The 72,089-nt window shown below is 42.7% G+C and overlaps 2 protein-coding genes and 1 pseudogene across 2 annotated transcripts; 2 read left to right on the forward strand and 1 right to left on the reverse strand.

Annotated features, from left to right (window-relative positions):
- Positions 1-3,539: 3,539 nt before the first annotated feature.
- LOC106591458 (chymotrypsin A-like) lies at positions 3,540-4,678 on the forward strand (annotated as a pseudogene).
- A 7,445-nt stretch (positions 4,679-12,123) lies between these two features.
- agrp (agouti related neuropeptide) lies at positions 12,124-17,544 on the reverse strand. Its single transcript, NM_001146677.1, has 4 exons — positions 17,506-17,544; positions 16,022-16,275; positions 15,699-15,796; positions 12,124-12,643 (listed from the first exon to the last, which is right to left on the reverse strand). Exons 2-4 carry the CDS (start codon positions 16,158-16,160, stop codon positions 12,452-12,454), a joined length of 429 nt encoding a protein of 142 aa, NP_001140149.1. The 5' UTR covers positions 16,161-16,275; positions 17,506-17,544; the 3' UTR covers positions 12,124-12,451.
- Positions 17,545-32,667: 15,123 nt separating this feature from the next.
- On the forward strand, positions 32,668-49,510 carry LOC106595437 (V-type proton ATPase subunit d 1). The gene is made up of 8 exons (XM_045689756.1): positions 32,668-32,975; positions 39,920-40,091; positions 41,135-41,313; positions 41,683-41,762; positions 41,948-42,025; positions 43,981-44,157; positions 47,116-47,193; positions 47,823-49,510. The coding sequence occupies exons 1-8, from the start codon at positions 32,846-32,848 to the stop codon at positions 47,982-47,984; spliced, it is 1,056 nt and encodes a 351-aa protein (XP_045545712.1). The 5' UTR covers positions 32,668-32,845; the 3' UTR covers positions 47,985-49,510.
- The last annotated feature ends 22,579 nt before the right edge of the window (positions 49,511-72,089 follow it).

Genomic DNA, 72,089 nt, shown 5'->3' on the forward strand with positions numbered 1-72,089 from the left:
GATGGTATAGCATAGTGATGGTATAATATAGTGATGGTATAATATAGTGATGGTATAACATAGTGATGGATGGTATAATGCAGTGATGGTATAATATAGTGATGGTATAGCGTAGTGATGGACGGTGTAATATAGTGATGTATAGATAGTTAGTGATGGTATAATATAGTGATGGAATAATATTGTGATGGTATAACATAGTGATTGATGGTATAATATAGTGATGGTACAGCATAGTAATGGATGGTGTAATATAGTGATGTATAGATAGTTAGTGATGATATAATGTAGTGATGGTATAATATAGTGATGGATGGATAGTTAGTGATGATATAATATAGTGATGGTATAATATAGTGATGGTATAATATAGTGATGGATTGTATAATATAATGATGGTATAATTTAGTGATGTATAGATAGTTAATGATGGTATATTATGGTGATGGTATAATATAGTGATGGTATAATATAGGGATGGATGGAATAATATAGTGATGGTATAATTTAGTGATGTATAGATAGTTAGTGATGGTATAATATAGTGATGGTATAATATAGTGATGGTATAATATGGTGATGGTATAGCATAGTGATGGTATAATATAGTGATGGTATAACATAGTGATGGATGGTATAATATAGTGATGGTATAATATAGTGGTGGTATAATATAGTGATGGTATAATATTGTGATGGTACAGCATAGTGATGGATGGTGTAATATAGTGATGTATAGATAGTTAGTGGTGGTATAATGTAGTGCTGGTATATTGTGATGGTATAATATAGTGATGGTATAGCATTGTTATGGATGGTATAATATAGTGATGTAGAAATAGTTAGTGATAGTATAATGTAGTGATGGTATAATATAGTGATGGTATAATATAGTGATGGATTGTATAATATAATGATGGAATAATGTAGTGAAGTATAGATAGTTAATGATGGTATATTATGGTGATGGTATAATATAGGGATGGATGGAATAATATAGGGATGGTATATTATGGTGATGGTATAATATAGTGATGATGGTATAATATAGTGATGTATAGATAGTTAATGATGGTATATTATGGTGTTGGTATAATATAGTGAGGAGCCTGTGGTGTCTGGTTACGCCCACATCGTCAACGATGAGGAGCCTGTGGTGTCTCGTTACGCCCACATCGTCAACGATGAGGTGCCTGTGGTGTCTGGTTACGCCCACATCGTCAACGGTGAGGAGGCTGTGGTGTCTGGTTACGCCCACATCGACAACAGGGAGGAGCCCGTTGTGTCTGGTTACGCCCACATCGTCAACGATGAGGAGCCTGTGGTGTCTGGTTACGCCCACATCGTCAACAATGAGGAGCCTGTGGTGTTTGGTTACGCCCACATCGTCAACGATGAGGAGCCTGTGGTGTCTGGTTACGCCCACATCGTCAACGATGAGGAGCCTGTGGTGTCTGGTTACGCCCACATCGTCAACAATGAGGAGCCTGTGGTGTTTGGTTACGCCCACATCGTCAACGATGAGGAGCCTGTGGTGTCTGGTTACGCCCACATCGTCAACGATGAGGAGCCTGTGGTGTCTGGTTACGCCCACATCGTCAACGATGAGGAGCCTGTGGTGTCTGGTTACGCCCACATCGTCAACGGTGAGGAGGCTGTGGTGTCTGGTTACGCCCACATCGTCAACAGGGAGGAGCCGTTGTGTCTGGTTACGCCCACATCGTCAACGGTGAGGAGCCTGTGCCCGGCTCCTGGCCCTGGCAGGTGTCCCTCCAGGACTACACTGGATTCCACTTCTGCGGTGGCTCTCTGATCAACAATGGGTTGTGAGTACTGCCCACTGCAGCATGAAGTCAGCCTTGTATTGAACACAGCAATGGCAACACTCTCAATGCCAACACCTATTTTACACTCTATTCCCTGTGGGAAAAGCAGTTTGAAATGACATCATTACAACGTGTTTACAATAAGATATTGTTGTTGTGTGTTTGTAATGACGTCAATTGAAGTGGCTTTTGCCTGCTGGGTTGAAAGCATGAAATTGGAGTCTCATCCCATTCCTTTTTTGTAGTGACTATAATTGCTTGTTGCAGAACTTCTCACCGTGTGATCCTGAGAGATCCTTGGCTCCAACCCTGAGACATCCAGACCATTGTGTGGGCAAGGTGGGGACAGGCTACTAAATGGTGGAGACAGGCTACTAAATGGTGGAGACAGGCTACAAAATGGTGGAGACGGGCTACTAAATGGTGGAGACGGGCTATTAAATGGTGGAGACAGGCTACTAAATGGTGGAGACAGGCTACTAAATGGTGGAGACGGGCTACTAAATGGTGGAGACGGGCTACTAAATGGTGGAGACGGGCTACTAAATGGTGGAGACGGGCTATTAAATGGTGGAGACAGGCTACTAAATGGTGGAGACAGGCTACTAAATGGTGGAGACAGGCTACTAAATGGTGGAGACAGGCTACTAAATGGTGGAGACAGGCTACTAAATGGTGGAGACAGGCTACTAAATGGTGGAGACAGTCTACTAAATGGTGGAGACAGGCTATTAAATGGTGGTGACAGGCTACTAAATGGTGGAGACAGGCTACTAAATGGTGGAGACAGGCTACTAAATGGTGGAGACAGGCTACTAAATGTAATAAATACAAACACAACATTTTGAAGTGAAGTTAGTATCCTGGGTGCCAGTTTGTTCCTGTTCTCTTACCAACTCCTCATCACTTCGTCATGTCAAAACATGCTTGGTGACAAGATAGCAATAATACACTACATGACCAAATGTACGTGGACACCTGCTCATCGAACATGGGCATTAATATGGAGTTGGTCCGTCTCCTTTGCTGCTATAACAGCCTCCTCTCTTCTGTGAGGGCTTTCCACTAGATGTTGGAACATCGCTGCGGGGACTTGCTTCCATTCAGCCACAAGAGCATTAGTGAGGTCGGGCACTGATGCTGGGCGACTAGGCCTGGCTCGCAGTCGGTGTTCCAAATCACCCCAAAGGTGTTTGAGGGGGTTGAGGTCAGGGCTCTGTGCAGGCCAGTCAAGTTCTTCCACACCGTTCTCGACAAACCATTTCTGTATGGACTTCGCTTTGTGCATGGGGACATTGACATTGTCACGTGAAAGGGCCTCTCCAAACTGTTGCCACAATGTTGGAAGCACAGAATCTTCTAGAATGCCATATCATGCTGTAGCGTTAACATGTCCCTTCACTTGAACTAAGGGGCCCGAACCATGAAAAACAGCCCCAGACCAGTATTCCTCCTCCCTCCAAAAAAAGTGGAGTTAGTACTATGCATTGGGGCAGATAGCATTCTCCTGTCATCTGCCAGACCCAGATTTGCCAAACCCAGCGTTTCCACTGCTCCACAGTCCAATGGCGGCGAAGTTTTACACCACTCCAGCTGACGCTTGGCATTGTGTATGGTGATCTTAGGCTTGTTTGCGGCTGCTCGGCCATGGAAACCCATTTCATGAAGCTCCCGACTTACAGTTCTGTGCTCTGACGTTGCGATTTTGTGAGCATGGGGACCCATGTGTCCTCAGTATGCGTCGCTAAGTCCAACGATGACTTCCCCGGTGGCATGAAGTGTGTGACCTCTGGCTGGGGTCTGATCCGCTACAACGGTAACCAATCACTAGCTGAGTCCAACGATGACTTCCCCAGTGGCATGAAGTGTGTGAACTCTGGCTGGGGTCTGATCCGCTACAACGGTAACCAATCACTACAGCTTTCTATCAAGATCTTCCAATCACCAGAGGTCTCATTGTAAAGTCAGACAAACCTTTTCTTGACTAGCAGCATGTTCGGGTTTAGTTGAAAGATTCTGTTTCAATTGGCTCAGTCTATTTGAAAAAGTATGTTTCAGTTGGCTTTCCGTTGCAAGTAGTCTTTTAACGATGTGAGAAATATGGCGATTGGCTGGACGGTTTTGTAGCGCTACCTGACCCTTGGTGTTCTCTGGTTCCATCCTCCTACTCCCCCACCACCACCCCTCCCCTGCTGACCAACTCCCTACCCTGCTGCAGCAGGCTGCTCTTCCCCTGCTGACCAAGGCTCAGTGACAGAAGTTCTGGAGCTCCAAGATCACCAACCTCATGATCTGCACTGGAGCAGATGGTGCCTCTTTCTGCGTGGTGAGCCAATCATTCACAAGTTCATTGTTCCGTTCCCTTAGACCAATCAGAAGAGATGTAAATCCCCACCTGGAGGCACCAGTTAAATCAGGGATGGGCAACTCCAGTCCGTGGGGGCCTGATTGGTGCCAGCCCCTAGCACACAGACATGACTCCATTAATCAACTAATTATGGACCCCAGTTTAAAATACAATTAGTTGAATCAAGTGTGTTAGCACCAGAGACTAGGGCCAGGGAAAACATGTGACACCAATCAGGACCCTGAGGACTGATGTAGCCCATCCCTGAGATAAATCCACCAATGGGATGCTCGTCTAAAAACTGTAACTAAATTAATGTAGATATTTTTGTGTTTCCTGCAGAGTGACTCTGGTGGCCCCCCTGGTCTGTGAGAAGGCTGGTGCCTGGACCCTGGTTGGTATTGTGTCCTGGGGCAGTGGAACCTGCACCACCACTATGCCCGGAGTGTACGCCCGCGTCACCGAGCTCCGCTCCTACATCGACCAGACCATTGCCTCCAACTAAGGTTGGTATAAATGTCGGACCATGGCTGCCATGTAATACCAGCAGTACTATGTTCACTTCCTGTTTCATATTGAATAGAGATCTAAAACTGAATTCAACTTCCTTTGTTTTGTTCCTCTTTGATGCTATCTAGATTTGTTAAAGGTCCAATGCAGCTGTTATTATGTCAATATCAAATCATTTCTGGGTAACATTTAAGTAACTTATTGTAATAGATTTCCATGAAAATGTTTTGCAAAAATAGCTTTTTTAGCAAAAAAACAAAACATTTCTCAAGCAATCGTTTTTCTAGGACCGACTGGGAGTAATCTGAGTGGGAGGGGAAAAGTGAAAACTAGCTGTTATTGGCAGAGAGGTTTGGAACTCTCTTTATTATTGGTCTATTAACCAATTTACCGCAAGGTGATGTCACCATGGAAAGCCGAAACTCCCGCCCATACAAACCTGCTGATTAGAAAGTCCTGTGGTAGATTGTATTTTCAACCAGCAACTATCAGGAAATAACATTGATAAACAAATGTCACACTTGTACAGTGTTAGTTTCATCAGCTGTTATACAGTATGATATAAAACACAGGAATAACAAAATGTTGAGTGATCTGGGCCTTTATGCCTTTGAACTATTTTTTTAAGCCTATAAAACTTTTCTTCACAAAACCTCTTCAGGGTGAAATAATAACCTCATCTGGCCTCAAAGGTCCCACAGACTGATAAACAGACCCAAATCCTCCCTCTCAACCTCCTGAGACTGCAGCCCACAGACTGATAAAGCAACAGACACAAATCCTCCCTCTCAACCTCCTGAGACTGGAGCCCACAGACTGACAAAGCAACTGACACAAATCCTCCCTCTCAACCTTCTAAGACTGCAGCCCACAGACTGATAAAGGATGACTGAGGACTAGTAGAGACAGACAGTATGACTGAGGACTAGTAGAGACAGACAGTATGACTGAGGACTAGTAGAGACAGACAGGTACGACTGAGGACTAGTAGAGACAGACAGTATGACTGAGGACTAGTAGAGACAGACAGTATGACTGAGGGCTAGTAGAGACAGACAGTATGACTGAAGATTAGTAGAGACAGACAGTATGACTGAGGATTAGTAGAGACAGACAGGTATGACTGAGGACTAGTAGAGACAGACAGGTATGACTGAGGACTAGCAGAGACAGACAGGTATGACTGAGGACTAGCAGAGACAGACAGGTATGACTGAGGACTAGTAGAGACAGTCAGGTATGACTGAGGACTAGTAGAGACAGACAGGTATGACTGAGGACTAGTAGAGACAGACAGTATGACTGAGGACTAGTAGAGACAGACAGTATGACTGAGGACTAGCAGAGACAGACAGGTATGACTGAGGACTAGCAGAGACAGACAGGTATGACTGAGGACTAGTAGAGACAGACAGTATGACTGAGGACTAGTAGAGACAGACAGGTATGACTGAGGACTAGCAGAGACAGACAGGTATGACTGAGGACTAGCAGAGACAGACAGGTGTGACTGAGGACTAGCAGAGACAGACAGGTATGACTGAGGACTAGCAGAGACAGACAGGTATGACTGAGGACTAGCAGAGACAGACAGTATGACTGAGGACTAGTAGAGACAGACAGGTATGACATTGGCCTATTAGAGACAGGCAGGAATGACTGAGGACTAGCAGAGACAGACAGGTATGACTGAGGACTAGCAGACACAGACAGGTATGACTGAGGACTAGCAGAGACAGACAGGTATGACTGAGGACTAGTAGAGACAGACAGGTATGACTGAGGACTAGTAGAGACAGACAGCTATGACTGAGGACTAGTAGAGACAGACAGTATGACTGAGGACTAGCAGAGACAGACAGGTATGAGTGAGGACTAGCAGACACAGACAGGTATGACTGAGGACTAGTAGAGACAGACAGGTATGACTGAGGACTAGTAGAGACAGACAGCTATGACTGAGGACTAGTAGAGACAGACAGGTATGACTGAGGACTAGTAGAGACAGACAGCTATGACTGAGGACTAGTAGAGACAGACAGTATGACTGAGGACTAGCAGAGACAGACAGGTATGACTGAGGACTAGCAGACACAGACAGGTATGACTGAGGACTAGCAGAGACAGACAGGTATGACTGAGGACTAGTAGAGACAGACAGGTATGACTGAGGACTAGTAGAGACAGACAGCTATGACTGAGGACTAGTAGAGACAGACAGTATGACTGAGGACTAGCAGAGACAGACAGTTACCGACCCAGAGCCAGTTACCGACCCAGAGCCAGTTACCGACCCAGAGCCAGTTAGTGACCCAGAGCCAGTTGCCGACCCAGAGCCAGTTGCCGACCCAGAGCCATTTGCCGACCCAGAGCCAGTTAGTGCATTTATCTTAATAAGATACTGTAGGTAGGTGGGACAACCACATATCTCAGTAAGTACACTTTTCCTCAGTAAATTAGCAATCAGCAAAGTCAGAGCTAGTAAAGAGGGAAGTCATGTGTGAGTGTTGTTTTTTGTGGGGGGGAGATGAGGAGGTGGTTTGAGGGGGGTTCTGGGGGATTATTGAAGATACACTGAAGAGGCGGGGTTTCAGATGTTTTCAGAAGATGGGCAGGTACTCTGTTGTCCAGGTTCAGGGGGAAGATGGACAGGGACTCTGTTGTCCAGGTTCAGGGGGAAGATGGACAGGTACTCTGTTGTCCAGGTTCAGGGGGAAGATGGACAGGGACTTTGTTGTCCAGGTTCAGGGGGAAATGGACAAGGACTCTGTTGTCCTATCTGCAGGGGGAAGATGGACAGGGACTCTGTTGTCCAGCTTCAGGGGGAAGATGAACAGGGACTCTGTTGTCCAGGTTCAGGGGGAAGATGAACAGGGACTCTGTTGTCCAGGTTCAGGGGGAGATGGACAGGGACTCTGTTGTCCAGGTTCAGGGGGAAGATGAACAGGGACTCTGTTGTCCAGGTTCAGGGGGAAGATGAACAGGGACTCTGTTGTCCAGGTTCAGGGGGAAGATGGACAGGGACTCTGTTGTCCAGGTTCAGGGGGAAGATGAACAGGGACTCTGTTGTCCTAGCTTCAGGGGGAAGATGGACAGGGACTCTGTTGTCCAGCTTCAGGGGGAAGATGAACAGGGACTCTGTTGTCCAGGTTCAGGGGGAAGATGAACAGGGACTCTGTTGTCCAGGTTCAGGGGGAAGATAGACAGGGACTATGTTGTCCAGGTTCAGGGGAAGCTGGTTCCACCATTGGGGTGCCAGGACAGAGAAGAGCTTTGATAGGGCTGAGCGGGACCTGATCCCCCATAAGGTTGGGAGGACCAAGAGACCAGAGGTGGCAGAATGAAGTACTCTGGTTGAGGTGCAGGGTTTGTTCATAGCCTGGAGTTAGGGAAGGGACAGTTTTTCTCGCTGTTTCGTAGGTAAGTACCATGCATGGTCTTGTAGTGGATGCGAGCTTCGACTGGAAGCCAGTGGAGTGTGCGGAGGAGATTCGTCAAGCCCCTATGTGTCCTGATCAAAAGTAGGGCAATATAAATAAATAGGGTGCTGTTTGGGATGTAGACTCTTACTGGCCGTGAGATCATCAAATCAAATTCTATTGGTCACATACACATGGTTAGCAGATGTTATTGGTCACATACACATGGTTAGCAGATGTTATTGGTAACATGGTTAGCAGATGTTATTGGTCACATGGTTAGCAGATGTTATTGGTCACATGGTTAGCAGATGTTATTGGTCACATGGTTAGCAGATGTTATTGGTCACACACACATGGTTAGCAGATGTTATTGGTCACACACACATGGTTAGCAGATGTTATTGCGAGTGTAGTGAAATGTTTAGTCAGTTAAGAACAAATTCTAGTTTAGGTTACAATCAGAGCATCAAGAGTGTGCTGTGTGTATCAATCAATCCAATGTATTTATAAAGCTCTTCTTATATCAGCTGATATCTCAAAGTGCTGTACAGAAACCCAGCCTAAAACTCCAAACAGAAAGCGATGCAGGTGTAGAAGCACGGTGGCTAGGAAAAACTCCCTAGAAAGGCCAAAACCTAGGAAGAAACCTAGAGAGGAACCAGGCTATGAGGGGTGGCCAGTGCTCTTCTGGCTGTGCTGGGTGGAGATCATAACAGAACATGACCAAGATGTTCAAATGTTCATCGATGACCAGCAGGGTCAAATAATAATAGTGTAGTGCTCTCTCCTTTTTAACAACATTAGCTAATCAACTTGGGAGACTCCCGAGTGGCGTAGCGGTCTAAGGCACTGCATCTCAGTGCTAGAGGCGTCACTACAGACCCCGGTTCTATCCCGGGCTGCATCTCAGTGCTAGAGGCGTCACTACAGACCCTGGTTCTACCCCGGGCTGTATCACAGTGGTCTAAGGCACTGCATCTCAGTGCTAGAGGCGTCACTACAGACCCTGGTTCTATCCCGGGCTGTATCACAGTGGTCTAAGGCACTGCATCTCAGTGCTAGAGGCGTCACTACAGACCCTGGTTCCATTCCAGGCTGTATCAAAACCAGCTGTGATCGGGAGTCCCATAGGTTTGGCCGTGGTAGGCCGTCATTGTAAAATAAGAATTTGTTCTAAACTGACTTGCCTAGTTAAATAAAAAACTGAGGCCAAACATTGTCTTCCCATAAACCACCTGGGTTCAAATACTATTTTAAATGACTGAACTTACCAGGCTTAATGGACAACAGAATAGTTACAAAAAAAGGCAAACCCTGTCCAACCAGCACTTCCAGACAGGCTAGATTAAACGCTCAAAGGTATTTGACAGATATCAAATCATGTTTGAACCCAGGTTTTATTGAGAAGAAGATGCTGAGGTAGTGAGGGTGTCAGCTGGTGGCCTACAAAGCCCAGGGAGACACAAAGCATAAAGACTGCCTTGTTGACTCCCCACATCAGACCTTGGTGTCATGTGAAGAGAACCAGTAGGGATACGCCAGGGAAATACCCAGAGTCATTGTCTCAGAGTGTTAGAGAATACCCAGAGTGGTTGGTCTCAGGGTGTTAGAGAATACCCAGAGTGGTTGGTCTCAGGGTGTTAGAGAATACCCAGAGTGGTTGGTCTCAGGGTGTTAGAGAATATCCAGAGTGGTTGGTCTCAGGGTGTTAGAGAATAACCAGAGTGGTTGGTCTCAGGGTGTTAGAGAATACCCAGAGTGGTTGGTCTCAGGGTGTTAGAGAATACCCAGAGTGGTTGGTCTCAGGGTGTTAGAGAATACCCAGAGTGGTTGGTCTCAGGGTGTTAGAGAATAACCAGAGTGGTTGGTCTCAGGGTGTTAGAGAATACCCAGAGTGGTTGTCTCAGGGTGTTAGAGAATACCCAGAGTGGTTGGTCTCAGGGTGTTAGAGAATAACCAGAGTGGTTGGTCTCAGGGTGTTAGAGAATACCCAGAGTGGTTGTCTCAGGGTGTTAGAGAATACCCAGAGTGGTTGGTCTCAGGGTGTTAGAGAATACCCAGAGTGGTTGGTCTCAGGGTGTTAGAGAATACCTTTAGAGGGTAGTGGTGTTGACCATTAAAGGGCAGTAGCGTGGACCTTTAAGGGGCAGTAGCATTGACCTGTAAGGGGCAGTAGCGTTGACCTTTAAAGGGCAGTAGCGTTGACCTTTAAGGGGCAGTAGCGTTGACCTTTAAGGGGCAAAGGTGTTGACCTTTAAGGGGCAGTAGCGTGGACCTTTAAGGGGCAGTAGCGTTGACCTTTAAAGGGCAGTAGCGTTGACTTTTAAGGGGCAGTAGCGTTGACCTGTAAGGGGCAGAGGTGTTGACCTTTAGAGGGTAGTGGTGTTGACCATTAAAAGGCAGTAGCGTTGACCTTTAAGGGGCAGTAGCATTGACCTTTAAGGGGCAGTAGCGTTGACCTTTAAGAGGCAGTAACGTTGACCTTTAAAGGGCAGTAGCGTTGACCTTTAAAGGGCAGTAGCGTTGACCTGTAAGGGGCAGAGGTGTTGACCTTTAGAGGGTAGTGGTGTTGACTATTAAAAGGCAGTAGCGTTGACCTTTAAAGGGCAGTAGCATTGACCTTTAAGGGGCAGTAGCGTTGACCTTTAAGAGGCAGTAGTGTTGACCTTTAAGGGGCAGTAGCATTGACCTTTAAGGGGCAGTAGCGTTGACCTTTAAAGGGCTGTAGCGTTGACCTTTAAAGGGCAGTAGCGTTGACCTTTAAGGGGCAGTAGCGTTGACCTTTAAGGGGCAGTAGCGTTGACCTTTAAAGGGCAGTAGCGTTGACCTTTAAAGGGCAGTAGTGTTGACCGTATGGCTCCGGTCCAGACTAGTGTATTAGGCTGCCATTTAGTGGAGATATCACCTAGTATATGATGTAATGAATCATCACAGTGTCAGTATGTTTATGAAAGCCAAAGGAGATATCACCTAGAGGCTGCCATTTAGTGGAGATATCACCTAAAGGCTGCCATTTAGTGGAGATATCACCTAGAGGCTGCCATTTACTGGAGATATCCCCTAGAGGCTGCCATTTAGTGGAGATATCACCTAGAGGCTGCCATTTAGTGGAGATATCACCTAGAGGCTGCCATTTAGTGGAGATATCCCCTAGAGGCTGCCATTTAGTGGAGATATCACCTAGAGGCTGCCATTTAGTGGAGATATCACCTAGAGGCTGCCATTTAGTGGAGATATCACCTAGAGGCTGCCATTTAGTGGAGATATCCCCTAGAGGCTGCCATTTAGTGGAGATATCCCCTAGAGGCTGCCATTTAGTGGAGATATCACCTAGAGGCTGCCATTTAGTGGAGATATCACCTATAGGCTGCCATTTAGCGGAGATATCACCTAGAGGCTGCCATTTAGTGGAGATATCACCTGGAGGCTGCCATTAGTGGAGGTATCGCCTAGTATATGATGTAATGAATCATTGTCATTTGAAATGTCAGTTCAGAGACCATTTTGCTTTTCTATGGCACAAAAAATATTTTTTTTATTTCATTTTTATTCATAAGATACAATAAATTACTATTTGCACTGATTTCTTAACTTACCTAGAGAGAGTGTTTGACTTTCAAAATAATGGCTGCCAATTGAATACAATTGTTTTTAATATAAAAAAAAAAAAGGTGTTTCCCTATTATGGAATTTCCATGAAAAACAAAATGTATTGTCAACTACAGGTATTTAAAAATATATAATTCATTATGAGAGTTTGACATACTGAAGGCTTAACCACGTACAAGAACACGATAACCTCTGCTACACAATTGAACTACTGTTAAGACTCTGGGCACATGATGAACATACAGAACCTGATTCACTATTTAAAATCAATAAACAAAACTTTAAATATCAACTTTTGATTTGACTAAATGTAAGTATTTTACTTACTGGTCTCTTTAAAGGAATATGTTCACAGTTTTTTTTTATTAAATAATTTACCCCCCCCCCCCAAAAAAAAAATCTAGGCCAATTTTTTGGACAATTATATTGCCTTGTTTAGAGATTGATTTGTCTTTTGACTTTCATTGAACGATAAATGTACACCCAACGTAACATCCATCTAACCTATCGAAAAAAAATACAAAATAACACAACCAGAGATAACATCAAGAAGAAAATACAACGTAACAAGTATCCTATAGGCCCCACCTCATGGAGATGCATCCTGGGATGTATAGAGTCTGTGTTTGCGTGCTCGTAAAATCAGGCCTTGCGGATATGGATTAGATACTGACTGTAGACTGGCAGAGAAGAGGGCCCACCGTGAGAGGAGGGGCCGTAGAGGGTTGCTAGGAGTGTTAGGGGCGCCTGTGAGCTCCCGTGCAGGCCGTCCGACGGCAGTAGCAGATTGACCCAAACATTCGAGGGTAACGGGTATCACAGGGGTCGCAGCAGGGCAGCGTGTTACCCAGACAGGACTGCTGGTGGGGGATACAGCGACGGGGAGAACGCATGGCTCTGCTCTGCAGCTGCACCGCCTCAGCAACATCCTGGTAGATGGACAGACAAGACAGAACACAGACAGGACTGCTGGTGAGGGATACAGCGATGGGGAGAACTCATGGCTCTGCCCCCGCAGCTGCACAGCCTCAACCTCAGCCTGGTGGAATGTAAGAAACAGACAGTTAGCCTAGTTCGAACCAGAACGAGCCAGAGGGCTGGAGCCTCTGTTTCTATAGCGTGAGGCAGCTTGATGTTGCTTTGATGTACAAGTACAGCCCCTGGACAGAATGTTAGACAGTAGACACCACACATACAGACAGACAGATGGACACACACACACACACACACCCATGTTTGTTTTACTATTCTTGTGGGGACCAAACAACTGATTCCATTCAAAATCCAATTTTCCCAAACTCTTAATTTAACCCTAACCTTAACCCCTAACTCCTAACCCTAACCTTAACCCCTAACTCTAAACCCCTAACTCCTAACCCTAAACCTTAACCCCTAACTCCTAACCCTTAACTCCTAACTCCTAACCCTAACCCCTAACTCCTAACCTTAACTCCTAACCCTAATCCCTAACTCCTAACCCTTAACTCCTAACCCTAACCCTAACCCTAACCCTAACCCTTAACTCCTAACCCTAACCCCTAACTCCTAACTCTAACCTTAACTCCTAACCCTAATCCCTAACTCCTAACCCTTAACTCCTAACCCTAACTCCTAACCCTAACCTCTAACTCCTAACCCTAACCTTAACTCCTAACTCCTAACCCTAAACCTTAAGCCCTAACTCCTAACCCTAAACCTTAACTCCTAACCCTAACCTCTAACTCCTAACCCTAACCCCTAACTCCTAACTCCTAACCCTAACCTTAAATCCTAACTCCTAACCCTAAACCTTAAGCCCTAACTCCTAACCCTAAACCTTAACTCCTAACACTAATTCCTAACTCCTAACCCTAACCCCTAACTCCTAACCCTTAACTCCTAACCCTAACCCTAACCCTTAACTCCTAACCCTAACCCCTAACTCCTAACTCTAACCTTAACTCCTAACCCTAATCCCTAACTCCTAACCCTTAACTCCTAACCCTAACCCCTAACTCCTAACCCTAACCTCTAACTCCTAACCCTAACCTTAACTCCTAACTCCAAACCCTAAACCTTAAGCCCTAACTCCTAACCCTAAACCTTAACTCCTAACCCTAACCTCTAACTCCTAACCCTAACCCCTAACTCCTAACTCCCAACCCTAACCTTAACTCCTAACTCCTAACCCTAAACCTTAAGCCCTAACTCCTAACCCTAAACCTTAACTCCTAACACTAATTCCTAACTCCTAACCCTAACCCCTAACTCCTAACCCTAACCTCTAACTCCTAACCCTAACCTTAACTCCTAACTCCTAACCCTAAACCTTAAGCCCTAACTCCTAACCCTAAACCTTAACTCCTAACCCTAACCTCTAACTCCTAACCCTAACCCCTAACTCCTAACTCCTAACCCTAACCTTAACTCCTAACACTAATTCCTAACTCCTAACCCTAACCCCTAACTCCTAACCCTTAACTCCTAACCCTAACCCTAACCCTTAACTCCTAACCCTAACCCCTAACTCCTAACTCTAACCTTAACTCCTAACCCTAACCTTAACCCCTAACTCCTAACCCTAACCCTTAACTCCTAACCCTAATCCCTAACTCCTAACCCTTAACTCCTAACCCCTAGCTCCTAACCCTAACCCCTAACTCCTAAACCTAACCTTAACTCCTAACTCCTAACCCTAACCTTAACTCCTAACTCCTAACCCTTAAGCCCTAACTCCTAACCCTAAACCTTAACTCCAAACCCTAATTCCTAACTCCTAACCCTAACCCCTAACTCCTAACCCTAACCCCTAACTCCTAACACTAACCCTTAACTCCTAACCCTAATCCCTAACTCCTAACCCTTAACTCCTAACATTAATTCATAACTCCTAACTCCTAACCCTTAACTCCTAACTCCTAACTCCTAACACTAATCCCTAACTCCTAATCCCTAACTCCTAACTCCTAACTCCTAACTCCTAACCCTAACCTTAACCCCTAACTCCTAACCCTAAACTAACCTTAACCCCTAACTCCTAACCCTAACCCCTAACTCCTAACCCTAACCCCTAACTCCTAACCCCTAACCCCTAACTCCTAACCCTAACCCTAAACTAACCTTCACCCCTAACTCCTAACCCTAAACTAACCTTAACCCCTAACTCCTAACTCCTAACCCTAACCTTAACCCCTAACTCCTAACCCTAAACTAACCTTAACCCCTAACTCCTAACCCTAAACTAACCTTAACTCCTATCCCTAAACTAACCTTAACCCCTAACTCCTAACCCTAATATTAACTCCTAACTCTAACCCCTAACTCCTAACCCTAATATTAACTCCTAACTCTAACCCCTAACTCCTAACCCTAATATTCTCCTAACTCCTAACCCCAAACTAACCTTAACCCCTAACTCTAACCCCTAACTCTAACCCCTAACTCTAACCCCTAACTCCTAACCCTAATCTTAACCCCTAACTCCTAACCCTAACTCTAACCCCTAACTACTAACCCTCATCTTAACCCCTAACTCCTAACCCTAATCTTAACCCCTAACTCCTAACCCTAAACCTAACCCTTAACCTAACCGCCTAAGCCTAAAACAACACACCAGCGAAGTGTTCCCACGGCGAAGTGTCTGAATGTTCCTTGTGTTACTATCCTTGTGAGAATGTCTGGTCTCCATAAGTACACAGTAGTAAAATCTAAACACACTGGTGTTCTACAGCGAGTGGACAAAACATTAAGGACACCTTCTTAATATTGAGTTGCACCTCCCCTATGTCTCCTCCACTTCATCTACACTGGCTGAAGTGGCATCGATAAGAGATCAAAGCTTTCACCTGGATTCACCTGGTCAGTCTATGTCGTAGAAAGATGTTTCGTATACTCAGTGTACATCAACACACATGATGTTCCAGTCGTAACAACATTTTAAAGTGATGTACACATTGCACGCTGTCATACACAATGAGTAAATGATTAAATAGTATATTGATCCACCTCATCGTAGGATTCCATGGCCATCAGAAGCTCCTCCTCTTCCTGCTCAGACTCTGAGCGGAAACCAACAGGATCCCCTCTAGAGAGAGAGCCTTTACCTGAGGGAGGAACGAAGGTCAGTTCCTCAATCAATCAATCAATCAATCAATCAATCAATCAATCAATCAATCAGAATGGGATCATTTCCTAGAGGCAGAATGACTTCAATCAAAACATTAGCTGACTAACTGATTGATCCAGCTTTCTGGAACAGTCCCCAGTTCTTTCTCACCTGGACAGTAATCACCGTCTACCTAATTACAGCAAATGCAAAAATAACAAACCGATATCTGAAAGGAAGGAGTCCTCGGTGTGTCTGAGGCTGGGATGGGAGTCCTCTAGACGAATGTTTCCATGAACCAGTCCTGTAGCCAGCTGGATCAGGCACAGGGTCCAGCAGTATGGGAATACTGAGATGACCATGCTGATGCAACAAAGCGCTTCACTGACTGCTGTTTCGCTGACTGCTGTTTCACCGACTGCTGTTTCACCGACTGCTGTTTCACCACCGACTGCTGTTTCACCGACTGCTGTTTCACTGACGGAAGAGAGCTTATGAAGAGTCATACATAGATGGGGGTTATGTCATTACAGTTAAATCACTTTGGTTTTAAAAAAAGTCAACTCAGTTGGTTTGCCTAAAATCATTGAAAAATGACATTCATTCTAAATGTTTGAGGTATTCTACACGGTCTCTTTTTTTTTTTTACAAAATGTACAAACATACTTAAATATCAAATCATTATGTTTGAGCTTTTTAACCGTAATACATTGCAAAACAGCCTATTTGATTGTGATTACAAGTGATCTGTAGAGATCTGAGAGAGTTGCAGATATTGTCATACTTTATCCTCAAGCATGGTAACTGTTGGAACATCAGAGAACACACACACACACAGACCACAACAGCAGTTACATTAGACAAAGTGTCCAGTTGTTTGCGCTGGGCTGAATCTCAGAGGAACATGCAGTATTAGATATTAGTCAAGTCACATTTGTTTTGCGTGTGCGTGCGTGCGTGCGTGCGTGCGTGCGCGTGTGCGTGTGCGTGTGTGTGTGTGTGTGTGTGTGTGTGTGTGTGTGTGTGTGTGTGTGTGTGTGTGTGTGTGTGTGTGTGTGTAAGAAAGAGCGAATAAGGGAGAATTAGAGTGGCAGAGAACAAGAGAAAGAAAGAAAGAGACAGAGAGAGAAAGAGAAAGAGAAAGAGAGATACCGAGAGAGAGACAGAGAGAGAGAAAGAGAGGGAGACAGACAGAGAGACAGACAGAGAGAGAGAGACAGAGATAGACAGAAAGAGAGACAGATAGAGATAGAGAGGCAGAAAGAGACAGAGAGAGAGACAGAGAGAGATAAAGAGAGAGAGAGAACTGAGAGAGATAGAGACAGAGTTAGAGGCAGAGAGAGAAAGAGATGGAGAGAAATAGAGACAAAGAGAGAGACAGAGAGAGACACAGAGAGAGATACAGAGAAAGAGAGACAGAGAGAGATAGAGAGAGAGAGAGAGACACAGAGAGAGAGATACAGAGAGAGAGAGGAACAGAGAGAGAGAGACAGAGAGAGACTGAGAGAGACACAGAGAGAGAGATACAGAGAGAGAGAGACAGAGAGAGAGAGACAGAGAGAGACAGAGAGAGACAGAGAGAGAGACAGAGAGAGATAGAGAGAGAAAGAGACAGAGAGAGAGACACACACAGAGGGAGACAGAGAGACACAGAGAGAGAGACAGACAGAGAAACACACAGAACAGCTATTGGGTTGTTCTGCTCACCTGTGGCTCCGTGGACTCCTGTGTCTGTGAGTGATCCTCCCATGGTGGGACCAAGAGTCTTTTTATAAATATGTCCTGAGAAGGGAAGGAGGGAGGAGGTATGGAGGGATGTGTGAGGCCAGCCCACAGCAGCAGCTACATGGGGAGGATTGAAGAGGAGGAGGAGGAAGAGGAGGAGTGCTCACATTCATGGGCCTTTTCTCAATTGCAAAAACCCTGCGTCCTCTCTTCTCTCTACTCGTCTCCTTATCAAAACCCATTGGTGGAGAAGGTGAGAGGGGTGGGAGTATGCAATTGATAAAAGCATAACGTTGCCTAGCTCTCTTCAGCCCCGGGTCGTAGTCATTAGCGCTTTGCAATGGATAATGAAAATGAGTGTTTCTTATTGGACAAGTTTAGGTAGTCCCTCCCTGTTTCAAAACAATTTTTTTCTAGCTTGGTTCCTAGTGAATAGGAGAGCAGTGGGCAGAAGGAGTGGTCATAGAGATAGTCAGTGTGGCCTCCCTGACTCCTCCCTGACTCCTCCCTGACTCCTCCCTGACTCCTGCCTGAATCCTCCCTGGCCCCCCCCTGAATCCTCCTTATGGACATGTTAGTGTCTATAGTTTCTCTATAAATCATTATGGACAGGTTAGTGCCTATAGTTTCTACATAAAGCATTATGGACAGGTTAGTGTCTATAGTTTCTCTATAAATCATTATGGACATGTTAGTGTCTATAGTTTCTCTATAAATCATTATGGACAGGATAGTGTCTATAGTTTCTCTATAAATCATTATGGACAGGTTAGTGTCTATAGGTTCTCTATAAATCATTATGGACAGGTTAGTGTCTATAGTTTCTCTATAAAGCATTATGGACAGGTTAGTGTCTATAGTTTCTCTATAAATCATTATGGACAGGTTAGTGTCTATAGTTTCTACATAAAGCATTATGGACAGGTTAGTGTCTATAGTTTCTCTATAAAGCATTATGGACAGGTTAATGTCTATAGTTTCTCTATAAAGCATTATGGACAGGTTAGTGTCTATAGTTTCTCTATAAATCATTATGGACAGGTTAGTGTCTATAGTTTCTCTATAAATCATTATGGACAGGTTAGTGTCTATAGTTTCTCTATAAATCATTATGGACAGGTTAGTGTCTATAGTTTCTCTATAAATCATTATGGACAGGTTAGTGTCTATAGTTTCTCTATAAATCATTATGGACAGGTTAGTGTCTATAGTTTCTCTATAAATCATTATGGACAGGTTAGTGTCTATAGTTTCTCTATAAATCATTATGGACAGGTTAGTGTCTATAGTTTCTACATAAATCATTATGGACAGGTTAGTGTCTATAGTTTCTCTATAAAGCATTATGGACAGGTTAGTGTCTATAGTTTCTCTATAAAGCATTATGGGACAGGTTAGTGTCTATAGTTTCTACATAGAGCATTATGGACAGGTTAGTGTCTATAGTTTCTACATAAAGCATTATGGACAGGTTAGTGTCTATAGTTTCTCTATAATTCATTATGGACAGGTTAGTGTCTATAGTTTCTACATAAATCATTATGGACAGGTTAGTGTCTATAGTTTCTCTATAAATCATTATGGACAGGTTAGTGTCTATAGTTTCTACATAAATCATTATGGACAGGTTAGTGTCTATAGTTTATCTATAAATCATTATGGACAGGTTAGTGTCTGTAGTTTATCTATAAATCATTATGGACAGGTTAGTGTCTATAGTTTCTCTATAAATCATTATGGACAGGTTAGTGTCTATAGTTTCTCTATAAATCATTATGGACAGGTTAGTGTCTATAGTTTCTCTATAAATCATTATGGACAGGTTAGTGTCTATAGTTTCTCTATAAAGCATTATGGACAGGTTAGTGTCTATAGTTTCTCTATAAAGCATTATGGACAGGTTAGTGTCTATAGTTTCTCTATAAAGCATTATGGACAGGTTAGTGTCTATAGTTTCTCTATAAATCATTATGAACAGGTTAGTGTCTATAGATCCTACATAAATCATTATGGACAGGTTAGTGTCTATAGTTTCTCTATAAATCATTATGGACAGGTTAATGTCTATAGTTTCTCTATAAATCATTATGGACAGGTTAGTGTCTATAGTTTCTCTATAAAGCATTATGGACAGGTTAGTGTCTATAGTTTCTCTATAAAGCATTATGGACAGGTTAGTGTCTATAGTTTCTCTATAAATCATTATGGACAGGTTAGTGTCTATAGTTTCTCTATAAATCATTATGGACAGGTTAGTGTCTGTAGTTTCTACATAAAGCATTATGGACAGGTTAGTGTCTATACACACCAATAAGACTGAAATACTGTGGTTTTCTACACAGGATTGGTAATTAACATACATGTTTAAACGACTTAACAGCCTTGCATTGTATTTAGATTTTTTTGAATGGGCACTATGCATAATATAAAGATGTTTACTATGCATAATATATAGCCTAATGAATGGACACTATGCATAATATAAAGATATTTACTATGCATAATATATAGCCTAATAAATGGGTACTATTCATAAAATAAAGATGTTTATGTAAGGGCTGTCTGAAGAGAGAGTGGACCAAGGTGCAGCGGAGTTAGTGTTCATCATTAGAATATTTAATAAAGAAAGAACACTATACAAACAAAACAAGAAAACTGACAGCCAAACAGTCCTGTCAGGTGCAAACACTAACAGAAGCATAGAAAAAGGAACATAGAACGCCCACCCAATGTAACACCCTGGCCTAACCAAAATAAAGAACAAAAAACCCCTCTCTATGGTCAGGGCGTTACAGTACTCCCCCCCCCAGGTGCGGACTCCGGCCGCAAAACCTGACACTGAAGGGGAGGGTCTGGGTGGGCCTTCTTACGGCGGCCTCTTAGGTGGCGCACCTGGCCGCGCCGAAGGTCTGGTGGGCGACCCTGACTTCGCCCGGCTGGCGGGCGACCCTTGTTGCGCCTGGCTGGCGGGCGGCGATGGCTGCACCCGGCTGGCGGGCGGCGATGGCAGATCCGGGCAGGCGGGCCACTCTGGCAGATCCGGGCAGGCGGGCCACTCTGGCTGATCCGGGCAGGCGGGCCACTCTGGCAGCTCCGGGCAGGCGGGCCACTCTGGCAGCTCCGGGCAGGCGGGCCACTCTGGCAGCTCCGGGCAGGCGGGCCACTCTGGCAGCTCCGGGCAGACGGGCCACTCTGGCAGCTCCGGGCAGACGGGCCACTCTGGCAGCTCCAGGCAGACGGGCCACTCTGGCAGCTCCGGGCAGACGGGCCACTCTGGCAGCTCCGGGCAGACGGGCCACTCTGGCATCTCCGGGCAGACGGGCCGCTCTGGCGACTCCTGACTGGCCGCTCTGGCGACTCCTGACTGGCGGGCAGCTCTGGCGACTCCTGACTGGCGGGCAGCTCTGGCGACTCCTGACTGGCCGCTCTGGCGACTCCTGACTGGCGGGCAGCTCTGGCGACTCCTGACTGGCGGGCAGCTCTGGCGACGCCTGACTGGCGGGCAGCTCTGGCGACTCCTGACTGGCGGGCAGCTCTGGCGACTCCTGACTGGCGGGCAGCTCTGGCGACTCCTGACTGGCGGGCAGCTCTGGCGACTCCTGACTGGCGGGCAGCTCTGGCGACTCCTGACTGGCGGGCGGCTCTGGCGACTCCTGACTGGCGAGACCCACTGGAGGCCTAGTCCTGGGAGGTGGCACAGGACGGACCAGGATGGGGAGACCCACTGGTGGCCTGGTCCTAGGAGGAGGCACAGGACTGACCAGGATGGGGAGACCCACTGGAGGCCTGGTCCGTGGAGCAGGCACAGGACTGACCAGGATGGGGAGACATGCAGGAGGCCTGGTTCTGGGCGCAGGCACAGGATTGACCAGGATGGGTAGACATGCAGGAGGCCTGGTTCTGGGCGCAGGCACTGGTCCTGAAGACGCACTGGAGGTCTAGAGTGCACGGCCTGCACAACCCGTCCTGGCTCGATGCCCAATCGGGCTCTCCACGCGTACTGGGGACACCGTGCGCTTTACTGCATAACACGGTGCCTGACCAGTACTACGTTGCCTCCTGTAAGCACGGGGAGCTGGCTCAGGTCTCCAACCTGACTCTGCCACACTCCCCGTGTGCCCCCCCCAAAAAAAATGTTTGGGGCTGCCTCTCGGGCTTCCTTCCCAGCCGTGTTCCCTCAAACCGTTGCCGTTGGTCCTTCTTTCCTGCTGCCTCCACTCTTCTGAGTGCCTCTACCTGTTCCCATGGGAGGCGATCCCTTCCGACCAGGATCTCTTCCCAAGTGTAGGATCCCTTGCCGTCCAGGATGTCCTCCCATATCCAGTCCTTTCTCTCCCTGGTCCAGGATCCTTGCTCCTCCTGGCGCTGCTCCCTCCTCCGCTGCTTGGGCCTTGTTTGGTGGGTAATTCTGTAAGGGCTGTCTGAAGAGAGAGTGGACCATGGTGCAGCGGAGTTAGTGTTCATCATTAGAATATTTAATAAAGAAAGAACACTATACAAACAAAACAAGAAAACTGACAGCCAAACAGTCCTGTCAGGTGCAAACACTAACAGAAACATAGAAAAAGGAACATAGAACGCCCACCCAATGTAACACCCTGGCCTAACCAAAATAAAGAACAAAAAACCCCTCTCTATGGCCAGGACGTTACAGTTTACTATGCATAATATAAAGATGTTTACTATGCATAATATATAGCCTAATGAATGGGTACTATGCATAATATAAAGATGTTTACTATGCATAATATATAGCCTAATAAATGGGAAATACAAGAATTCTCTAATCCAAATGATTTTGTATTAAATCCATTGCTTCAACATCAATGAAACTCCTAATAGCAGCCTTCCAGGTAATGAACAGGAAGTACACCTTTACCATGTTCAAATAAATGGCAAATACATTTACCGTTTACGTGCTTCTGATTGGTGAACGTAACAAATGTACTGTTCCCAGAAGTGTTCTTCATTGATGTGGTTATTTACAAGGCTTCAATCAAGTCATCAGTCAAAAACAAGGGATTCAGCACAAATGGAACCCTATTTCATATGAAGTGCACTGCCTATGACCAGTCAAATGTAGTGCACTAAACAGGGAATAGGTTGCCATTTTGGGATGCACCTTTGTTTTTGGATTGTTGACTTGACCTCACTCTGTGTGTACGTACTTTAGTCTTGACTTAATGTGCACATAAGAAAAACCCTTCATGGACACAACAAAAACCCTTCATGGACACATAACAAAAACCCTTCATGGACACATAACAAAAACCTTTCATGGACACAGGAAACATAATAGTTTTCTATGTGAGCATTAACTAGTCGGCTGCTAAATGGAAGAACCTGAAAGTAGGGTCACTCTCCTCTTTAACATGATGCCATCACAGATCTTCTTTAATGGAGGTACAGTGGGCTCCAAAATTACTGGCACCCCTGACTGGCAATGCACAAACAATACTTAAAATAATATAAACAATATAATTATAGAGATAAACTCAAAATAACAACATGTGAGAAATACTGTATTTTATTAATGTTTCAATGTGTCACGCCCTGACCTTAGAGATCTTATTTATTCTCTATGTTTGGTTAGGTCAGGGTGTGACTCGGGTGGGAATATCTATGTTTTCTGTTTCTTTGTTTTTGAGCCGAGTGTGGTTCCCAATCAGAGTCTATCGTTGTCTCTGATTGGGAATCATGCTTAGGCAGCCTGTTTTCCACCTGAGTTTTGCGGGAGGTTATTTTCTGTTTAGTATACTGTTACCTGACAGAACTGTTGGCTTTTCGTTTTGTTACTTTGTTCGAGTGTTTTTTGATCAATAAAAATCATGAACACTTTCCACGCTGCGCTTTGGTCCACTCATTCCGACGAGAGCCGTTACAGAACCTCCCACCAAAAACGGACCAAACAGTGTGGCCAGGAGAGTTGGACATGGGAGGACATCCTGGATGGCAAAGGATCCTGGACGTGGGAGGAGATCCAGGCCGGATGGGATCGCCTCCAATGGGAACAAGTGGAAGCAGCGAGGGAGGAACAGCGACGAGATTGGGAGTCACGGCAACGACGGAAGCACGAGAGGCAGCACACGGGGAGATTGGCGGAGTCAGGGTTGAGACCTGACAACTCCCCGTGCTTACCGTGGGGAGCGTGTGACCAGTCAGGCACCGTGTTATGTGGTGATATGCACTGCGTCGCCAGTGCGCCTTCACAGCCCAGTTCGTCCTGTGCCAGCGCCCCGCACTTGCCGGGTTAAAGTGAGCATCCAGCCAGGACGGGTTGTGCCAGCTCTACGCTCCAGACCTCCAGTGCGCCTCCACGGCCCAGTATATTCTGTGCCAGCTCCGCGCACCCGGTCTCCAGTGCGTCTCTCCAGTACGCCCATTACCCAACCCCTCCTATATAGACACATTACCCAACCCCTCCTATATAGACACATTACCCAACCCCTCCTATAGACACATTACCCAACCCCTCCTATATAGATACATTATCCAACCTCTCCTATATCCAACCCCTCCTATATAGACACATTACCCAACCCCTCCTATATAGACACATTACCCAACCCCTCCTATATAGACACATTACCCAACCCCTCCTATATAGACACATTACCCAACCACTCCTATATAGACCCATTACCCAACCCCTCCTATAGACACATTACCCAACCCCTCCTATATAGATACATTACCCAAACCCTCCTATATAGACACATTACCCAACCCCTCCTATATAGACACATTACCCAACCCCTCCTATATAGACACATTACCCAACCCCTCCTATATAGACACATTACCCAACCCCTCCTATATAGACACATTACCCAACCACTCCTATATAGACCCATTACCCAACCCCTCCTATAGACACATTACCCAACCCCTCCTATATAGATACATTACCCAAACCCTCCTATATAGATACATTACCCAACCCCTCCTATATAGACACATTACCCAACCCCTCCTATATAGACACATTACCCAACCCCTCCTATATAGACCCATTACCCAACCCCTCCTATAGACACATTACCCAACCCCTCCTATAGACACATTACCCAACCCCTCCTATATAGACACATTACCCAACCCCTCCTATATAGACACATTACCCAACCCCTCCTATATAGATACGTTATCCAACCTCTCCTATATCCAACCCTTCCTATATAGATACATTACCCAGACACACAATATGTTGTAGATGCTGGATCATCATTAATAAGTCGCTGATTACGGTTGGCTTGTGTAGCACTTAATGTGAAGGGAAATACCCAGAAGTCATTGCTTTTCATTCATTTGACCTCACGGTAACTAATGACTCTCAACATAGTTGTTCAGTACTTCACAGAGCTTGCTCTGACGTCTGATTCCATAAACCGTTTGTACTGGAGGGGTGTTCATGTAAGCAAATATAGTTTGTTTTTAACGTGTCACTTATCGAGATGATTGTTTATAGTATTTGTAATAATGCATAACAATTCTCAGAAGGCCTAAAGGGTAAGCATAGAATATTTTGCATAGGTCTATGTGTAACAATCTATTATAAAAAATAAAGAATACTGCTTTATTTTATTAGGTAAACAGGAAGTACCAATTAAACCTGTTGTTATTATGATTCAATATACTTCTCAGTAAATGTTTTGAAAAACATCAATTTAGTACCATCCATTTCTCGACCTGGTCCCTTTTTGGTATAATGTACGTAGTAGCATAGCTCATTCAGATGTAATATACTCAGAAGGGGACTGATAGGGTGGGGCTTGATGCATTTCCTGGAATTGGTGAATCGCCATAACCTTTTCAAATACATCTCACAACGTATCTTGTTGAACCCCTGTATTGCCTTTAGGGCCATATTTAATTTAATAGATTTGTTATTTTAAGTAATGTTTCATAGAACATGTTTAATGGGAATTCCTGGCAGTGGTTATTCATGGTGGTTAGCTTAAGTCAGTACGGAAGTGACAAATGAAAGCAATCAATCATCAATTTGGATGATGGTATACAGTAGGTCAACCAGTGTGGGGGGGGGCTGGAGGCCTGGGTCTAATGAGCATCAGCATGGGGGGGGCTGGAGGCCTGGGTCTAATGAGCATCAGCATGGAGGGGGGGGGGGGGGTTCTGCTTAGTGGAAAGGGGTACAGTAGAACTATGCATTAACATTTCCATGTTGAGAAATATTCCACAAAATGCTATGATGCTAATGGAGATACTTAAAGGCCCAGTGCATTCAAAAAAACCTGTGGTTTATACAGTATTTCCACACTATGAAGACCTCAGAGTCCGAGCCTCGCCCCGATGGTCATGCAGAGAATGATTCTAGCTCCGATGGGAGTGACATTTTTGGAGAAAGTGGATCCCTTCCTTTTGACTGATCCATATGAAGTTTTTATTTCCGCTCAGAGGGAGTAGGCACTTTGCGTCACGTACCTCGGGACAAGACCTGTGACTCCGGAGTACTGGGGTGGTGTTAAAGAGGTGTTAAAGAGATGCTGGCAACGAGGCCCTTTATCTACTGACCTAGAGTCAGATGAAGCCCTTTATCTACTGACCCAGAGTCAGATGAAGCCCTTTATCTACTGACTCAGAGTCAGACGAGGTCCTTTATCGACTGACCCAGAGTCAGATGAGGCTCTTCATCTACTGACCCAGAGTCAGATGAGGTTCTTTATCTACTGACCGAGAGTCAGAGTCCCTTTATCTACTGACCCAGAGTCAGATGAGGTCCTTTATCTACTGACCCAGAGTCTGATGAAGCCCTTTATCTACTGACCCAGAGTCAGATGAGGCTCTTTATCTACTGACCCAGAGTCAGATGAGGCTCTTTATCTACTGACCGAGAGTCAGATGAGGCTCTTTATCTACTGACCCAGAGTCAGATGAAGCCCTTTATCTACTGACCCAGAGTCAGATGAGGCCATTTATCTACTGACCCAGAGTCAGATGAGGCCCTTTATCTACTGACCCAGAGTCAGAGTCCCTTTATCTACTGACCCAGAGTCAGATGAAGCCCTTTATCTACTGACCCAGAGTCAGATGAAGCCCTTTATCTACTGACCCAGAGTCAGATGAAGCCCTTTATCTACTGACCCAGAGTCAGATGAAGCCCTTTATCTACTGACCCAGAGTCAGATGAAGCCCTTTATCTACTGACCCAGAGTCAGAGTCCCTTTATCTACTGACCCAGAGTCAGATGAGGCCCTTCATCTACTGACCCAGAGTCAGATTAACTCGTGGATACAATTTTCATGTTTCTGTGTCCAGTATGAAGGAAGTTAGAAATAGTTTCGCGATCCAATGCTAACTAGCGTTATCGCAGAGACCGGAGTCTATGGGTATCTGCTAGCATGCTTTTCAATGCTAGCAGATACCCATAGACTTCCAGTCATAAAAGTCACGTACGTGTTCCGACACTACAGGACAGAAGTTGGCAGATTGGCGGTATCGACTTCAGACGAGATCGGTGACAGGTCGTAGAGCAAAACAGAGAACACCACCGTGTTTGTGAGTCTCATCCATTGTGGGGGTCATAATAATTTTTTTTATAGGCTAAACCGTTCGGACGCTACAGAAGTTTTTGTGAGAAGACTGAATTTCCTGGTCTGACAAACACCACTCTAGTTCTGCCTGTCACGTCCTGACCAGTAAAAGGGGTTGTTTGTTATTGTAGTTTCGTCAGGGCGTGGCAGGGGGTGTTTGTTTAGTGGTTTTCGTTTTTTTTGGTTAATGTTCTATGTTAGTGTATTTCTATGTTCGTTCTAGTTAGTCTATTTCTATGCTTAATTTATTGGTTTGACCTTCAATTGGAGGCAGCTGTTTCTCCTTGCCTCTAATTGAAGGTCCTACTTAATAGGGGTGTTTTGTCTATGGGATTTGTGGGTAGTTGTTCCGTGTGTAGCTGTGTGCTTCACAGGACTGTTTTTCGTCGTTGTTTTGTATTAAGTGTTTGTTTTGGTTTTCTTTGTAATAAAGGAAGATGAGCATACACATTCCCGCTGCGTTTTGGTCCACTCAGTACGACGAACGTGACACTGTCACCTTCCGTCGCAGATGCGGAAGGCCGACATGTGGTGGATTGTGATGCAGCCCATGCAGATATCTCTAGCTTTAACAGACAGATTTTTATGGTGATTTTTGTATTTATTACTATGCAAATTAGATTGTGTTACCATGCTGTGTTGTCATGTGTTGCTGCCATGCTATGTTGTTGTCTTAGGTCTCTCTTTATGTAGTGTTGTGGTGTCTCTCTTGTCGTGATGTGTGTTTTGTCCTATATATGTTATTTACAATAAAGGCCTACCAATAAAGGCCTACCAAAAAAAAATTAAAAAAAAATATATATTTTATTTTATTTATTTATTTTTTAAATGGTATCCCAGCCCCCGTCCCGGAGGAGGCCTTTTGCCTTTTGGTAGGCCTTTATTGTAAATAACAATTTGTTCATAACTGACTTGCCTAGTTAAAATAAAGGTTAAATAAAAATAAATAAGGTCAATCTTTTTTTTTAAACACAACTTATTTCAAGCTGTAGTTGAGCAAAATAAATGTTGTTATTAAGTTCCCAGCATATTGTGATAAACACCAGTCAGGCTGGGTTCTATCCTCTAAGTGAGAACAAGTTGTTTCCCTGGCAGCTACATATGGCTGCTACTCAAAGAAACCATTGATGCCAGTTGGAAGACATTTTTAGAAACAAAGGCATCACTGCCATGTTGATCTGAGGCTTGCTGTTAGAAAACCATATTAGTGTCTGACTTTCGGCTGTCGCAGATGCACCTCCCCCGCATTCACACCACGACTTTCAACTACAGTCGGTTGCTTTTTCCTTTACCACTCATATATATATATATGAAGATCTCACCTCAGTGGCTATTTCATACAATTCCATTATAAAAAAAAAAAATATTGAATATCTCTCAACTCCAGCTGATGAGGAATTAAATTAATTTTCTATTGGTTGTATCTTGAAATTGAATATCAGTATCTCACGTCTCAGTCAAAGTCGATTTTGAAATATCAATGATTTTGAAAGCAAAAAGACTGTGTATTTTATATGGCAGTTGACAACCAACTTGAAGGTGCATTAGCGCCACCAGCTGGCCTGGAGTGTTGGACCATACCCATTAATCTCATCTCCTTTTATAAGGAAACAAAATAAATCATTAAATTCAACATCCCCCTTTAAAGATTTTCTCAACGGTTCAGCTTGGCTCTTCAAACACACATTTAAATACTTCCAGCATCGTCATGCGCCATCGGGAGTTTTCGATACATGGATGACGTCAGCGCTATTACTATCCAGTGGTTTTAATGTCTATGGGTACCACCCAGAACATCTAGTGGTTTTAATGTCCATGGGTACCACCCAACCCACCTAGTGGTTTTAATGTCTATGGGTACCACCCAGAACATCTAGTGGTTTTAATGTCTATGGGTACCACCCAGAACATCTAGTGGTTTTAATGTCTATGGGTACCACCCAGAACATCTAGTGGTTTTAATGTCTATGGGTACCACCCAGAACATCTAGTGGTTTTAATGTCTATGGGTACCACCCAGAACATCTAGTGGTTTTAATGTCTATGGGTACCACCCAGCCCATCTAGTGGTTTTAATGTCTATGGGTACCACCCAGAACATCTAGTGGTTTTAATGTCCATTAGTGCCACTCAGAACATCTAGTGGTTTTAATATCTATGGGTACCACCCAGAACATCTAGTGGTTTTAATGTCTATGGGTACCACCCAGAACATCTAGTGGTTTTAATGTCTATGGGTACCACCCAGAATATCTAGTGGTTTTAATGTCTATGGGTACCACCCAGCCCATCTAGTGGTTTTAATGTCTATGGGTACCACCCAGCCCATCTAGTGGTTTTAATGTCTATGGGTACCACCCAGAACATCTAGTGGTTTTAAGGTCTATGGGTACCACCCAGAACATCTAGTGGTTTTAATGTCTATGGGTACCACCCAGAACATCTAGTGGTTTTAATGTCTATGGGTACCACCCAGAACATCTAGTGGTTTTAATGTCTATGGATACCACCCAGAACATCTAGTGGTTTTAATGTCTATGGGTACCACCCAGAACATCTAGTGGTTTTAATGTCTATGGGTACCACCCAGAACATCTAGTGGTTTTAATGTCCATGGCTACCACCCAGAACATCTAGTGATTTTAATGTATATGGGTACCACCCAGAACATCTAGTGGTTTTAATGTCCATGGGTACCACCCAGAACATCTAGTGGTTTTAATGTCTATGGGTACCACCCAGAACATCTAGAAGGGTTTTTATACTGAACCCCTCCCTTGAGATGACGTGGTGCCACTACATCATGATTCCAATTGTACAGTTGAACCGCTAGGGGCAAAATAGCTAGATTTACTACTAAAATACCAAAATATATAACTTTTGCAACGAACTGTCACAGTGCAGACCAGAATTGACGTGTTTCAATACAACTTAAGCCTAAGACACCTGGTGTGAACAGCTACATGTCCCATTCTTTAGCATTTAGAACAATGGGGATGGGACAAATTCTCTAACATTGAAACGAATGAATCCTCTCTGTGCTTTTCCAGGTAAAACCTTCTCAAACCTCAGCATCACTGATAGGCTTTCAGTTCTTTGACCCTCTTTCCTACTGATCAACCTTTTGGCCTCAATCACACTGTCTTCCCTTCACATTTTATTTAATATCATCTGTGGATAATGGGACACCGGTGATGGCTCCCCTCCACCTAGGATAAGCACCAGGGACATGGCTTGTAATCTTCTTCCCATTAAGCTTATTAGCAATCTACCTTTTCCAATGAACCGAGCTAGTTAGACTTCCCCTACCTGTTTCTCTATGGCAGTGGTTAGTCAGATAGGGTGTAAATGAGGCCTTGTGGTCTCATCAAACTACCATCACCACTTTCCACCAACACATCACTACTGTTGCTTCCTACCGTCCTCAAGAGAGCGAGAGTTGCACCCCTTCTGAAAAAACCTACACTCGATCCCTCCGATGTCAACAACTACAGACCAGTATCCCTTCTTTCCTTTCTCTCCAAAACTCTTGAACGTGCCGTCCTTGGCCAGCTCTCTTGCTATCTCTCTGAGAATGACCTTCTTGATCCTAATCAGTCAGGTTTCAAGACTGGGCATTCAACTGAGACTGCTGTTCTCTGTGTCACGGAGGCTCTCCGCACTGCTAAAGCTAACTCTCTCTCCTCTGCTCTCATCCTTCTAGACCTATCTGCTGCCTTTGATACCGTGAACCATCAGATCCTCCTCTCCACCCTCTCCGAGCTGGGCATCTCCGGCGCGGCCCACGCTTGGATTGCGTCCTACCTGACAGGTCGCTCCTACCAGGTGGCGTGGCGAGAATCTGTCTCCGCACCACGTGCTCTCACCACTGGTGTCCCCCAGGGCTCTGTTCTAGGCCCACTCCTATTCTCGCTATACACCAAGTCACTTGGCTCTGTCATATCCTCACATGGTCTCTCATATCATTGCTATGCAGATGACACACAATTAATCTTCTCCTTTCCCCCTTCTGACAACCAGGTGGCGAATCGCATCTCTGCATGTCTGGCAGACATATCAGTGTGGATGACGGATCACCACCTCAAGCTGAACCTCGGCAAGACGGAGCTGCTCTTCCTCCCGGGGAAGGACTGCCCGTTCCATGATCTCGCCATCACGGTTGACAACTCCCTTGTGTCCTCCTCCCAGAGTGCTAAGAGCCTCGGCGTGACCCTGGACAACACCCTGTCGTTCTCCACTAACATCAAGGCGGTGACCCGATCCTGTAGGTTCATGCTCTACAACATTCGCAGAGTACGACCCTGCCTCACACAGGAAGCGGCGCAGGTCCTAATCCAGGCACTTGTCATCTCCCATCTGGATTACTGCAACTCGCTGTTGGCTGGGCTCCCTGCCTGTGCCATTAAACCCCTACAACTCATCCAGAACGCCGCAGCCCGTCTGGTGTTCAACCTTCCCAAGTTCTCTCACGTCACCCCGCTCCTCCGCTCTCTCCACTGGCTTCCAGTCGAAGCTCGCATCCGCTACAAGACCATGGTGCTTGCCTACGGAGCTGTGAGGGGAACGGCACCTTCAGGCTCTGATCAGGCCCTACACCCAAACAAGGGCACTGCGTTCATCCACCTCTGGCCTGCTCGCCTCCCTACCTCTGAGGAAGCACAGTTCCCGCTCAGCCCAGTCAAAACTGTTCGCTGCTCTGGCACCCCAATGGTGGAACAAGCTCCCTCACGACGCCAGGACAGCGGAGTCAATCACCACCTTCCGGAGACACCTGAAACCCCACCTCTTTAAGGAATACCTGGGATAGGATAAAGTAATCCTTCTAACCCCCCCTTAAAAGATTTAGATGCACTATTGTAAAGTGGTTGTTCCACTGGATATTATAAGGTGAATGCACCAATTTGTAAGTCGCTCTGGATAAGAGCGTCTGCTAAATGACTTAAATGTACCTCTTGCTTCCTACCTCTTTATGTTTTCTTTACTAGATGCTCCACTGCTTTCAGTATCATGATCTCTCTTCTTCCTGTGTCTTTCTGTATAATGATCTCTTTTCTTCCTGTGTCTTTCAGTATCATGATCTCTCTTCTTCCTGTGTCTTTCAGTATAATGATCTCTCTTCTTCCTGTGTCTTTCTGTATCATGATCTCTCTTCTTCCTGTGTCTTTCTGTATAATGATCTCTATTCTTCCTGTGTCTTTCAGTATCATGACCTCTCTTCTTCCTGTGTTTTTCCACTACCGACCATTCAAGTCCTTGACCCTCATCCTCCCCTCCATATCATCAGAACTGACACCCATATTGTTTGCATTCCAGCACAGCTATTGCTTCTCCAACTTTTTCTCTATTTCGTCCACACTACTTGCTGCCATTTCCCTACCCGAGCATGTTGTCAAGCCCTCTCCACAGCTCCTCCTCCTGGCGCTTCAAGACAACTAGGACCTAGAAGAAAAAAAAATAGGTCAAATCATTTTAGGTACTTCAGGTACTTCAAAACGATTTTCCCCAGTTGGAGCTCGTTTCTTTCCGAGTTCCCAGTAATCTTGAACGCGCTGAAATCGGATATTTCCGAGTTTCCAGTTGATTTGAACGCGGCATTTGGTCTTGCGTTCAACGTCATCGAAAGCAGATGTTGATTCACATGATTTTGGTGGCGAGTGATCACGTGTCTTTTTACAGCCGGGTAATCTGCGCTCAGCCCCTGTACAGAATTATTTTTCTTCCCTAAAACGGTTGTATTTCATCAATATACGGATATATTTTGAGGCCTCAATATGCCTATATTCTCGGAGCTGTATTTTAATGTGGATAATGGTTACTTGGAAGGGTTGGTCAGGGGTTTTAAGGCTGGAATTCTTTCACAGGGAGACTATCTAAATCTGGTCCAGTGTGAAACCCTGGAAGGTGAGTCGGAGCTAACGTTAGCGAGCTAGCTATCGGCTAACTATGTTGTCAAATGTACAGAGTGGCTTTTCAAATGGTATTGCTAACGTTTCAAAACGCTACTGGATTGAAAAAAAATGTGGCGTTTCCGACGACATGGCCAGTCGCCATGCTACTACTGTACCTATACTAACTGTTTGCAGGCTAACGTTAATGACAACTAGTCAGCTATAACAGTAGGTTACTAGTATCTCGTGATGGGTCCTTGTATTAGCTATTTAGCTAGCTAACGTTACTTTGTCATGAATAGTAGCTGATGAATTCTCAGTTGTGTATGTATATGTATGTAGGTAATTCGAGTAAAATGGGCTGGTAGCTAGATTTCGAGATGAAATTGTGTCTCTCAACCCGATATTATTCCTTGAATTAGTTAGCTAAGGTTAATTTACCTAGCTACATTTAAGAAGCTGGGAAGCTAGCGTTCCAGTTAGCCCAATAGTGGACTAAAGGAGGTTGACGTTACTCTTAAAGGACAGTTTATAATTGTTAGAACGACATGCGACTGTCAGTTTCCTTGTCGTATATATATATATATATATATATCTCTATCTATCTCTGCGACTGTCGCAACGTTATAGCAACCAGACCAAATCCTCCTGTAACCTGATATCGGAGTGTTAAACTCCTCTGATAGAATGACCTACTTTTATTTCGTCACACTGGCAGGAAGTTATGTTATTATTAAAAAATAAATATATATATTTTTTTATTTCATTTTGCATTTAAAAATAAAATATATTTATTATGAACACAACAAATGCAAAAAACTGAAATATACAAACAAGAGTATATAAACCTAACAGGGTATTACATATCAAGATACATTTTCAATTTGTCAAGAAGTTTTATGGTGTGTATTGCTTTTTGTTTTTACCTTTACTGATCATTTCTAAATAATATTTAAATTCTATCTTAAATAATGTGAAGAGGGGTTTGTTCTCTGCCCACTTCATTTTGTTGATAAAGAATCTTCCATGAAAGATAAATCAGGGTCCAAATCAATTGGATCAAAATAAAACGTCATATCAGAGTCTCTCGGATTAACATTAATAGTAGTTTCTTTTCAAATAAAATCTTCTAACTCACTCCAACATCTTCTGACTCACTCCAACATCTTCTCACTCACTCCAACATCTTCCGACTCGCTCCGACATCTTCCGACTCGCTCCGACATCTTCTGATATAAGAACAGTCCCAAAATAAATGATCATGAGTTTCTGGGTCACAACCACAAAATACACATTTGTTATCAATAGATATTTTTAAATCTGTGTATAATAAATGTCTTTACAGGGTAGGTTCTATGAATGAGTTTGTATGATACCTCTTTCACCTTATTAGATATACAATATTTACCAGATAACAACGAAACTTTGTTCCAGTTTACTTGTCATAGGGCTTGTATTCCAGTACATCTTAGCAGAGGGAATAGTAACATATTGACAGTTTCCTTATATACATGTTATTACATGTACAGTTTAAAAATGTCAATTCCTTCTAGTTGTATTGAGGCTACAAAATCCTCAACAGTTGCACTTGGAGTATTGTTATATTCTCCTAAACGAAGAATAGCACCTTTAGGGACAGCTCTAACAACAATGTGATACTCCTCAGGAGTGAATGTAACATTGTGTGTTCTCATAAATTCTGGATAATCATATAGTTGTCTATCATTATTCAATAATTGTTTAACCTAGATAATGTTGTCAAACCAGTTCTGCAAAAGTAAAGACTTGTTTTTGTAGTTTATATCTTTATTATTCTAGATTATATACCTATGTGGGGAAAAATTGTGTTTGTACTAGGTTCCAAGTTAGAAGTACTTGTTTATGAAAGTTAGTGTGTGTGTGTGTGTGTGTGTGTGTGTGTGTGTGTGTGTGTGTGTGTGTGTGTGTGTGTGTGTGTGTGTGTGTGTGTGTGTGTGTGTGTGTGTGTGTGTGTGTGTGTGTGTGTGTGTGTGTGTGTGTGTGTATTTAACTAGGCAAGTCAGTTAACAACAAATTCTTATTTACAATGACGGCCTACCCCGGCCAAACGGACAAGGCTGTGCCAATTGTGCGCCGCCCTATGGGACTCCCAATCACGGCCAGATGTGATACACCCTGAATACTCTGATCATTATTTGAACTGGCTAGCTAGCAACGACCAAAGCATTCTTTATAAAATTGCTTTTAGTTGCCTGGCTTGCTAGGTTGATATTTACTGAATTTATTTTTAAAAAGATGGTTTATTGGTGTTAAAATAGAAGACTATGTTATTTGGAGCAGCGGGCTGCTGTTATGCCTTGCAGATTCTTTTGTTTTGTGTTTTACTTTTTTATAACGGCAACAAGTTGATGTCAGACCACAATAGAATGTTCATGATGTAGCTACGACAAATTGTCTACAGACATGTCAACGGGACTGTAAACCAGCCTTTAGTCCAAGGACCTTACAGGTTCTGTTTAGAGGTGAATAGAGCCCCACAGTGGAAGTGTCATAATACCCATAAAACCAAGCGGCCAAACAGGGACATGGTTCTAATCGTTTTTCCACCATTCATTTTTTTCCCCTGTAGGGGATTTTAGAAACACTTAAAATAAGGGATATGTTTTGTATAGGCTTATCCTGGCATGACGTTTTGATAACCATGTTAATCTCTCACGCAAAAAGGGGACTTCTGTCAACATATTGGGCTCCCATGGGGAGCCAAATACTCCATCTAAACATGAATTGGTTCTGGAAACATAAAGCCCTCTACTTTCATATCACATCAAAATAAACAGATTTTTCCAGTGACAGTCTTCCATTTACACACAGGTGTTCGGAGACGCAGATAACTAGTTAGCGCAGGAAGTTGACTCTGTCTTCCTCCTGCAAACAATCGCTATAACATGGGAATATGGTTGTGTGGGAACCCTAACCCTATAAAGGTGTGTTGTAATTGAACTTTTTTATTTTATTATTATTTCTTGCTGATATGAAAGATAAGTTCCTTATGTTTCAAAAACCGTTCTGCAAGCAATTTGTGTTTAAAGGTGCTACAAATAGGATTTTGTAGAGTTTTTGTGTTGTAATTTCAGAAAATGCCCATAATATATCTGCTGCTAATAGTGGAATGATAGTTTCACAGTATTACCAGAGAGGAAGAGAGGCCCAACTCAGTGGAAAATCTGTCTCCTTCCAGCAGGTGGCGTTTTTTTCCGTTGTTTCGCCCACCAAGCAAGGAGTTTGAGGTCTGAGTGTCGAATTTGGTCATCAAAGAAATTGGTGGCTTATTTGCTACGTGAGGTTTATTTAATGGAAAATACGTTTTGTAATGCGTAAGTTATGAGTGTACTGATATAAGTAGGACATCTTGGCAACTTTGAGAAAAAAACACTTTATATTGGAGTTGTCTCAAGATGGCTATGCGTATTCATGGCATGAGGCTAGTAGCATAGCCTCTCTCTGCGTTGAATACAGGCGGTTGCCGTCAACAACGCTCATCGAATATTCAAGGAAAGATTACAATAATGAGATGTATCCACCAATCCAAAGAAAGGATAGGCGGGGAGCTACACATCCCGCTGTGCCGCTTTGTGGACAACAACTCCCATTGTTAGGGCGGAGAGACATGTATCTTGTCAGTATATCCATAATCTTTGGTGTGATATGAAAGTAGAGGGCTTTATGTCTCTAGAACCGTACCGCAATTGAGAATCGATTCCCATTTAGATGGAGTTTAATGAAAAAGCGCCAACTGCTGGAGGTAGAGATTGTCCACAGAGTTGAGCCTCTCGCTTCCTCTCTGGTTTTACTAACCCACCAGTGTTGAGATTGGTTGTGATAATCGCCTATTGATTTCTCCCTCCATTGCGGCATCTGTTGTCAAACTGGGAAAGCGCTTCTGACTTTGTGGCTGTGTTATCTAATGGACATCCCTTAATTTCCTGGTTGCTAAAATGTTACAATGTTTGCTCAATTATGTGAGAAAACAAACACTGAATAGTGTAGGGAATCATTGTACCATCTAAATCGAATTATCTTTTTAATAACAAAACCTTTTGATTTGGACAAGATAAAACAGCCACAGTCAGAACAGCTTTCCCAGAGAAGTGGGTTAGCTACATCCTAATATGGTGACAGGAGTTTGGGAGAGTGGGTGTGTTTAAAGGAAAGTAGTGGGTGGGTCTAAAGGAAAGTAGTGGGTGGGTCTAAAGGAAAGTAGTGGGTGGGTCTAAAGGAAAGTAGTGGGTGGGTCTAAAGGAAAGTAGTGGGTGGGTCTAAAGGAAAGTAGTGGGTGGGTCTAAAGGAAAGTAGTGGGTGGGTCTAAAGGAAAGTAGTGGGTGGGTCTAAAGGAAAGTAGTGGGTGGGTCTAAAGGAAAGTAGTGGGTGGGTCTAAAGGAAAGTAGTGGGCGGGTCCTAAATGAAAGTAGTGGGCGGGTCCTAAAGGAAAGTGGTGGGCGGGTCCTAAAGGAAAGTGGTGGGCGGGTCCTAAAGGAAAGTGATGGTTTTGATTGGGCTGTGTTTTTTGTCTTTTGTTTCATACCATGCTGCTACCGTACTGCGAGAGTTTGGACTTCTGTTTTTAAGCCAAGGATGAGTCTGAGCCCTATTTCACTGTTACTTTTACACAAAAATGTGTACACATTTTTCAGTTATAAAACTGATTTGTTTATATTTTTTTATAAGTATTGATGATTTGGTGTACTGTTGCATCGTGCGTTGTAATGCGTGTGCTTACTGTAACTGTCACCCTAATATTGGCTAATAGGCTATGCATATTCATGATGTGAGGCTAGTAGCATAGCCTAGGTCTCTCCGTAGAATACAGGCGCTTGACGTCACGGTTGCAGATATTGAGACGGCTTGTTCTAATGCTTAGGCCTACCTTTTTATAGGCTAGTAATGCACTACATCACAGATGTGGCACATCATTGAGCACATGTAACACGTCCTGAAATATTGAAGCAAAAATGACAGTGTAAACTATAATTAGCAAAATAAAACAAATTTGACATGAATTTGATTTTCAAAATGATTTGAACAGGTCTTTTGGATTTACTTTTACTGCAGTCATCTCGGTTTTTAATTTTACATTTTTCGCTTGTTTGTAACAATTGCAAAGACATTGGCAACTTTGTATTTGTAGGCAACCTTTGTTCCCAAGGTGACAGCGGCCACAGAGAGACAGATAAACGGCTTGATTCTAACTCTAGGTGAGATCTTCTGGGGGAGAAAAGGAAGAGAAAAAAAAACATAGCTGTATTCTTTTCTTTTTTTTAACCTTTTATTTAACTAGGCAAGTCATTTAAGAACAATATTTACAATGACGGCCTAGGAACAGTGGGTTAACTGCCTTGTTCAGGGGGCAGAACGACAGATTTTTCCCTTGTCAGCTCGGGGATTCGATCTAGCAACCTTTCAGGTTACTCGCCCAACGCTCTAACCACTAGGCTACCTGCTGGTAACTGGCCCAACGCTCTAACCACTAGGCTACCTGCTGGTAACTGGCCCAACGCTCTAACCACTAGGCTACCTGCTGGTAACTGGCCCAACGCTCTAACCACTAGGCTACCTGCTGGTAACTGGCCCAACGCTCTAACCACTAGGCTACCTGCTGGTAACTAGCCCAACGCTCTAACCACTAGGCTGCCTGCTGGTTACTGGCCCAACGCTCTAACCACTAGACTACCTGCTAGTTACTGGCCCAACGCTCTAACCACTAGGCTACCTGCTGGTTACTGGCCCAACGCTCTAACCACTAGGCTACCTGCTGGTTACTGGCCCAACGCTCTAACCACTAGGCTACCTGCTGGTAACTGGCCCAACGCTCTAACCACTAGGCTACCTGCTGGTAACTGGCCCAACGCTCTAACCACTAGGCTACCTGCTGGTAACTGGCCCAACGCTCTAACCACTAGGCTACCTGCTGGTAACTGGCCCAACGCTCTAACCACTATGCTACCTGCTGGTAACTGGCCCAACGCTCTAACCACTATGCTACCTGCTGGTAACTGGCCCAACGCTCTAACCACTATGCTACCTGCTGGTAACTGTCCCAACGCTCTAACCACTATGCTACCTGCTGGTAACTGTCCCAACGCTCTAACCACTAGGCTACCTGCTGGTAACTGTCCCAACGCTCTAACCACTAGGTTACCTGCTGGTTACTGGCCCAACGCTCTAACCACTAGGCTACCTGCTGGTTACTGGCCCAACGCTCTAACCACTAGGCTACCTGCTGGTTACTGGCCCAACACTTTAACCACTTGGTTACCTGCTGGTTACTGGCCCAACACTCTAACCACTAGGTTACCTGCCGCTGGAAATAGCAAGCGTTTTCAAGTGCGACTTAAGTAACAGTGGTTTCTGGAAAGAAGAAACCGGGCCCTGGACATTGCATTGACCGCTGTAGCTAGCTAGTTTAACAAGCTAGTAGAGTATTTCTGGAAGAACCGTTAGCAGCTAAGCTATTCATGATTTCTTCATTACCAGGCTGCCGACATAAAAGGTTAAATAAATCACATCAGGTTGATCAACAGTGGGATTTCTATGAGGAACTGAAACTATTGCTCAAAGTATTGCTCAATTAGCTTTTTACACATCATGTAAAATGGAAGCATTCTAGACACAGCTAGCTAGCCTCTTCCCTTGTGCATGGGTCTCTAATTAGCTTACACATCATGTAAAATGGAAGCATTCTAGACACAGCTAGCTAGCCTCTTCCCTTGTGCATGGGTCTCTAATTAGCTTACACATCATGTAAAATGGAAGCATTCAGGACACATAGCTAGCTAGCCTCTTCCCTTGTGCATGGGTCTCTATGCCCTCTCACAGCAGCATTAACATGAGCTTGTACTTGTCCTGTGCGTGTCATTATTGTGTCTGTTGAAAGCCGCTGTTACCTAGTATCTGAAGACGTCTTGTTCCCCCCCCACGCAGACCTGAAGCTCCATCTGCAGAGCACGGACTATGGCAGTTTCCTGGCCAACGAGCCGTCACCCCTCACCGTGTCCGTCATTGACGACAAGCTCAAAGAGAAGATGGTGGTGGAGTTCCGTCACATGAGGAACCAGTCCTATGAACCGCTGGCAAGCTTCATGGACTTTATCACGTAAGTCATTGACAGGCTCTCTGGTGTCTGTCTGCCAGCCTCTATCCCAAACGAAGGGGCAAGATGGGTGCCCATATTGACTAATTAAATTGAGCCTATCTTTCCCATGCATTTTTGGGGGATTGAGGCTTAGAATATCACCTTGTCTTATTATTGCCTGGAACAATCAGCTATTGGTTAAACTGTATTTGTCTGTCTCCCATCTCTTTTCAGTTATGTGACATCTGAATGGTCCATGTTTCAAACTCTTCTACATGCATACATGCATACATGCATACATGCATACATGCATACATGCATACATACATGCATACATGCATGCATACATTGACTCCCTATTTGCCTGTCTCTGACTATCTGCTTGCACCTGTTCGCTCTGTTATGTCCAGCAGGTGTGTTATTCATGTGTTAGTACAGTATTGATGAAGACATGAGGTTGAAGTGTATGCTCTGTTTATTTTTCTATTTACTAGCGCTCACTTTTTGTTATATTCTTTTGAGCGTGGATTAAATGTATTAGATTATTTTTGCATCTCGTCCTCCTTGGGTAATTCCTCTTCATGATTTTGAGTTCCAGGACTTTTTGAACTCTACACCGTCCGCCTTTCATTCTAGCCTGAGAGAGAACCCTCATACTGGCTCTCACCGTCCGCCTTTTCATTCTAGCCTGAGAGAGAACCCTCGTACTGGCTCTCACCGACCGCCTTTTCATTCTAGCCTGAGAGAGAACCCTCGTACTGGCTCTCACTGTCCGCCTTTTCATTCTAGCCTGAGAGAGCACCCTCGTACTGGCTCTCACCGGCCGCCTTTTCATTCTAGCCTGAGAGAGCACCCTCGTACTGGCTCTCACCATCCGCCTTTTCATTCTAGCCTGAGAGAGAACCCTCGTACTGGCTCTCACCGTCGTCCGCCTTTTCATTCTAGCCTGAGAGAGAACCCTCGTACTGGCTCTCACCATCTTGCAAAATAAATGTAATATTTGCTATGCTCTTAATAACTACCCAGTCATCACTGAAAGGCACTCTCTCCTCCCATCTTCACAGGTACAGCTACATGATAGACAATGTGATCCTGCTGATCACAGGCACCCTGCACCAGCGGGCCATCTCTGAGCTGGTACCTAAGTGCCACCCGCTGGGCAGCTTTGAGCAGATGGAGGCTGTCAACATCGCCCAGACCCCAGCAGAACTTTACAACGCCATCCTGGTCGACACCCCTCTGGGTAAGGCAGGACTGTGTCTGTTGCATGCCAAATGGCACCCTATTCCCTATATAGTGCACTACTTTAGACCAGGGCCCTATTCCCTATATAGAATACTTATATAATCTAACGTATTGACTCGGGGGTGAGTACTTATCTAATCTAACGTGTTGACTAGGGGGGTGAATACTTATATATTGTATGTTCCCGTCCCGGGGCGGTTTTACTAATGGAACTCATGGATTTGAGAATGCGAAGAAGAAGAATCTTTGAACAACAGACTGGAGTGTTTTTATATCCTGTAGCGAACACTAGATGGCGCTATAACTCAACTTGCTCATAAATGTGTAAATGTCTAAATCCTGTTTTAATGTCTGATCATTTCTTCAGCTGCTTTCTTCCAAGACTGCATATCTGAGCAGGATCTGGATGAGATGAACATCGAGATCATCCGTAATACTCTGTATAAGGTGGGCAAGGGATTTCATTCACCCGTAATACTCTGTATAAGGTGGGCAAGGAATTTCATTCACCCGTAATACTCTGTAATAAGGTGAGCAAGGGATTTCATTCACATTTTTAATTCACAATGTTAAACAACATCATGCATCAGAAGATAGATAGTCATTGACTTTATCCGTGTCTTCATTTCCAGGCTTATCTGGAGGCTTTCTACAAGTTCTGCTCCACTCTGGGAGGAACCACTGGTGACACCATGTGTCCTATTCTAGAGGTCTGTGAGCATGTCCCTTATTAGAAAGTTAACTTGATATATACAGCGCCTTCGGGAAAGTTTTCAGACCCCTTGACTTTTTCCACATTTTTGTTACTTTACAGCCTTATTCTAAAATGGATTACAAAATAAACTCATCAATCTACACACAATACCCCATAATGACAAGCAAAAAACTGTTTTTTTGAAATTTACTTAAGTATTCAGACCCTTTTCTATGAGACCTGAAATTGAGCTCAGGTGCATCCAGTTTCCGTTGATCATCCTTGAGATGTTTCTACAAATTGTTTGGAGTCCACCTGTGGTAAATTCAATTGATTGAACATGATTTGGAAAGGCACACACACACACCTGTTTATATAAGGTCCCACAGTGGACAGTGCATGTCAGAGCAAAAACCAAGCCGTGAGGTCAAAGGAATTGTCCGTAGAGCTCCAAGACAGGATTGTGTCGAGGCACTGATCTGGGGAAGGATACCAAAACATTTCTGCAGCGTTGAAGGTCCCCAAGAACACAGTGGACTCAATCATTCTTAAATGAAAGAAGTTTGGAACCACCAAGACTCTTCCTAGAGCTGGCCACCCGGCCAAACTGAGCAATTGGGGGAGAAGGGCCTTGGTCACGGAGGTGACCAAGAACCCGATGGTCACTGTGACAGAGCTCCAGACTTCCTCTGTGGAGATGGTTGTCCTTCTGGAAGGTTCTCCCATCTCTGCAGCACTCCACAAATCAAGCCTTTATGGTAGAGTGGCCAGACGGGAGCCATTCCTCAGTAAAAGGCACATGACAGCCCGCTTGGAGTTTGCCAAAAGGGACCTGAAGACTCTCAGACCATGAGAAACAAGATGCTTTGGTCTGATGAAACCAAGATTGAACTATTTGGCCTGAATGCCAAGCGTCACGTCTGGAGGAAACCTGGCACCATCCCTACGGTGAAACGTGGTGGTGGCAGCGTCATGCTGTGGGGATGTTTTTCAGCGGCAGGGACTGGGAGACTAGTCGGGATCGAGGGAAGATGATCGGAGCAAAGTACAGAGAGATCCTTGATGAAAACCCGCACCAGAGTGCTCAGGACCTCAGACTGGAGTGAAGGTTCACCTTCCAACAGGACAAAGACCCTAAGCACACAGCCAGGACAACGCAGGAGTGGCTTCGGGACGAGTCTCTGAATGTCCTTGAGTGTCCCAGCCAGAGCCCGGACTTGAACCGGATCGAACATCTCTGGAGAGACCTGAAAATAGCTGTGCCACAACGCTCCCCATCCAGCTTGAGAGGATCTGCAGAGAAGAATGGGAGAAACTCTAGGCTCCCGAGTGACGCAGCAGTCTAAGGCACTGCATCTCAGTGCTTGAGGCGTCACTACAGACACTCTGGTTTGATTCCAGGCTGTATCACAACCGGCCGTGATTGGGAGTCCCATAGGGTGGCGCACAATTGGCACAGCGTCGTCCGGGTTTGGCCGGTGTTAGGCCGTCACTATAAATAAGAATTTGTCCTTTACTGACTTGCCTAGTTAAATAAAAATAAAAACTCCCCAAATACAGATGTGCCAAGCTTCTATTGTCATTCCCAAGAAGACTGGAGGCTGTAATCGCTGCCAAAGGTGCTTCAACAAAGTATAGAGTTTTTAATTTAAAAAATATATATATTTGCAAAATGTCAACTTGTTTTTGCTTTATCGTCGTGTGTGTGTGTGTGTGTGTGTGTGTGTGTAGTGATGAGAAAAGAAAACTATTTAATCCATGTTAGAATAAGGCTGTAACGTAACAAAATGTGGAAAACGTCAAAGGGTCTGAATACTTTCCAAATGCACTGTAGTTGTTCTCTTGAGTCATTTATACTGGACCATCCAATTTTAAAGAAAAAAATTTACCCACACCTTGAAGTGTATTCTAGTATATTAATCTCTGTCAATCAATCAGTTTCCTATTTCCCCTCCCTGTGTGTGTGTCCAGTTTGAGGCGGACAGGAGGGCCTTCATCATCACCATCAACTCATTTGGTACGGAACTGTCTAAGGAGGACCGTGCCAAGCTGTTCCCCCACTGTGGCAAGCTGTACCCTGAGGGGCTGGCTCAGCTTGCCCGCGCTGACGACTACGAACAGGTCAAAGCTGTGGCCGACTACTACCCTGTAAGTTATACTACGATTAGTACTACCCTGTAAGTTACTGGTCCTTACTACTAGCCTAGCCTACTCTACTACCCTGTAAGTTACTGGTCCTTACTACTGCTACTACTAGCCTAGCCTACTGGCTACTACCCTGTCAGTTACTGGTCCTTACTACTGCTACTACTAGCCTAGCCTACTGGCTACTACCCTGTCAGTTACTGGTCCTTACTACTGCTACTACTAGCCTAGCCTACTACCCTGTCAGTTACTGGTCCTTACTACTGCTACTACTAGCCTAGCCTACTACCCTGTCAGTTACTGGTCCTTACTACTGCTACTACTAGCCTAGCCTACTACCCTGTCAGTTACTGGTCCTTACTACTGCTACTACTAGCCTAGCCTACTACCCTGTCAGTTACTGGTCCTTACTACTGCTACTACTGACTACTACCCTGTCAGTTACTGGTCCTTGCTACTACTAGCCTAGCCTACTACCCTGTCAGTTACTGGTCCTTACTACTAGCCTAGCCTACTACCCAAATCAAATAAAATGTATTTATATAGCCCTTCTTACATAAGCTGATATCTCAAAGTGCTGTACAGAAACCCAGCCTAAAACCCCAACAGCAAGCAATGCAGGTGTAGAAGCGGTGGCTAGGAAAAACTCCCTAGAAAGGCCAAAACCTAGGAAGAAACCTAGAGAGGAACCAGGCTATCAGGGGTGGCCAGTCCTCTTCTGGCTGTGCCGGGTGGAGATTATAACAGAACATGGCCAAGATGTTCAAATGTTCATAAATGACCAGCATGGTCAAATAATAATCACAGTTGTCGAGGGTGCAACAAGTCAGCACCTCAAGAGTAAATGTCAGTTGGCTTTTCATAGCCGATCATTGAGAGTATCTCTACCGCTCCTGCTGTTTCTAGAGAGTGGAAAACAGCAGGTCTGGGACAGGTAGCACGTCCAGTGAACAGGTCAGGGTTCTATAGCCGCAGGCAGAACAGTTGAAACTGGAGCAGCAGCACGGCCAGGTGGACTGGGGACAGCAAGGAGTCATCATGTCAGGTAGTCCTGAGGCATGGTCCTAGGGCTCAGGTCCTCCTTTTAGAAAGAAAGAGAGAATTAGAGCATACTTAAATTCACACAGGACACCAGATAAGACAGGAGAAATACTCCAGATATAACAGACTGACCCTAGCCCCCCGACACACAAACCACTGTGTCGGGGGGCTAGTTACTGGTCCTTACTACTGTTACTACTAGCCTACTACCCTGTAAGTTACTGGTCCTTACTACTGCTACTACTAGCCTACTGGCTATTACCCTGTCAGTTACTGGTCCTTACTACTGCTACTACTAGCCTAGCCTACTGGCTACTACCCTGTAAGTTACTGGTCCTTACTACTGCTACTGCTAGCCTAGCCTACTGGCTACAACCCTGTCAGTTACTGGTCCTTGCTACTACTAGCCTAGCCTGCTGGCTACTACCCTGTCAGTTACTGGTCCTTAATATCAGACAAAAGAAAAGTTGACATATTGTCAGGTATTCTGCATCATAAAGGGCTTCCACAGCAAGTCAAAGCTTTCCACTGGCTAGCCTAGCCAACCTGGGAGTCTGTCTGTCTACTGGATACTAATGTCACTATTATGCCACCCGGCATTACACCACAGGGCTTTACGCCACCCGGCATTACACCACAGGGCTTTACGCCACCCGGCATTACACCACAGGGCTTTACGCCACCCGGCATTACGCCACAGGGCTTTACGCCACCCGGCATTACGCCACAGGGCTTTACGCCACCCGGCATTACGCCACAGGGCTTTACGCCACCCGGCATTACGCCACAGGGCTTTACGCCACAGGGCTTTACGCCACCCGGCTTTACGCCACAGGGCTTTACGCCACCCGGCATTACGCCACAGGGCTTTACGCCACCCGGCATTACGCCACCCGGCATTACGCCACCCGGCATTACGCCACAGGGCTTTACGCCACAGGGCTTTACGCCACCCGGTATTACACCACAGGGCTTTACACCAGTGCTTGGCCTAAAGACTCTAACCTGACCGGGCAGGCCAGGCTTGGATACGGAGTCTAACCTGACCGGGCAGGCCAGGCTTGGATACGGAGTCTAACCTGACCGGGCAGGCCAGGCTTGGATACGGAGTCTAACCTGACCGGGCAGGCCAGGCTTGGATACGGAGTCTAACCTGATCGGGCAGGCCAGGCTTGGATACGGAGTCTAACCTGACCGGGCAGGCCAGGCTTGGATACGGAGTCTAACCTGACCGGGCAGGCCCGGCTTGGATACGGAGTCTAACCTGACCAGTTACACTCAGCATCTCCACCAGCTGGACCAAGTCTTTTTCTATTCTGTGACCTGAACATCAATGACAAACATATAGGTCTATCCCATACGGTGAAGTACAGTCTAACAATGTGAGAACAAGTAGACAGCTTTACAGTCCATCTGCTATAGTAATATCCCTTAGATGAACAGTCACTTTACAGCTTTACAGTCCATCTGCTATAGTAATATCCCTTAGATGAGTAGTCACTTTACAGCTTTACAGTCCATCTGCTATAGTAATATCCCTTAGATGAACAGTCACTTTACAGCTTTACAGTCAGTCTGCTATAGTAATATCCCTTAGATGAAGAGTCACTTAGAGAAATACACCTGCTGTAAGGACATGGTATCAGTTTGTAGAACCAGGTGTGATACTGAGCACCTTCACCAAGTCTCGTTCTATTCTGTGACTGTGTTCTGTATTTAGAGAGGTACACCTGCTATAAGGACATGGTATCAGTTTGTAGAACCAGTTGATCTGAAGCAGAGGACCAATGAATATGCTCTCAATCCCCCAGCAATACATCTACCCTCCTACATCATCCTATTTGATGGTCCAAAACATATGGTGACCCAGCTCAGACTAGCTAACTCCTCTCCCGCTCTCTCTCTCTCCTCTTCTCTCAGGAATACAAGCTCCTGTTTGAGGGAGCAGGCAGCAACCCAGGGGACAAGACACTGGAGGACAGGTTCTTTGAGCATGAGGTGAGCAGTGCGACTCCTACATATCCACACACACACACTCCCCTCTCATCATAGTATTAACAGAACCCCCAAGGCCTAGGTGGGGGGTGGGTGGGGGGGGTGTAAGGTATGACCATATGGTATAAATCCGGCTTTTGAAGGTGTAGACTAGTTTTTAGGGGGGGGGGGGGGGGTTGTTGGCTTTGTTCATATTGCATTGGTTTTTAGGCTGAACTATAGTCCAGTGTTTCTCAACCCAGTCTTCAGGGATCACTAGTTGTTTCACATGTTACACCACGTGGTGTTGAACCCAGTCTTCAGGGATCACTAGTTGTTTCACATGTTACACCACGTGGTGTTGAACCCAGTCTTCAGGGATCACTAGTTGTTTCACATGTTACACCACGTGGTGTTGAACCCAGTCTTCAGGGATCACTAGTTGTTTCACATGTTACACCACGTGGTGTTGAACCCAGTCTTCAGGGATCACTAGTTGTTTTACGTGTTACACCACGTGGTGTTAAACCCAGTCTTCAGGGATCACTAGTTGTTTCACATATTACACCACGTGGTGTTGAACCCCCCCAGTGTCCTCGTTAACCCCCGGTGTCCTCGATTAACCCACCACCCTGATGTGCTGTGTCCTGCAGGTGAAGCTGAACAAGCTGGCGTTTCTGAACCAGTTCCACTTCAGTGTGTTCTATGCCTACGTCAAGCTGAAGGAGCAGGAGTGTAGGAACATCGTGTGGATCGCTGAGTGTATCGCACAGAGGCACCGCGCCAAGATAGACAACTACATCCCCATCTTCTGATCTGAACACACACACACACACACACACACACACACACACACACACACACACACACACACACACACACACACACACACACACACACACACCAGTACCTCCCTACATTCTGATACAGACACACACACACACCAGTACCTCCCTACATTCTGATCTGAACACACTCATCTCTCTCTTCTAATCCCACGTATCCATCCTTCCACAGCTTCTCTCCGATCCACAGTTACTATACAGTCGCTGGTCCTAATAACAAACACATGTATCTTCTAATCTGAGATTGACAACTCTTCTTTCTATAGCTGAGTGATGCCATGTCTAGTCCTTCTACATTAGGACTGGTAAATGTGCTCCAACTCCCATTTTGTTTTTGTCTCTTCATGGACAGATGCTAAATACCAGCTGTCCTCTACCGCTGGCGTTCAACCAGTGACCTAATTTAACAAGGTTTTGATTTTATTTCTGAAAGATACTGCTCCTTCTATAACACACATGGGTCAAAGTGACTTCTTCAGAAGAGCACACTGGTTCCTCCTCTGAGACATTCCCCCAGCCAGCCAGCCAACTCCACTAAGGAATGATGGGATGGCTACTTGCTGCTTTTGACCAATCATCGGCACTGTCTATTGTGCCCAGGAAGTGAACGTGTCAACAGCAGGTTCACTTCAGACAGAAACCCATTCCATCTCTCAGCTTTAGGATCTCATCCTTTTGACTTTAGTTGGAGTGGATCAGATATTGAGTCCAGTGTGAATCTGTCACCCCGTTGAAAGGTATTTTTTTCCCTAGCTGGTTGCTTGTTCTGGCAATGTACTATACTGTCTTGATTGGTTGAGTGTGTTTTGTTTTTGTAGTCGCTATAGAAGTGAAGCGACTCTTTACATTCAGCAGTTTAAGTGTGTGTGCGTCTCTAATTGAACCCTATTCACCTAGTACACTTAGTTTGACCATGGAACCCTATTCACTAATTAGTGCACTTAGTTTGACCATGGACCCCTATCCACTAAGTAATACACTTAGTTTCACCAGGGGCCTATATGGTTTTGGTCCACAGTAGTGAACTGTATATGGTTCCATCTGGGACAGCTCCAGATACTGTGATGTACAATATCCATAGATGGAGAAGCAGAGTTTACTGAATAATTTTCACCCTCCTGATTTATATTTTCTGTTCTCTGAAAAGGATATGTGTGTGTGTGTGGATTATGTCCTTTTCTTTATAAATAATACGTGTGTAGGAATTCTGTCCTATTGTAAATGAGATGACTGGACCTGAACAGTCCAGGTATTATTACAAATTACATCCTGGGTTGAAATAGATGTTATGTGCTTATATATGAAAAAAAGAGAAGCGAATGTGATGTTTAAACTACAAGGATATATATATATTTCAAAATGACTTTAATGATTTGTATTTCTTTTTGGCATGATGTAAAAATCCATGTCTCGCTGTCATGGTCCTGTTAAAATGAGTTCTGTGTCTTATTTGTGAAATGTGTTGTAAAATGTAATAAATACTACATGGAAACAAATTGGTTTCAGTGCAAAAAGAAAGCGAAGCCTGTTCAAATCAACTAGTTATTCACTACCGTGTACTAGTAAAGAAAACCTGGGCTTTAGGACATCTTTAATCAACTAGTTATTCACTACCGTGTACTAGTAAAGACAACCTGGGCTTTAGGTCATCTTAATGAACTAGATATTTACTACCGTGTACTAGTAAAGACAACCTGGGCTTTAGGTCATCTTTAGTAAACTGGTTTATTTTCCTAAAAGCCTACACACATGAGATACTGTATTTGTAGTAGTGTGTCACAATACAGACCCTGCTTCAATGAAAATACATTGTGATGTTTGACTATGGCTGTTCAGATGTTATTTTCCCTACTACAGCGGCGATGGGCTCTAGACGGATGCCGGTATTGAGTTTTCTTATGGAACGCTGTCCGTTGCTTTTCCTTGACCCCTGGCTTCTCTCCTCGCCTTTCCATCCAGTGGGTTTCGAGAAGAAGGTGAGAGGACATGAGGAATCAAAGAGATTCTGCCTATTGTATGTTTCAGAGGTCCAGCAGTAGTATCATGGTGAAGATATTGTGATGACACTCAATGAAGACTACTATAGAAGACTAGAACAGACTGGTACCATCATAAGACTAGAACAGACTGGTACCATCATAAGACTATTATAGAAGACTAGAACAGACTGGTACCATCATAAGACTATTATAGAAGACTAGAACAGACTGGTACCATCATAAGACTAGAACAGACTGGTACCATCATAAGACTATTATAGAACACTAGAACAGACTGGTACCATCATAAGACTATTATAGAAGACTAGAACAGACTGCTGCATCATAAGGCTAGAACAGACTGGTACCATCATAAGGCTATTATAGAAGACTATAACAGACTGGTACCATCATAAGGCTAGAACAGACTGGTAGCATCATAAGGCTATTATAGAAGACTAGAACAGACTGATACCATCATAAGGCTAGAACAGACTGGTACCATCATAAGGCTATTATAGAAGACTAGAACAGACTGGTACCATCATAAGACTATTATAGAAGACTAGAACAGACTGGTACCATCATAAGACTATTATAGAAGACTAGAACAGACTGATACCATCATAAGGCTAGAACAGACTGGTACCATCATAAGGCTATTATAGAAGACTAGAACAGACTGGTACCATCATAAGACTATTATAGAAGACTAGAACAGACTGGTACCATCATAGGACTAGAACAGACTGGTACCATCATAAGGCTATTATAGAAGACTAGAACAGACTGGTACCATCATAAGGCTACTATAGAAGACTAGAACAGACTGGTACCATCATAAGGCTATTATAGAAGACTAGAACAGACTGGTACCATCATAAGGCTATTATAGAAGACTAGAACAGACTGGTACCATCATAAGACTATTATAGAAGACTAGAGCAGACTGGTACCATCATAAGACTATTATAGAAGACTAGAACAGACTGGTACAATCATAAGGCTAGAACAGACTTGTACCATCATAAGACTAGAACAGACTGGTACCATCATAAGGCTATTATAGAAGACTAGAACAGACTGGTACCATCATAAGACTAGTAGAGACTGGTACCATCATGAGGCTAGAACAGACTGGTACCATCATAAGGCTATTATAGAACACTAGAACAGACTGGTACCATCATAAGGCTATTATAGAACACTAGAACAGACTGGTACCATCATAAGGATATTATAGAAGACTAGAACAGACTGGTACCATCATAAGGCTATTATAGAAGACTAGAACAGACTGGTACCATCATAAGGATATTATAGAAGGCTAGAACAGACTGGTACCATCATAAGACTAGAACAGACTGCTACCATCATAAGGCTATTATAGAAGACAAGAACAGAATGGTACCATCATAAGGCTAGTATAGAAGACTAGAACAGACTGGTACCATCATAAGGCTAGAACAGACTGGTACCATCATAAGACTAGAACAGACTGGTACCATCATAGGACTAGAACAGACTGGTACCATCATAAGACTAGTAGAGACTGGTACCATCATAAGACTAGAACAGACTGGTACCATCATAAGGCTATTATAGAAGACTAGAACAGACTGGTACCATCATAAGACTATTATAGAAGACTAGAACAGACTGGTACCATCATAAGACTAGTAGAGACTGGTACCATCATAAGACTAGAACAGACTGGTACCATCATAAGGCTATTATAGAAGACTAGAACAGACTGGTACCATCATAAGACTATTATAGAAGACTAGAACAGACTGGTACCATCATAAGGCTATTAAAGAAGACTAGAACAGACTGGTACCATCATAAGGCTATTATAGAAGACTAGAACAGACTGGTACCATCATAAGACTATTATAGAATACTAGAACAGACTTGTACCATCATAAGACTAGAACAGACTGGTACCACCATAAGACTAGAACAGACTGGTACCATGATAAGGCTATTATTGAAGACTAGAACAGACTGGTACCATCATAAGGCTAGAACAGACTGGTACCATCATAAGAATATTATAGAAGACTAGAACAGACTGGTACCAATCATCAGACTGGTACCATCATAAGACTAGTACCATCATAAGACTAGAACAGACTGGTACCATCATAAGGCTATTATAGAAGACTAGAACAGACTGGTACCCTCATAAGGCTACTATAGAAGACTAGAACAGACTGGTACCATCATAAGGCTATTATAGAAGACTAGAACAGACTGGTACCATCATAAGGCTAGAACAGGCTGGTACCATCATAAGACTATTATAGAACACTAGAACAGACTGGTACCATCATAAGGCTAGAACAGACTGGTACCATCATAAGACTATTATAGAAGACTAGAACAGACTGGTACCATCATAAGGCTAGAACAGACTGGTACCATCATAAGGCTGTTATAGAAGACTAGAACAGACTGGTACCATCATAAGGCTAGAACAGACTGGTACCATTATAAGGCTATTATAGAAGACTAGAACAGACTGGTACCATCATAAGGCTATTATAGAAGACTAGAACAGACTGGTACCATCATAAGACTATTATAGAAGACTAGAACAGACTGATACCATCATAAGGCTAGAACAGACTGGTACCATCATAAGGCTATTATAGAAGACTAGAACAGACTGGTACCATCATAAGACTATTATAGAAGACTAGAACAGACTGGTACCATCATAAAGCTATTATAGAAGACTAGAACAGACTGGTACCATCATAAAGCTAGAACATACTGGTATCATCATAAGACTATTATAGAAGACTAGAACAGACAAGTACCATCATAAGGCTATTATAGAAGACTAGAACATACTGGTACCATCATGAGGCTAGAACAGACTGGTACCATCATAAGGCTATTATAGAAGACTAGAACAGACTGGTACCATCATAAGAATATTATAGAAGACTAGAACAGACTGGTACCAATCATCAGACTGGTACCATCATAAGACTAGTACCATCATAAGACTAGAACAGACTGGTACCATCATAAGGCTATTATAGAAGACTAGAACAGACTGGTACCCTCATAAGGCTACTATAGAAGACTAGAACAGACTGGTACCATCATAAGGCTACTATAGAAGACTAGAACAGACTGGTACCATCACAAGACTAGTATAGAAGACTAGAACAGACTGGTACTATCATAAGACTATTATAGAAGACTAGAACAGACTGGTACAATCATAAGGCTATTATAGAAGACTAGAACAGACTGGTACCATCATAAGACTATTATAGAAGACTAGAACAGACTGGTACCATCATAAGGCTATTATAGAAGACTAGAACAGACTGGTACCATCATAAGACTATTATAGAAGACTAGAACAGACTTGTACCATCATAAGACTAGAACAGACTGGTACCACCATAAGACTAGAACAGACTGGTACCATCATAAGACTAGAACAGACTGGTACCATCATAAGGCTAGAACAGACTGGTACCATCATAAGACTAGAACAGACTGGTACCATCATAAGGCTATTATAGAAGACTAGAACAGACTGGTACCATCATAAGGCTATTACAGAAGACTAGAACAGACTGGTACCATCATAAGGCTATTATAGAAGACTAGAACAGACTGGTACCATCATAAGACTAGTAGAGACTGGTACCATCATAAGACTAGAACAGACTGGTACCATCATAAGGCTATTATAGAAGACTAGAACAGACTGGTACCATCATAAGACTATTATAGATGACTAGAACAGACTGGTACCATCATAAGGCTATTAAAGAAGACTAGAACAGACTGGTACCATCATAAGGCTATTATAGAAGACTAGAACAGACTGGTACCATCATAAGACTATTATAGAATACTAGAACAGACTTGTACCATCATAAGACTAGAACAGACTGGTACCACCATAAGACTATTATAGAAGACTAGAACAGACTGGTACCATCATAAGGCTATTATAGAAGACTAGAACAGACTGGTACCATCATAAGGCTATTATAGAAGACGAGAACAGACTGGTACCATCATAAGGCTATTATAGAAGACTAGAACAGACTGGTACCATCATAAGGCTATTATAGAAGACGAGAACAGACTGGTACCATGATAAGGCTATTATTGAAGACTAGAACAGACTGGTACCATCATAAGGCTATTATAGAAGACTAGAACAGACTGGTACCATCATAAGAATATTATAGAAGACTAGAACAGACTGGTACCAATCATCAGACTGGTACCATCATAAGACTAGTACCATCATAAGACTAGAACAGACTGGTACCATCATAAGGCTATTATAGAAGACTAGAACAGACTGGTACCCTCATAAGGCTACTATAGAAGACTAGAACAGACTGGTACCATCATAAGACTAGTATAGAAGACTAGAACAGACTGGTACCATCATAAGGCTATTATAGAAGACTAGAACAGACTGGTACCATCATAAGGCTATTATAGAAGACGAGAACAGACTGGTACCATGATAAGGCTATTATTGAAGACTAGAACAGACTGGTACCATCATAAGAATATTATAGAAGACTAGAACAGACTGGTACCATCATAAGGCTAGTATAGAAGACTAGAACAGACTGGTACCATCATAAGGCTATTATAGAAGACTAGAACAGACTGGTACCATCATAAGACTATTATAGAAGACTAGAACAGACTGGTACCATCATAAGGCTATTATAGAAGACTAGAACAGACTGGTACCATCATAAGGCTATTATAGAAGACTAGAACAGACTGGTACCATCATAAGGCTAGTATAGAAGACTAGAACAGACTGGTACCATCACAAGACTAGTATAGAAGACTAGAACAGACTGGTACCATCATAAGGCTATTATAGAAGACTAGAACAGAATGGTACCATCATAAGACTATTATAGAAGACTAGAACAGACTAGTACCATCATAAGACTAGAACAGACTGGTACCACCATAAGACTAGAACAGACTGGTACCATCATAAGACTATTATAGAACACTAGAACAGACTGGTACCATCATAAGGCTATTATAGAAGACTAGAACAGACTGGTACCATCATCAGAATAGTATAGAAGACAAGAACAGACTGGTACCAATCATAAGACTAGAACAGACTGGTACCATCATAAGACTATTATAGAAGACTAGAACAGACTGGTACCATCATAAGGCTATTATAGAAGACTAGAACAGACTGGTACCATCCTAAGGCTATTATAGAAGACTAGAACAGACTGGTACCATCATAAGGCTATTATAGAAGACTAGAACAGACTGGTACCATCATAAGACTAGAACAGACTGGTACCATCTGAAGACTATTATAGAACACTGGAACAGACTGGTACCATCATAAGGCTAGAACAGACTGGTACCATCATAAGACTATTATAGAACACTGGAACAGACTGGTACCATCATAAGGCTAGAACAGACTGGTACCATCATAAGACTATTATAGAAGACTAGAACAGACTGGTACCATCATAAGGCTAGAACAGACTGGTACCATCATAAGGCTGTTATAGAAGACTAGAACACACTGGTACCATCATAAGGCTAGAACAGACTGGTACCATTATAAGGCTATTATAGAAGACTAGAACAGACTGATACCATCATAAGGCTAGAACAGACTGGTACCATCATAAGGCTATTATAGAAGACTAGAACAGACTGGTACCATCATAAGACTATTATAGAAGACTAGAACAGACTGGTACCATCATAAAGCTAGAACATACTGGTATCATCATAAGACTATTATAGACGACTAGAACATACTGGTACCATCATAAGGCTATTATAGAAGACTAGAACAGACAAGTACCATCATAAGGCTATTATAGAAGACTAGAACAGACTGGTACCATCATAAGGCTATTATAGAAGACTAGAACAGACTGGTACCATCATAAGACTATTATAGAAGACTAGAGCAGACTGGTACCATCATAAGACTATTATAGAAGACTAGAGCAGACTGGTACCATCATAAGACTATTATAGAAGACTAGAACAGACTGGTACCATCATAAGGCTAGAACAGACTGGTACCATCATAAGACTATTATAGAAGACTAGAACATACTGGTACCATCATGAGGCTAGAACAGACTGGTACCATCATAAGGCTATTATAGAAGACTAGAACAGACTGGTACCATCATAAGAATATTATAGAAGACTAGAACAGACTGGTACCAATCATCAGACTGGTACCATCATAAGACTAGTACCATCATAAGACTAGAACAGACTGGTACCATCATAAGGCTATTATAGAAGACTAGAACAGACTGGTACCCTCATAAGGCTACTATAGAAGACTAGAACAGACTGGTACCATCATAAGGCTACTATAGAAGACTAGAACAGACTGGTACCATCACAAGACTAGTATAGAAGACTAGAACAGACTGGTACTATCATAAGACTATTATAGAAGACTAGAACAGACTGGTACAATCATAAGGCTATTATAGAAGACTAGAACAGACTGGTACCATCATAAGACTATTATAGAAGACTAGAACAGACTGGTACCATCATAAGGCTATTATAGAAGACTAGAACAGACTGGTACCATCATAAGACTATTATAGAAGACTAGAACAGACTTGTACCATCATAAGACTAGAACAGACTGGTACCACCATAAGACTAGAACAGACTGGTACCATCATAAGACTAGAACAGACTGGTACCATCATAAGGCTAGAACAGACTGGTACCATCATAAGACTAGAACAGACTGGTACCATCATAAGGCTATTATAGAAGACTAGAACAGACTGGTACCATCATAAGGCTATTACAGAAGACTAGAACAGACTGGTACCATCATAAGGCTATTATAGAAGACTAGAACAGACTGGTACCATCATAAGGATATTATAGAAGACTAGAACAGACTGGTACCATCATAAGACTAGAACAGACTGCTACCATCATAAGGCTATTATAGAAGACAAGAACAGACTGGTACCATCATAAGACTAGAACAGACTGGTACCATCATAGGACTAGAACAGACTGGTACCATCATAAGGCTATTATAGAAGACTAGAACAGACTGGTACCATCATAAGACTAGTAGAGACTGGTACCATCATAAGACTAGAACAGACTGGTACCATCATAAGGCTATTATAGAAGACTAGAACAGACTGGTACCATCATAAGACTATTATAGATGACTAGAACAGACTGGTACCATCATAAGGCTATTAAAGAAGACTAGAACAGACTGGTACCATCATAAGGCTACTATAGAAGACTAGAACAGACTGGTACCATCACAAGACTAGTATAGAAGACTAGAACAGACTGGTACTATCATAAGACTATTATAGAAGACTAGAACAGACTGGTACAATCATAAGGCTATTATAGAAGACTAGAACAGACTGGTACCATCATAAGGCTATTATAGAAGACTAGAACAGACTGGTACCATCATAAGACTATTATAGAAGACTAGAACAGACTTGTACCATCATAAGACTAGAACAGACTGGTACCACCATAAGACTAGAACAGACTGGTACCATCATAAGACTAGAACAGACTGGTACCATCATAAGGCTAGAACAGACTGGTACCATCATAAGACTAGAACAGACTGGTACCATCATAAGGCTATTATAGAAGACTAGAACAGACTGGTACCATCATAAGGCTATTACAGAAGACTAGAACAGACTGGTACCATCATAAGGCTATTATAGAAGACTAGAACAGACTGGTACCATCATAAGGATATTATAGAAGACTAGAACAGACTGGTACCATCATAAGACTAGAACAGACTGCTACCATCATAAGGCTATTATAGAAGACAAGAACAGACTGGTACCATCATAAGACTAGAACAGACTGGTACCATCATAGGACTAGAACAGACTGGTACCATCATAAGGCTATTATAGAAGACTAGAACAGACTGGTACCATCATAAGACTAGTAGAGACTGGTACCATCATAAGACTAGAACAGACTGGTACCATCATAAGGCTATTATAGAAGACTAGAACAGACTGGTACCATCATAAGACTATTATAGATGACTAGAACAGACTGGTACCATCATAAGGCTATTAAAGAAGACTAGAACAGACTGGTACCATCATAAGGCTATTATAGAAGACTAGAACAGACTGGTACCATCATAAGACTATTATAGAATACTAGAACAGACTTGTACCATCATAAGACTAGAACAGACTGGTACCACCATAAGACTATTATAGAAGACTAGAACAGACTGGTACCATCATAAGGCTATTATAGAAGACTAGAACAGACTGGTACCATCATAAGGCTATTATAGAAGACGAGAACAGACTGGTACCATCATAAGGCTATTATAGAAGACTAGAACAGACTGGTACCATCATAAGGCTATTATAGAAGACGAGAACAGACTGGTACCATGATAAGGCTATTATTGAAGACTAGAACAGACTGGTACCATCATAAGGCTATTATAGAAGACTAGAACAGACTGGTACCATCATAAGAATATTATAGAAGACTAGAACAGACTGGTACCAATCATCAGACTGGTACCATCATAAGACTAGTACCATCATAAGACTAGAACAGACTGGTACCATCATAAGGCTATTATAGAAGACTAGAACAGACTGGTACCCTCATAAGGCTACTATAGAAGACTAGAACAGACTGGTACCATCATAAGACTAGTATAGAAGACTAGAACAGACTGGTACCATCATAAGGCTATTATAGAAGACTAGAACAGACTGGTACCATCATAAGGCTATTATAGAAGACGAGAACAGACTGGTACCATGATAAGGCTATTATTGAAGACTAGAACAGACTGGTACCATCATAAGAATATTATAGAAGACTAGAACAGACTGGTACCATCATAAGGCTAGTATAGAAGACTAGAACAGACTGGTACCATCATAAGGCTATTATAGAAGACTAGAACAGACTGGTACCATCATAAGACTATTATAGAAGACTAGAACAGACTGGTACCATCATAAGGCTATTATAGAAGACTAGAACAGACTGGTACCATCATAAGGCTATTATAGAAGACTAGAACAGACTGGTACCATCATAAGGCTAGTATAGAAGACTAGAACAGACTGGTACAATCACAAGACTAGTATAGAAGACTAGAACAGACTGGTACCATCATAAGGCTATTATAGAAGACTAGAACAGAATGGTACCATCATAAGACTATTATAGAAGACTAGAACAGACTTGTACAATCATAAGACTAGAACAGACTGGTACCACCATAAGACTAGAACAGACTGGTACCATCATAAGACTATTATAGAACACTAGAACAGACTGGTACCATCATAAGGCTATTATAGAAGACTAGAACAGACTGGTACCATCATCAGAATAGTATAGAAGACAAGAACAGACTGGTACCAATCATAAGACTAGAACAGACTGGTACCATCATAAGACTATTATAGAAGACTAGAACAGACTGGTACCATCATAAGACTATTATAGAAGACTAGAACAGACTGGTACCATCATAAGGCTATTATAGAAGACTAGAACAGACTGGTACCATCATAAGACTAGAACAGACTGGTACCATCATAAGACTATTATAGAACACTGGAACAGACTGGTACCATCATAAGGCTAGAACAGACTGGTACCATCATAAGACTATTATAGAAGACTAGAACAGACTGGTACCATCATAAGGCTAGAACAGACTGGTACCATCATAAGGCTGTTATAGAAGACTAGAACAGACTGGTACCATCATAAGGCTAGAACAGACTGGTACCATTATAAGGCTATTATAGAAGACTAGAACAGACTGATACCATCATAAGGCTAGAACAGACTGGTACCATCATAAGGCTATTATAGAAGACTAGAACAGACTGGTACCATCATAAGACTATTATAGAAGACTAGAACAGACTGGTACCATCATAAAGCTAGAACATACTGGTATCATCATAAGACTATTATAGACGACTAGAACATACTGGTACCATCATAAGGCTATTATAGAAGACTAGAACAGACAAGTACCATCATAAGGCTATTATAGAAGACTAGAACAGACTGGTACCATCATAAGGCTATTATAGAAGACTAGAACAGACTGGTACCATCATAAGACTATTATAGAAGACTAGAGCAGACTGGTACCATCATAAGACTATTATAGAAGACTAGAGCAGACTGGTACCATCATAAGACTATTATAGAAGACTAGAACAGACTGGTACCATCATAAGGCTAGAACAGACTGGTACCATCATAAGACTATTATAGAAGACTAGAACATACTGGTACCATCATGAGGCTAGAACAGACTGGTACCATCATAAGGCTATTATAGAAGACTAGAACAGACTGTTACCATCATAAGAATATTATAGAAGACTAGAACAGACTGGTACCAATCATCAGACTGGTACCATCATAAGACTAGTACCATCATAAGACTAGAACAGACTGGTACCTTCATAAGGCTATTATAGAAGACTAGAACAGACTGGTACCCTCATAAGGCTACTATAGAAGACTAGAACAGACTGGTACCATCATAAGGCTACTATAGAAGACTAGAACAGACTGGTACCATCACAAGACTAGTATAGAAGACTAGAACAGACTGGTACCATCATAAGACTATTATAGAAGACTAGAACAGACTGGTACCATCATAAGGCTATTATAGAAGACTAGAACAGACTGGTACCATCATAAGGCTATTATAGAAGACTAGAACAGACTGGTACCATCATAAGACTATTATAGAAGACTAGAACAGACTGGTACCACCATAAGACTAGAACAGACTGGTACCATCATAAGGCTATTATAGAAGACTAGAACAGACTGGTACCATCATGAGGCTAGAACAGACTGGTACCATCATAAGGCTATTATAGAACACTAGAACAGACTGGTACCATCATAAGGCTATTATAGAAGACTAGAACAGACTGGTACCATCATAAGGCTATTACAGAAGACTAGAACAGACTGGTACCATCATAAGGCTATTATAGAAGACTAGAACAGACTGGTACCATCATAAGGATATTATAGAAGACTAGAACAGACTGGTACCATCATAAGACTAGAACAGACTGCTACCATCATAAGGCTATTATAGAAGACAAGAACAGAATGGTACCATCATAAGGCTAGTATAGAAGACTAGAACAGACTGGTACCATCATAAGGCTAGAACAGACTGGTACCATCATAAGACTAGAACAGACTGGTACCATCATAGGACTAGAACAGACTGGTACCATCATAAGGCTATTATAGAAGACTAGAACAGACTGGTACCATCATAAGACTATTATAGAAGACTAGAACAGACTGGTACCATCATAAGGCTATTAAAGAAGACTAGAACAGACTGTTACCATCATAAGGCTATTATAGAAGACTAGAACAGACTGGTACCATCATAAGACTATTATAGAATACTAGAACAGACTTGTACCATCATAAGACTAGAACAGACTGGTACCACCATAAGACTAGAACAGACTGGTACCATCATAAGGCTATTATAGAAGACTAGAACAGACTGGTACCATCATAAGGCTATTATATAAGACTAGAACAGACTGGTACCATCATAAGGCTATTATAGAAGACGAGAACAGACTGGTACCATGATAAGGCTATTATAGAAGACTAGAACAGACTGGTACCATCATAAGACTGGTACCATCATAAGACTAGTACCATCATAAGACTAGAACAGACTGGTACCATCATAAGGCTATTATAGAAGACTAGAACAGACTGGTACCCTCATAAGGCTACTATAGAAGACTAGAACAGACTGGTACCATCATAAGGCTATTATAGAAGACTAGAACAGACTGGTACCATCATAAGACTATTATAGAAGACTAGAACAGACTTGTACCATCATAAGACTAGAACAGACTGGTACCACCATAAGACTAGAACAGACTGGTACCATCATAAGGCTATTATAGAAGACTAGAACAGACTGGTACCATCATAAGACTAGAACAGACTGGTACCATCATAAGACTATTATAGAACACTAGAACAGACTGGTACCATCATAAGACTATTATAGAAGACAAGAACAGACTGGTACCATCATAAGGCTAGAACAGACTGGTACCATCATAAGGCTATTATAGAAGACTAGAACAGACTGGTACCATCATCAGAATAGTATAGAAGACAAGAACAGACTGGTACCAATCATAAGACTAGAACAGACTGGTACCATCATAAGACTATTATAGAAGACTAGAACAGACTGGTACCATCATAAGGCTAGTATAGAAGACTAGAACAGACTGGTACCATCATAAGACTATTATAGAAGACTAGAACAGACTGGTACCATCATAAGACTTGAACAGACTGGTACCATCAGAAGACTAGAACAGACTGGTACCATCATAAGACTATTATATAGAAGACTAGAACAGACTGGTACCATCATAAAGCTAGAACATACTGGTATCATCATAAGGCTATTATAGAAGACTAGAACAGACAAGTACCATCATAAGGCTATTATAGAAGACTAGAACAGACTGGTACCATCATAAGACTAGAACAGACTGGTACCATCATAAGGCTATTATAGAAGACAAGAACAGAATGGTACCATCATAAGGCTAGTATAGAAGACTAGAACAGACAGGTACCATCATAAGGCTAGAACAGACTGGTACCATCATAAGACTAGAACAGACTGGTACCATCATAGGACTAGAACAGACTGGTACCATCATAAGGCTATTATAGAAGACTAGAACAGACTGGTACCATCATAAGACTAGTAGAGACTGGTACCATCATAAGACTAGAACAGACTGGTACCATCATAAGACTAGAACAGACTTGTACCATCATAAGGCTATTATAGAAGACTAGAATAGACTGGTACTATCATAAGACTAGAACAGACTGGTACCATCATAAGACTAGAACAGACTGGTACCATCATAAGACTAGAACAGACTGGTACCATCATAAGGCTATTATAGAAGACTAGAACAGACTGGTACCATCATAAGACTATTATAGAAGACTAGAACATACTGGTACCATCATAAGGCTACTATAGAAGACTAGAACAGACTGGTACCATCACAAGACTAGTATAGAAGACTAGAACAGACTGGTACCATCATAAGACTATTAAAGAAGACTAGAACAGAATGGTACCAATCATCAGACTGGTACCATCATAAGACTAGTACCATCATAAGACTAGAACAGACTGGTACCATCATAAGGCTATTATAGAAGACTAGAACAGACTGGTACCCTCATAAGGCTACTATAGAAGACTAGAACAGACTGGTACCATCATAAGGCTACTATAGAAGACTAGAACAGACTGGTACCATCACAAGACTAGTATAGAAGACTAGAACAGACTGGTACCATCATAAGACTATTATAGAAGACTAGAACAGACTGGTACCATCATAAGGCTATTATAGAAGACTAGAACAGACTGGTACCATCATAAGGCTATTATAGAAGACTAGAACAGACTGGTACCATCATAAGACTATTATAGAAGACTAGAACAGACTTGTACCATCATAAGACTAGAACAGACTGGTACCACCATAAGACTAGAACAGACTGGTACCATCATAAGGCTATTATAGAAGACTAGAACAGACTGGTACCATCATAAGACTAGAACAGACTGGTACCATCATAAGACTATTATAGAAGACTAGAACAGACTGGTACCATCATAAGGCTAGAACAGACTGGTACCATCATAAGGCTATTATAGAAGACTAGAACAGACTGGTACCATCATAAGGCTAGAACAGACTGGTACCATCATAAGGCTATTATAGAAGACTAGAACAGACTGGTACCATCATAAGGCTAGTATAGAAGACTAGAACAGACTGGTACCATCATAAGACTATTATAGAAGACTAGAACAGACTGGTACCATCATAAGGCTATTATAGAAGACTAGAACAGACTGGTACCATCATAAGGCTATTATAGAAGACTAGAACAGACTGGTACCATCTTAAGACTATTATAGAAGACTAGAACAGACTTGTACCATCATAAGACTAGAACAGACTGGTACCACCATAAGACTAGAACAGACTGGTACCATCAAAAGGCTATTATAGAAGACTAGAACAGACTGGTACCATCATAAGACTAGAACAGACTGGTACCATCATAAGACTATTATAGATCACTAGAACAGACTGGTACCATCATAAGGCTAGAACAGACTGGTACCATCATAAGACTATTATAGAAGACTAGAACAGACTGGTACCATCATAAGGCTAGAACAGACTGGTACCATCATAAGGCTATTATAGAAGACTAGAACAGACTGGTACCATCATAAGGCTAGAACAGACTGGTACCATCATCAGGCTATTATAGAAGTCTAGAACAGACTGATACCATCATAAGGCTAGAACAGACTGGTACCATCATAAGGCTATTATAGAAGACTAGAACAGACTGGTACCATCATAAGGCTAGAACAGACTGGTACCATTATAAGGCTATTATAGAAGACTAGAACATACTGGTACCATCAAAGGACTGTTATAGAAGACTAGAACAGACTGATACCATCATAAGGCTAGAACAGACTGGTACCATCATAAGGCTATTATAGAAGACTAGAACAGACTGGTACCATCATAAGACTATTATAGAAGACTAGAACAGACTGGTACCATCATAAAGCTAGAACATACTGGTATCATCATAAGACTATTATAGACGACTAGAACATACTGGTACCATCATAAGGCTATTATAGAAGACTAGAACAGACAAGTACCATCATAAGGCTATTATAGAAGACTAGAACAGACTGGTACCATCATAAGGCTATTATAGAAGACTAGAACAGACTGGTACCATCATAAGACTATTATAGAAGACTAGAGCAGACTGGTACCATCATAAGACTATTATAGAAGACTAGAGCAGACTGGTACCATCATAAGACTATTATAGAAGACTAGAACAGACTGGTACCATCATAAGGCTAGAACAGACTGGTACCATCATAAGACTATTATAGAAGACTAGAACATACTGGTACCATCATGAGGCTAGAACAGACTGGTACTATCATAAGGCTATTATAGAACACTAGAACAGACTGGTACCATCATAAGGCTATTATAGAAGACTAGAACAGACTGGTACCATCATAAGGCTAGAACAGACTGGTACCATCATAAGACTAGAACAGACTGGTACCATCATAGGACTAGAACAGACTGGTACCATCATAAGGCTATTATAGAAGACTAGAACAGACTGGTACCATCATAAGACTAGTAGAGACTGGTACCATCATAAGACTAGAACAGACTGGTACCATCATAAGACTAGAACAGACTTGTACCATCATAAGGCTATTATAGAAGACTAGAACAGACTGGTACCATCATAAGACTATTATAGAAGACTAGAACAGAGTGGTACCATCATAAGGCTAGAACAGACTGGTACCATCATAAGGCTATTATAGAAGACTAGAATAGACAAGTACCATCATAAGGCTATTATAGAAGACTAGAACAGACTGGTACCATCATAAGACTATTATAGAAGACTAGAACAGACTGGTACCATCATAAGACTATTATAGAAGACTAGAGCAGACTGGTACCATCATAAGACTATTATAGAAGACTAGAGCAGACTGGTACCATCATAAGACTATTATAGAAGACTAGAATAGACTGGTACTATCATAAGACTAGAACAGACTGGTACCATCATAAGACTAGAACAGACTGGTACGATCATGAGACTAGAACAGACTGGTACCATCATAAGGCTATTATAGAAGACTAGAACAGACTGGTACCATCATAAGACTATTATAGAAGACTAGAACAGACTGGTACCATCATAAGACTATTATAGAAGACTAGAACAGAGTGGTACCATCATAAGGCTAGAACAGACTGGTACCATCATAAGGCTATTATAGAAGACTAGAATAGACAAGTACCATCATAAGGCTATTATAGAAGACTAGAACAGACTGGTACCATCATAAGGCTATTATAGAAGACTAGAACAGACTGGTACCATCATAAGACTATTATAGAAGACTAGAACAGACTGGTACCATCATGAGGCTAGAACAGACTGGTACCATCATAAGACTAGAGCAGACTGGTACCATCATAAGACTATTATAGAAGACTAGAGCAGACTGGTACCATCATAAGACTATTATAGAAGACTAGAACAGACGGGTACCATCATAAGGCTAGAACAGACTGGTACCATCATAAGACTATTATAGAAGACTAGAACATACTGGTACCATCATGAGGCTAGAACAGACTGGTACCATCATAAGGCTATTATAGAAGACTAGAACAGACTGGTACCATCATAAGAATATTATAGAAGACTAGAACAGACTGGTACCAATCATCAGACTGGTACCATCATAAGACTAGTACCATCATAAGACTAGAACAGACTGGTACCATCATAAGGCTATTATAGAAGACTAGAACAGACTGGTACCCTCATAAGGCTACTATAGAAGACTAGAACAGACTGGTACCATCATAAGGCTACTATAGAAGACTAGAACAGACTGGTACCATCACAAGACTAGTATAGAAGACTAGAACAGACTGGTACCATCATAAGACCATTATAGAAGACTAGAACAGACTTGTACCATCATAAGACTAGAACAGACTGGTACCACCATAAGACTAGAACAGACTGGTACCATCATAAGGCTATTATAGAAGACTAGAACAGACTGGTACCATCATAAGACTAGAACAGACTGGTACCATCATAAGACTATTATAGAACACTAGAACAGACTGGTACCATCATAAGACTATTATAGAAGACTAGAACAGACTGGTACCATCATAAGGCTAGAACAGACTGGTACCATCATAAGGCTATTATAGAAGACTAGAACAGACTGGTACCATCATAAGGCTAGAACAGACTGGTACCATCATAAGGCTATTATAGAAGACTAGAACAGACTGGTACCATCATCAGAATAGTATAGAAGACAAGAACAGACTGGTACCAATCATAAGACTAGAACAGACTGGTACCATCATAAGACTATTATAGAAGACTAGAACAGACTGGTACCATCATAAGGCTAGTATAGAAGACTAGAACAGACTGGTACCATCATAAGGCTATTATAGAAGACTAGAACAGACTGGTACCATCATAAGGCTATTATAGAAGACTAGAACAGACTGGTACCATCATAAGGCTATTATAGAAGACTAGAACAGACTGGTACCATCATAAGACTATTATAGAAGACTAGAACAGACTTGTACCATCATAAGACTAGAACAGACTGGTACCACCATAAGACTAGAACAGACTGGTACCATCAAAAGGCTATTATAGAAGACTAGAACAGACTGGTACCATCATAAGACTAGAACAGACTGGTACCATCATAAGACTATTATAGATCACTAGAACAGACTGGTACCATCATAAGGCTAGAACAGACTGGTACCATCATAAGACTATTATAGAAGACTAGAACAGACTGGTACCATCATAAGGCTAGAACAGACTGGTACCATCATAAGGCTATTATAGAAGACTAGAACAGACTGGTACCATCATAAGGCTAGAACAGACTGGTACCATCATAAGGCTATTATAGAAGACTAGAACAGACTGATACCATCATAAGGCTAGAACAGACTGGTACCATCATAAGGCTATTATAGAAGACTAGAACAGACTGGTACCATCATAAGACTATTATAGAAGACTAGAACAGACTGGTACCATCATAAAGCTAGAACAGACTGGTACCATCATAAGACTATTATAGAAGACTAGAACAGACTGATACCATCATAAGGCTAGAACAGACTGGTACCATCATAAGGCTATTATAGAAGACTAGAACAGACTGGTACCATCATAAGACTATTATAGAAGACTAGAACAGACTGGTACCATCATAAAGCTATTATAGAAGACTAGAACAGACTGGTACCATCATAAGACTATTATAGACGACTAGAACATACTGGTACCATCATAAGGCTATTATAGAAGACTAGAACAAACAAGTACCATCATAAGACTATTATAGAAGACTAGAGCAGACTGGTACCATCATAAGACTATTATAGAAGACTAGAACAGACTGGTACCATCATAAGGCTAGAACAGACTGGTACCATCATAAGACTATTATAGAAGACTAGAACATACTGGTACCATCATGAGGCTAGAACAGACTGGTACTATCATAAGGCTATTATAGATCACTAGAACAGACTGGTACCATCATAAGACTATTATAGAAGACTAGAACAGACTGGTACCATCATAAAGCTAGAACAGACTGGTACCATCATAAGACTATTATAGAAGACTAGAACAGACTGATACCATCATAAGGCTAGAACAGACTGGTACCATCATAAGGCTATTATAGAAGACTAGAACAGACTGGTACCATCATAAGACTATTATAGAAGACTAGAACAGACTGGTACCATCATAAAGCTAGAGCATACTGGTATCATCATAAGACTATTATAGACGACTAGAACATACTGGTACCATCATAAGGCTATTATAGAAGACTAGAACAAACAAGTACCATCATAAGGCTATTATAGAAGACTAGAACAGACTGGTACCATCATAAGGCTATTATAGAAGACTAGAACAGACTGGTACCATCATAAGACTATTATAGAAGACTAGAGCAGACTGGTACCATCATAAGACTATTATAGAAGACTAGAGCAGACTGGTACCATCATAAGACTATTATAGAAGACTAGAACAGACTGGTACCATCATAAGGCTAGAACAGACTGGTACCATCATAAGACTATTATAGAAGACTAGAACATACTGGTACCATCATGAGGCTAGAACAGACTGGTACTATCATAAGGCTATTATAGATCACTAGAACAGACTGGTACCATCATAAGGCTATTATAGAAGACTAGAACAGACTGGTACCATCATAAGGCTATTATAGAAGACTAGAACAGACTGGTACCATCATAAGACTAGAACAGACTGGTACCATCATAAGGCTATTATAGAAGACAAGAACAGAATGGTACCATCATAAGGCTAGTATAGAAGACTAGAACAGACAGGTACCATCATAAGGCTAGAACAGACTGGTACCATCCTAAGACTAGAACAGACTGGTACCATCATAGGACTAGAACAGACTGGTACCATCATAAGGCTATTATAGAAGACTAGAACAGACTGGTACCATCATAAGACTAGTAGAGACTGGTACCATCATAAGACTAGAACAGACTGGTACCATCATAAGACTAGAACAGACTTGTACCATCATAAGGCTATTATAGAAGACTAGAATAGACTGGTACTATCATAAGACTAGAACAGACTGGTACCATCATAAGACTAGAACAGACTGGTACCATCATAAGACTAGAACAGACTGGTACCATCATAAGGCTATTATAGAAGACTAGAACAGACTGGTACCATCATAAGACTATTATGGAAGACTAGAACAGACTGGTACCATCATAAGGCTATTAAAGAAGACTAGAACAGACTGCTACCATCATAAGGCTATTATAGAAGACTAGAACAGACTGGTACCATCATAAGACTATTATGGAAGACTAGAACAGACTGGTACCATCATAAGGCTATTAAAGAAGACTAGAACAGACTGGTACCATCATAAGGCTATTATAGAAGACTAGAACAGACTGGTACCATCATAAGCCTACTATAGAAGACTAGAACAGACTGGTACCATCACAAGACTAGTAGAGACTGGAACCATCATAAGGCTATTATAGAAGACTAGAACAGACTGGTACCATCATAAGGCTAAAACAGACTGGTAACATCATAAGGCTAGTATAGAAGACTACAAAAGACTGGTACCATCATAAGGCTATTATAGAAGACTAGAACAGACTGGTACCACCATAAGACTAGAACAGACTGGTACCATCATAAGGCTATTATAGAAGACTAGAACAGACTGGTACCATCATAAGAATAGTATAGAAGACAAGAACAGACTGGTACCAATCATAAGACTAGAACAGACTGGTACCATCATAAGACTATTATAGAAGACTAGAACAGACTGGTACCATCATAAGGCTAGTGTAGAAGACTAGAACAGACTGGTACCATCATAAGACTATTATAGAAGACTAGAACAGACTGGTACCATCATAAGGCTATTATAGAAGACTAGAACAGACTGGTACCATCATAAGACTATTATAGAAGACTAGAACAGACTTGTACCATCATAAGACTAGAACAGACTGGTACCACCATAAGACTAGAACAGACTGGTACCATCATAAGGCTATTATAGAAGACTAGAACAGACTGGTACCATCATAAGACTAGAACAGACTGGTACCATCATAAGACTATTATAGAACACTAGAACAGACTGGTACCATCATAAGACTATTATAGAACACTAGAACAGACTGGTACCATCATAAGGCTAGAACAGACTGGTACCATCATAAGGCTATTATAGAAGACTAGAACAGACTGGTACCATCATAAGGCTAGAACAGACTGGTACCATCATAAGGCTATTATAGAAGACTAGAACAGACTGATACCATCATAAGGCTAGAACAGACTGGCACCATCATAAGGCTAGAACAGACTGGTACCATCATAAGGCTATTATAGAAGACTAGAACATACTGGTATCATCATAAGACTATTATAGAAGACTAGAACAGACTGGTACCATCATAAGGCTATTATAGAAGACTAGAACAGACTGGTACCATCATAAGGCTATTATAGAAGACTAGAACAGACTGGTACCATCATAAGACTATTATAGAAGACTAGAACAGACTGGTACCATCATAAAGCTAGAACAGACTGGTACCATCATAAGGCTAGAACAGACTGGTTCCATCATAATTCTATTATAGAAGACTAGAACATACTGGTATCATCATAAGACTATTATAGAAGACTAGAACAGACTGGTACCATCATAAGGCTATTATAGAAGACTAGAACAGACTGGTACCATCATAAGGCTATTATAGAAGACTAGAACAGACTGGTACCATCATAAGACTATTATAGAAGACTAGAGCAGACTGGTACCATCATAACACTATTATAGAAGACAAGAACAGACTGGTACCAATCATAAGACAAGAACAGACTGGTACCATCATAAGACTATTATAGAAGACTAGAACAGACTGGTACCATCATAAGGCTAGTGTAGAAGACTAGAACAGACTGGTACCATCATAAGACTATTATAGAAGACTAGAACAGACTGGTACCATCATAAGGCTATTATAGAAGACTAGAACAGACTGGTACCATCATAAGGCTTTTATAGAAGACTAGAACAGACTGGTACCATCATAAGACTAGAACAGACTGGTACCACCATAAGACTAGAACAGACTGGTACCATCATAAGGCTATTATAGAAGACTAGAACAGACTGGTACCATCATAAGACTAGAACAGACTGGTACCATCATAAGACTATTATAGAACACTAGAACAGACTGGTACCATCATAAGACTATTATAGAACACTAGAACAGACTGGTACCATCATAAGGCTAGAACAGACTGGTACCATCATAAGGCTATTATAGAAGACTAGAACAGACTGGTACCATCATAAGGCTAGAACAGACTGGTACCATCATAAGGCTATTATAGAAGACTAGAACAGACTGATACCATCATAAGGCTAGAACAGACTGGTACCATCATAAGGCTATTATAGAAGACTAGAACAGACTGGCACCATCATAAGACTATTATAGAAGACTAGAACAGACTGGTACCATCATAAAGCTAGAACAGACTGGTACCATCATAAGGCTAGAACAGACTGGTACCATCATAAGGCTATTATAGAAGACTAGAACATACTGGTATCATCATAAGACTATTATAGAAGACTAGAACAGACTGGTACCATCATAAGGCTATTATAGAAGACTAGAACAGA

Source organism: Salmo salar, chromosome ssa11 (genome assembly GCF_905237065.1).
Source record: "Salmo salar chromosome ssa11, Ssal_v3.1, whole genome shotgun sequence".
NCBI lineage: Eukaryota > Metazoa > Chordata > Actinopteri > Salmoniformes > Salmonidae > Salmo > Salmo salar.

Bases quoted from the DNA above. Each gene is read 5' to 3' on its own strand.
- LOC106595437 (XM_045689756.1), top strand. From the start codon at position 32,846: ATGCCTATATTCTCGGAGCTGTATTTTAATGTGGATAATGGTTACTTG. The intron at 40,092-41,134 runs GTAAGTCATTGA...CCATCTTCACAG, and splicing joins AGCTTCATGGACTTTATCAC to GTACAGCTACATGATAGACA. The intron at 41,314-41,682 runs GTAAGGCAGGAC...TCATTTCTTCAG, and splicing joins CCTGGTCGACACCCCTCTGG to CTGCTTTCTTCCAAGACTGC.
- agrp (NM_001146677.1), bottom strand. From the start codon at position 16,160: ATGGTCATCTCAGTATTCCCATACTGCTGGACCCTGTGCCTGATCCAG. The intron at 15,797-16,021 runs GTTTGTTATTTT...TTCCTCCCTCAG, and splicing joins CTCCTTCCTTTCAGATATCG to GTAAAGGCTCTCTCTCTAGA. The intron at 12,644-15,698 runs GTGGATCAATAT...TCCATCTACCAG, and splicing joins CCATGGAATCCTACGATGAG to GATGTTGCTGAGGCGGTGCA.